Below are 72089 nucleotides of genomic sequence, written 5' to 3' on the forward strand. Positions count from 1 at the left end.
TTGTTATCCTAAAATTAACATGGTATCGAAGCTGAGGTGAAGAAAAAGCCCAAGCTCCTCTTTAAAGATGAATTCATTAAGATTCGAATACATTCAGCAGTAACTTTTTATTATTTAAATGCATTCATATTTTGTTTTCTCTTTCATTAATTAAATGAACTTCTTCTTTTAATTGATAAAAATCAGATACTCTACCTTTGCCCTAATGATGAACCATAGTAGAGGGTTTGAAATGTTGTCTCCAAGAAAATATTCGATGTGATCTGTCCAAAAAAATTCTCTTCTAAACATTATGGATCACAGAAGTCTAAACTCAAAAAAAAAAAATAGATATAGATATATATATATATATATATATATATATATATATATATATATATATATATATAATAATAAAAATAAAAATAAAAAATCATTGGATTTCAGAGATCTGTGGTTTGTGCTTTTTGAATTTTTGACCGGAGAATCCACAGTAATGGAATTTTTACACCAACGTTTCGAATCCCAAATGGGATCCATCATCAGGGTTAAGAGAAAGATGATAAAAGAAAAGCCAGATGGAAGAAATAAATACTCATGAGATGAATATTTAAAGGAACAGCACAGGCCGGCCAGAAAGATTTATGATGAAACCTAATTTTTATTTTTATTTTTATTTTATAAATTAAAATCATTTATTTGATATTTATAAAACAAAAACTTTATATAACCTAAAAACTATATTAATATTAATATCTAAAAACTAATATATATATAAATATTAAAACCATAAATTTTAATTAACCTAAAATCTAAATTAATATTAATATCTGAAAAACTAATATATATATATTAATATTAATATCGTAAACCTAATATCTATATAACATTAATATTAAAATAACCTAACAACTATATAACTTAATATTTATGATAATATAACCTAAAACCTATATAACTATAATATATATAATAGTAAAACCTAAAATCTATATCAATATCTAAAAACTAATAAATGTATTAATATTAATATCATAAATCTTTATATAACCTAAATTCTATATTAATATTAATATCAAAAAAAATTTATGTATTAATATAAATATCCTAAATCTTATTATCTATATAACATTAATATTACCTAAAGACTATATAACTAAATAGTAATAAAACCTGAACACTATATAACTTAATATTTATAAAACCTAAAAACTATATAACTTAATATATATAATAGTATTAATAACAAAGAAACCTATTATCTATATCAATATCTAAGTAAATTAATGCTAATTTAACCTAAATTCCTTATTAAAATTTTTTATATTAAAATCTTGAACTATATTAAAACCTACATAATGCCAAAATTATATTAAATTCCCTGCTTGTAATTATATTAATAATTAGAGTTTTAATAGAATGTATATACCTAATAACAAAATTAATATTAAAATCAAAACTATGCTAATACCTATAATAATATTAATATGTACACTTAAATTAATATCTATATTAATACCTACCTTACCTGCTTGACAACTTACCTGGGGCCGGGCTGTCGTTTCTTGATTTTACTGATTAGGGGAAGCGAGCTTCCGCTAATCTCCAAGCCGCTGTCTCTGTTCAGATTACAAGGATGCTTCAAGATTTCGAGGGCTTCTCTGATTTTCCGTCTTTGATGCTGCTCTTCTCTCGCGATAATTGATGCGTTTTCTAAGCAGATGTGGTGTTTAGTCTTCGAGGAGTGCTCTGCCAAGGCTGAGGTACGAGATCTTCCATTCCTAATGTCAGCACCATGTTCTTTCAGTCTTGTCTGGAGGGAGCGACCAGTCTCACCTATGTAGCTTTTTCCACACAAACAGTCTATTTTATAGACCCCTTTAAGCTGCTGCTTGTCAATGTCATCTTTAACAGATTTTAAACTCTGCCTGATGGTACCGGGAGCTGAGAATTGAGTTATAATGTTTTTCTTTCTTAGGATTTTTGCCATTTTATCTGTGACCCCAAGGATGTAGGGTAGAAAAACCTTACCACCCTGAGGTTGATCCTCCTCTTTAGGTTTGGGAGATGACAACCTGCTTTCAGCTTTCTTTATGGCTTTTTTAATCTCATGATCCTTGTAGCCTATATTTTTGAAAGTTGAAACTAAATGCCTCTTCTCTTCATTTATATGTTCTGAGTCAGAAATTCAGAGGGCTCTAATGGCAAGAGTGTTCAGAACGCCAAGCTTTTGGGCTGGGTGATGGTGGGAATCCGCATGAAGGTAACTCTCCGGGTGAGTTGACTTCCTGAAAACTTTATGGCCCAAAGAGCCATCCTCTTTTCTGATGATAAGAATGTCCAAGAAAGGGATGCTCATATTTTCTTCAAGCTCCATAGTGAATTTTATATCAGGGGAGATGGAGTTAAGGTGATTGAAAAACTTGTCGAGTTCTGTTTTACCATGGGTCCATTTTATATTGGTGTCATCGACAAACCGCTTCCACCAAGCTGGTTTTAAAGGATAAGATTCCAAGGCTTTCTTCTCAAAATATTCCATGTATAAGTTGGCCACAATTGGCGAGAGGGGTGATCCCATTGCTACACCAGATGTCTGTTCATAAAATGTTCCTTGGAATGTGAATACAGTTGACCTTAAGCAGACTTCAGCTAGCTTTGCGGTCTCTGGATCAGTGACACTTCTTATAACATGAATGGCTTCATCAAGAGGAATCTTCGTGAATAAGGAAACCACGTCAAAGCTCACAAGGATGTCATCCTTTTCCATTCTTTCATTTTTAATAAGATTCACAAAGTCGTGTGAGTCTTTAATGAAGGAGTCAGTATTTCCAACCAGGGGCTTTAGAATCTTGGCGACATATTTAGCAAGCTCATAGGTTGGGGAGCCAATAGTGTTAACTATCGGTCTAAGGGGGACCCCATCCTTATGGATCTTGGGTAACCCATAGATTCTAGGGGTGGTTTCACAAGAGGGGGTTAACTTCTTCTTCAATTTTTCGTCAAGGCTGGAATCTGAGATAATCTTTTTTACATCCTTCATAATTTTGGCCATGGGATTACTGTTCAGCCTCTTATAACTGCCACAATTTAGGTGATCATTCATTTTCTTAACATAGTCTTCTTTATCAAGGATAACCGCTGCTCCTCCTTTATCTGCTTTAAGAACAACTATCTTGTCATTATTTCATAAGGATCTGAAAGCCTTTTGCTCTTCCTTACTCAAGTTGCTTTTGGGAGCCTTGGCTTTTCTCATGATGAGAGAAAACTCTTGCCTTAATGCTTCTTTGTCCTCAAGAGGGAGGTTGCTAATCCCATATTCAATGCTACAAATCATCTTTTCAATGGGGAGGCTTCTAGGGGCCATTGCAAACCCCATCCCCTTGCTGAGAACATTAACGGCTACCTGGTCAAGAACCTCGAAAGACAGGTTAACTACTTTTCTTTTTGATGTTGATGTTGATCCATATGAGTTTTCACCAGCCTCCTTGTCACCCTTGCTCAACACATTGCGTTTTGCCACATCTTTTTGGATAAAATTGTCATTATTAGTGTTTAATTCTGGCCTTTTCACATCCTGATATAATTTGCTGACTCTGCCATGCGCATCTTCTCTGGAGACCTGCATCCTCTTGATACTATCCATGTCAACATTTTTCTCATTCTTTTCATTTCCCGCCCTGCCCAGGGAGTTATCACTATCTATGTCGATCATATTCAATGTTTCATACTCACTATTTTTATTAGGATTTTCATTTAAATTTTTTGGGATTATTACCTCTGCGTTATCACCGAAACAGCTGTTCGAATCACCGGAGCTGTTGTTCGGACTGCTAACACCTATCTCTTCTGCGCTATCAATATCATCACCTAAAATTTTTATCGAATTATTAAACCGGTTTTTTATTTTACATTCGATGTTTCCCACCATTATCATTTCTCCGTTAACAAATTGCTTTCTGCTATTAACAATTTCGATACCGTTATCCTTATCTGAATACATCGAGTTGCATCTAATTAATTCGTTATTTGGAGCATCGTTTGAACCAGTGGTAACCGACCTGCTTTCAAAGGTTCTGTTGTCCATGTTTGAGTCAGCGTGGTGAGTTATCACTTCTGCGTCGTAGCTGTTACTCAAATTATTGAACCGGCATTTTGGATTTGGCACCGTTACTGCGTTATCGGTTTTCATTCCACTACTTCTGTCTGAATTATCAAATTTGCTTTCACTTCTGCTGTTTTTATTGGGCCTGTGTTCATCTGCGCAGTTACCAGGATGCGTTGTCCGAAATCTTGTGTGTTCATTCGAATCTGCGCGTCTTAGAAGCTTGGTTAGCTTATTATGTTGTCTAGCTTGCGCAGTCTGCCATTCCTTCTCTGCTTTCAGTGCAGTCCTGCCATCTATAATGGCCCACAGGTCTTTATCGATGCTGTTGGCAAGTTTAAGGTGGGCAGAGAGGGCCAAACTGTTAGAAATCTGCTATTGGAAACAGCAAATGCTTTTAACGTTAAAGCAGTTTCTAATCTTAATGTGACCCGATCTAATCTTAAAGCATTTAGATCTTATCTTAAAGCAGTTTCTAATCTAAAGCATTAGATCTTAAGCGTTGAATTGGTATATGATGGACGTACCAGATTAGAGTTAAATAATATATAAAGGATTGGGTCCTCTCTCTCCCATACAAGAGTTGTATTCTTCTCCATCAAGAAACACATAAAGGAAGTGAGGGCAAGAGGAGAGAAACCGAATTCTGAGAAGAAGACAGAAGACAGAAGACAGAAGATGGCAGCCATTACATCTTCCGCTGTTAGTCAAGGTATGTCATCTTAAACAACATATTAAGTTCTGAATGTGAAATATTTGGTATTGATGATCTTTGGGCTGTTAGTAGCTATATTTTACATTTGGTATCAGAGCCACAATCAATAACTGAATATTTCCTATGATTGCAATTGATCTGTTCTGTGCTTTACTCATGTGATTGAGCTTTCGGGAAACTGTGGGGGTTTCATGAAATGATCACGCATTCCTGAGTCCTTGACTATGCACCTATTGACCCCTGTTTGCATCCTTTCGTTGTTAACCAAGTCCTGTGCATGCTTCACAAAAGGGGTTAAGAGCTTACCTCTAGGTTTTCGAATGAACCCATTTCACTTCTCGAAGATATTAGGCCGCTATTTAGTGGCTGTAACGTGTTGAATTTTTCTTTTGACCAAGAGACTTACGACTGGCACTTATACAAATCAAGGTCATCGCTATAATTATTATAAGAACAATAGGGGCGCGTATTAAAATACGACTCCAAATCCCACACAATTATGAATCCCGATGGCTAGTCGTTTCTGTGGTTCACTTCGCTGTATAGCCTGTCCGGTTCCATTAAAGCTGCATGCACATAAAAACCCATAGTCCATTTCCTTCATTATTGTTTGGTGAATGCTCGAAAGCCACAATGACTGATCAGTATATGCTTGTTTCGAAAGTTATGTCATAAGCTTCTAGGATCTTCCCTCCTAAATAAAATAATTTTGGGTTTCTTTACATGTTACTCTTCACGCATGTCATGGATGCTATTCTTGGTTTATGATTAATATTATTGTGATGGCTTTGAAACAAACCGTGTCGATTCCAATTTTAAAATGTAACGCCCAATTGAAATTGAAACGCTGAATCTTTGCGTGGACAAAGGGCGAAAATCCCAAATACGAAACGTCTGAATCGTATACGATGCCTATACGGTAAAGCTTCAAAATTGACACTCGCTTGCACGCTTTTTAGAAGCTTTCCAATATGGGATTAGACCTGACATATGGGATTGGTCAGAAGCATTTTGATAAAGGGGATCACAGGGCAACTGTGTACGTCGTATGACTGGGAGGCGTGGCCTGTTCATTACTAAAATTTTCTCGCTTGCAAAAGTTGAGTAGAACTCCTGTAGGAAAGTTACAGTTTCGATTGACGTTTGAAATTTGGGCATAAAAGTAATTGCTATACGACTGATTGTTTTGCATAAGGTATGTGTTATAAATTATTTATGCACATGAGATTTATGATTTTGTTAATCACCAAAGTGGTCAAAATCAGAATGTTGTTTTGCATAAGGTATGTGTTATAAATTATTTATGCACATGAGATTTATGATTTTGTTAATCACCAAAGTGGTCAAAATAAGAATAATCATTTAGTGCATAAGTGACATAATGATTATTGATAGAAATTGCCAGTTATAATAATACCAATTAAAAATTGGCGTCACTAATGATAGAACCTGAGAACTTACCCAAAGGAAAGTCTTGTTCTATAACTAGTTGACATGATGAGGTTTGATAGATATTTTGATTAAATAAATATTGATCATCCAAAGATGTCAGTTCTATTTAATTGAATATATTTATTACCTACTTATGTTTTGGTATTTAATTATGTTAAGTATAAGATAGTATCTACCCAAAGGAGTGCTATATTATACTATTATGTCTACATCTGAATCGCGTTAGTTATGAGCTTATAGTTATTTCATTTTTGATTTGCAGGTTATCTATCTTTCGTATGTTTTGAATCAAATTTAGTTGAAGTTCCTATTAATACATGGTGGCTTGATACTGGTGCTACAACTCATGTTTCCAACAATATGCAGGGATTTCTTACGATCCGAACCATAAATCCAAATGAAGATCGTTTTCTCTTTATGGGAAACGGAATGAAATCTTCAATTGAAGGCATTGGGACTTATCGTCTAATTCTAGAAAGTGGATATGTATTAGACTTATACAGTACCCTTTATGTACCTTCATTATCTAGAAACCTTATTTCCGCAAGTAAATTGGATATTTCTGGTTTTAGATGTATGATTGGATCTGGTTGTTTTGATTTATATAAGAATACTGATAATGTTGGTTCTGGTATTCTAATTGATGGTTTATATAAATTGAAACTGAATGACACTTATGCGAATTCCTTGTTGAATGTAGTAAATAATGTTGGATGTAAACGTAGCAGGTTGAATGAAAATTCTGCTTTCTTGTGGCATAAACGACTAGGTCATATATCCAAAGAAAGAATGATGAGATTAGTAAGTAATGAAATTTTGTCAAATTTGGACTTTAGTGATCTAGAATTATGTGTGGATTGTATTAAAGGTAAACAAACCAAACATAATAAGAAAGGAGCCACTAGAAGCAGCCAGCTTCTTGAAATAATACACACTGATATTTGCGGACCTATGGACACTCCAACCTTTAATGGAGAAAAGTATTTCATCACTTTCATTGACGATTTTTCCCGTTATGGTTATGTCTATTTGCTTCATGAAAAATCTCAATCTGTGAATGTCCTTGAGACGTTTGTAAAGGAAGTTGAGAGGCAATTAGATAAAAAGGTGAAAATCATAAGGTCTGGTGAATATTATGGTAAATATAATGAGTTAGGCCAGTGTCCAGGTCCATTTGCAAAATTCCTCGAAAGTCATGGCATATGTGCGCAATACACAATGCCAGGTACACCACAGCAAAATGGTGTAGCAGAAAGGCGAAATAGGACGTTAATTGATATGATTAGGAGTATGATGTCAGATTCTACACTACCTAAGAATTTGTGGTCGTATGCTCTCAAAACCGCTAATTATTTGTTGAATAGGGTTCCTAGTAAAGCTGTTCAAAAGACTCCTTTTGAGTTATGGACTAACAGGAAACCTAGCTTAAGACACCTGCATGTTTGGGGTTGTCCAACGGAAGCGAGAATTTATAATCCACATGAAAAGAAATTAGATTCTCGAACGATCAGTGGGTATTTTTTAGGTTACCCTGAGAAATCTAAAGGGTATGTGTTTTACTGTCCTAATCATAGTCCAAGAATTGTAGAAACTGGTAATGCAAGATCCATTGAGAATGGTGAAGTCAGTGGGAGTACTAGAAGAGAAATAGTAGAAATAAAGGAAACAAGGGTAAATGTTACATTGCCTAGAATAGTTCCTCCATCTACTATTACTCCAAATGTTGTTCCAGCTGTTGTAGAACAGCATGATGATAATGAACAACATATAAATGAAGAAGTACTTCCTGAAGGAAATGACTTACATAATACTGATATGCATGAACCACAACAAGTAGCATTAAGAAGACCTCAAAGAAATCGTAGGTCAGCTATTTCTGATGATTATGTGGTTTATATGCAAGAATCAGATTATGATATTGGAATCAATAAGGATCCAGTTTCATTTTCACATGCTGTAGAAAGTAAAGAGTCAAAGGAATGGATTAATGCCATGAAAGAAGAAATGAAATCCATGCAACATAATGAAGTTTGGGATCTCGTTGAGTTACCACATGGCTGTAAAAGAGTCGGATGCAAATGGGTTTTTAAAACCAAACACGACTCTAGTGGTAATATCGAACGGTATAAAGCTAGACTTGTTGCTAAGGGTTACACTCAGAAAGATGGTGTTGATTACAAGGAGACATTTTCTCCTGTTTCGAAAAAGGACTCACTAAGAATAAATATGGCATTAGTAGCTCATTATGATTTGGAGTTGCATCAAATGGATGTGAAAACAGCCTTTCTGAATGGAGATCTTGACGAGGATGTTTATATGGATCAACCTGAGGGTTTTTCTGTAGAAGGTAAAGAACAATTGGTGTGTAAACTTAAGAAGTCAATATATGGGCTTAAACAAGCATCCCGGCAATGGTATATTAAGTTCAATACCATTATTACATCTTTTGGTTTTAAGGAAAATACGGTTGATCACTGTATATACCAAAAGATCAGTGGGAGCAAGTTTATTTTTCTGGTCCTTTATGTTGATGACATCTTGCTTGCTGCAAATAATTTAAGTATATTGCATGAGACTAAGGAATTTCTCTCAACGAACTTTGAAATGAAAGATATGGGAGAGGCATCCTATGTGATTGGAATAGAAATATTCCGTGATCGATCACAAGGAATATTGGGATTGTCTCAGAAAGGATATGTCGAAAGGATTCTAGAGAGATTTGGAATGAGTAAGTGTTCACCTGGAATAGTTCCTGTACAGAAAGGTGATAAATTCAATCTCATGCAATGTCCTAAGAATGATGTTGAACGAAAGGAAATGGAATCAATTCCATATGCATCTGTTGTTGGTAGCCTAATGTATGCTCAAACCTGTACTAGACCGGATATCAGCTTTGCGGTCGGTATGTTAGGGAGGTATCAAAGTAATCCAGGAAGAGAACATTGGCAAGCTGTAAAGAAAGTTTTGAGGTACTTACAAGGCACGAAAGATTACATGCTCATGTATAGAAGATCCAATGAATCAGAGGTGATTGGATATAGCGATTCAGATTTTGCTGGATGCATCGATACTAGAAAATCGACTTTTGGTTACCTGTTTATGTTTTCTCAAGGCGCCATATCATGGAAAAGTGCGAAACAGACTATCGTTGCTTCATCCACTATGGAGGCAGAATTTGTGGCATGTTTTGAAGACACAATTCATGCATTATGGTTGCGGAACTTTATTTCAAGACTTGCGGTTGTCGACACCATTAGCAAGCCGCTGAAAATTTATTGTGATAACTCTGCAGCAGTATTTTTCTCAAAGAACGACAAGTACTCTAAAGGTGCTAAACATATAGAACTGAAGTATCTTGTTGTGAAAGATGAGGTTCAGAAACAAAGAGTGTCAATCATGCACATCAGGACAAAACTTATGATTGCAGACCCTTTGACGAAAGGGTTACAACCAAAACAATTTAAGGAACATGTTCAAAGAATGGGTCTTGGTTGTATTAATAATAATTGATGTGTGACATTCTGAGCTCTTTTATGTGTTTCTGATATACAATTATGTGTCTCTTGTTTTAATGTAGTAGTACGTATTTTATGTAAAAAAAAAAAAAAAAAAAACAAGAAAGAGTCTTATAAAGATATTATGTTTAATCATTATGATATAAGACATTATGTGGACCATTATGCTGTTTTATATAAATTATGAGTATGAATTGATGGATTGCTGGTATTGTAGTATATGGAAGGGAATGCATTGAATTAATAGTGCACAACCGCCATAACTCTCAGCAATTTATCATAGTATGATGTTCAACACTTAATATTATGAATAGTCGGGTCAAGTGGGAGAATGTTAGAAATATGCTATTGGAAACAGCAAATGCTTTTAACGTTAAAGCAGTTTCTAATCTTAATGTGACCCGATCTAATCTTAAAGCATTTAGATCTTATCTTAAAGCAGTTTCTAATCTAAAGCATTAGATCTTAAGCGTTGAATTGGTATATGATGGACGTACCAGATTAGAGTTAAATAATATATAAAGGATTGGGTCCTCTCTCTCCCACACAAGAGTTGTATTCTTCTCCATCAAGAAACACATAAAGGAAGTGAGGGCAAGAGGAGAGAAACCGAATTCTGAGAAGAAGACAGAAGACAGAAGATGGCAGCCATTACATCTTCCGCTGTTAGTCAAGGTATGTCATCTTAAACAACATATTAAGTTCTGAATGTGAAATATTTGGTATTGATGATCTTTGGGCTGTTAGTAGCTATATTTTACACAAACGACCAAGATGCTCCAGGGATTCTCTAATTCTTCTGATTTCGGACCGGATTAGAGAGAAACTAAGATGGAGAAACGCTTTACTGTTGTATTTATTATGTAACTTATGCTTAACCTGTGCAAATGGAGGAATAAGATTGTTGTCCCGACAATTTTTGAGGAAATGTAGATCTGAAGCTCTTCTTTTTATCCTTACTCTAACACTTTCGAGTGCAAGGATTTCACTCCAAGTATCCCCTCCGTACAGGGATAAAATATTGGATTTCAGAGATCTGTGGTTTGTGCTTTTTGAATTTTTGACCGGAGAATCCACAGTAATGGAATTTTTGGTTTCGAATCCCAAATGGGATCCATCATCAGGGTTAAGAGAAAGATGATAAAAGAAAAGCCAGATGGAAGAAATAAATACTCATGAGATGAATATTTAAAGGAACAGCACAGGTCGGCCAGAAAGATTTATGATGAAACCTAATTTTAATTTTTATTTTTATTTTATAAATTAAAATCATTTATTTGATATTTATAAAACAAAAACTTTATATAACCTAAAAACTATATTAATATTAATATCTAAAAACTAATATATATATAAATATTAAAACCATAAATTTTAATTAACCTAAAATCTAAATTAATATTAATATCTGAAAAACTAATATATATATATTAATATTAATATCATAAACCTAATATCTATATAACATTAATATTAAAATAACCTAACAACTATATAACTTAATATTTATGATAATATAACCTAAAACCTATATAACTATAATATATATAATAGTAAAACCTAAAATCTATATCAATATCTAAAAACTAATAAATGTATTGATATTAATATCATAAATCTTTATATAACCTAAATTCTATATTAATATTAATATCAAAAAAAATTTATGTATTAATATAAATATCCTAAATCTTATTATCTATATAACATTAATATTACCTAAAGACTATATAACTAAATAGTAATAAAACCTGAACACTATATAACTTAATATTTATAGTTATATATTAAGTTATATAGTTTTTAGGTTATATAAATATTAAGTTATATAGTGTTCAGGTTTTATTACTATTTAGTTATATAGTCTTTAGGTAATATTAATGTTATATAGATAATAAGATTTAGGATATTTATATTAATACATAAAAAAATATTGATATTAATATTAATATAGAATTTAGGTTATATAAAGATTTATGATATTAATATTAATACATTTATTAGTTTTTAGATATTGATATAGATTTTAGGTTTTACTATTATATATATTATAGTTATATAGGTTTTAGGTTATATTATCATAAATATTAAGTTATATAGTTGTTAGGTTATTTTAATATTAATGTTATATAGATATTAGGTTTATGATATTAATATTAATATATATATATTAGTTTTTCAGATATTAATATTAATTTAGATTTTAGGTTAATTAAAATTTATGGTTTTAATATTTATATATATATATATATTAGTTTTTAGATATTAATATTAATATAGTTTTTAGGTTATATAAAGTTTTTGTTTTATAAATATCAAATAAATGATTTTAATTTATAAAATTAAAATTAAAATTAAAATTAGGTTTCATCATAAATCTTTATGGCCGACCTGTGTTGTTCCTTTAAATATTCATCTCATGAGTATTTATTTCTTCCATCTGGCTTTTCTTTTATCATCTTTCTCTTAACCCTGATGATGGATCCCATTTGGGATTCGAAACGTTGGTGTAAAAATTCCATTATTGTGGATTCTCCGGTCAAAAATTTAAAAAATCATATAATGAATTCAATCATTTTATTGGATTCAGATATGTATTTCTAGTTTTCTTTGACAAATTTTTATTTAAGTAAGTCCAATTTGCATAAAGCGATCTAATAAATTGTAAAATGAAAATTATTTTGCATGTTGCACTTTAATTACATTTTTTGAATCCAATTATTATATATATAGTCCTCTTCACTTGGTTAGTTAATTCATCTTCTCTCGAATTGAGAGAAGGCTATCCTTTTCCAATTCGAGATAGGATTAACTTTTTTGCTTACATCTTAGAGTAGATTTGCATTTAGACTCAAGTTTGCATTCATAAAAGTCCCCTGATGCAAGGGTAGACTATAGGTGTGGCTTGGTTGAGCCCTCAAGTCAGCATAAGGATTTGTTTGCTTGCATGTGCACAACAAGAAGGCAGATTTGATTCTCTCTTTCTATCAGTAAGTATGTTCAATTTGCATAAAGCGATCTAATAAATTGTAAAATGAAAATTATTTTGCATTTTGCAATTTAATTACATTTTTTAATCCAATTATTATATAAACAGTCCTCTTCACTTGGTTAGTAATTCATCTTCTCTTGAATTGAGAGAAGGTTATCATTTTCCAATTCGAGATAGGATTAACTTTTTTGCTTACATCTTAGAGTATATTTGCATTTAGACTCAAGTTTTAATTCATAAAAGTCCCTTGACGCAAGGGCAGACTAAAGGAGTGGCTTGGTTGAGCCCTCAAGTCAGCATATGGATTTGTTTGCTTGCATGTGCACAAAAAGAAGGCAGATCTGATTCTCTCTTTCTATCAGTAAGTAATAGATAAACTATAAGCCAATGGGGAGAGAGGGGGTAACTCGACCCAATTGAACCAGTGGAAACCACTACATCAAACGAATAAGGGCTTAGTTGGGGCCTTGACCGGGTTGTCTCCCTTACAGGTTGAAGAAGTCATCTTTGGCCATTAACAAGCCCTTATTAACATATGCAAAAGCAACCAAGTCAAGTATTTCCACATACCACCCAACCATAGATTACATTGAACCGAATATTTCTTTCAGCCAATCATCCTTGTGCCATATTTCAAGCATGAATGTGGGACTCACAACAAAACAACCAGGTCTTTCTCGGGCTTTACCGCAATACCTGCAAAACCGGTCAAGTGACTCCTAGGCTCGAAACAAACACCTACACAACTAGGCTTTACCAAAATCCTGCCATTACCGGTCAAGGGATTCCTAGGCCCAAACAAAAAACATAAACTACCAAGATTTAAAGCAATCTCGCCAAAATCGGTCAAGGGATCAATAGGCCATAAATAATCTTGGATGCCTCTGGTTTTCTTCACCAATACCTTGAGTATTTTTTCCGTCTCAACCCTCAGGATTTACCGCAATCCCACTATTCGCAGTCAAGGGATCCCTAGGCCCTTGGGAATTTTCCTGAGACCACCTCACACAATTCTAAAACCATCTAACAATCCAAAGATCAACCAAATGAAAGAGCCCTATCACACCATGGCTATCCAGAAATGGAAAGGCAAGGTTGAAACCACAGTCACACCTGGAAAAACCCATACCAATGACAGCAAGAAAACCAAATACACAAATTCATGTACCGTGCATGCCAAAACTAGAAAGGAAATCATACATGCAACTCGATACCTGCAAGTAGTCTCCTTGTAGCCACTCGATCCAACTCTTCCTTGCTTGATCATTGTTTTCCTTTGCCTTCCTTTCTCTAATGCTAGAGTGTTCCTAGAATGCTCTAAGTGTGCAAGAGTATGAGAGAGAGAGAAGAGAAATTGAACTAACAAAAGCTTTGGAATAATCCTCAGAAGCCTTTTTATTATCAAGGCCTCTATTTTCTTCAATTTTCTCTATTTTCGTTCAATTTCCTCATTACATGCAACCTGTGACCTTTCACCTTTCTTTTGTCCTATTTTCCATTATTTTCATAAATAAATGTCAATTAATGCCTTTTTTCCTTTCCAAATCCTTTGTCAATGCCTTTGTCTATTTCCCCTTAGCCATAATAACCAAATAAGCACGCACTAAGATGTTTTTCCCAACATTCAACTTGGAATATGTGTCCCGTGAACTTGGTCTTATTTTTCCTTTATTAACTTTATTACATGAACTTTTAACCTAGGGTTGTTACATAGCCCTCCCCCTTACAGGAACACCATCCTCGGTGTTCTATGACACTAATGACTAGCAAGACCGTTGAAAACCAAAACATATTTCTCATGGAGCTTTATAACTTAGCTCGATGTAGTATTTACAATGAACCTGTTGAAAATCAAAAACCAACATGACAACCATATCGCTTATTGGAGTTTTATAACACAACTCATTGTTGTATTTACAATAACAACCATACATAAATATATACATAGCAAAACTCCCTTGACTTAACCAGAAAACAATGAAGGATACATAGCCCACATATGATCAGCCATCTCCCATGTAGCTTCATCGGTCCTAAAGTGTTTCCACTACACTTTAACTTGCTCGATTGCTCGGTTCTGGAGCATGATTTCTTTCCATTGCAAAATGCACTAAGGTTCTAGCTGGAATTCTCCTTCTGCCTCCACCTGCAATATAAACCAACCAATCACATGATCAACATATTTCACATATCTTTTAAGCCATACACCAAAGATGAAAAAAAAAATCATATTCAAAGAGAACCAGATTGGTCGTTTGGTGATAGGTCCTATTTTTTAAGGCCTTTTCAATGAGAAGTATTATAATATTTCTTAAAAAATTATGGTGTCACAATATGGGCATTAAATGTAACTGAAAATTACATCCGAAAAGTACTTCAAAAATAAAATATTGATATAGAAGAGTTTAAATTTGCATGTGACAGGTCTCATTGTCATTTACAAACAAAATTAGAAGCATGGGAGAATAAGACAATTTTATGAGAAAAAGTTGATTGATGTGTGGTCCCAATATGGAGATAATTATGAAGAATCAGATGTATTACTAATAGATATAAAAAATCTTTCACATCCTAAAGATGAACCATCATTGCTAGTTCAAAACGTCGATTATAAAGAAATCTAATGCGATGAATCCAAAAGAAAGTCTACAAAATCATGAAACTCGTAGAAACCTCAAAGACCAAAAAAAAAATTAAAAAAAAATCAATCATACTTTTCAATTCATCGGATATCGATAAAACCACATCTTGATAAAAGCCTATACAGGAAAAGAGCAAGATACTTGGCTTGTGCAAGTTTTATTCCCCTTTCTTAAGGCACTTCACTCGTATCAAACAAAAACATGAGTACATTTGAATGTTCAATAGAACATGTACTTCATTGTAGTGGATGTAGATAATTTCCTTTATAAATTTTTTGAAAAGTACATTCTAGTTCTCCAATACATTTTGGAACATCATGGAATTTCATTGTCAAAGGCAATCCAAGTTTGTAGGCCACTGGTTCAATCCTCTCAAGGATCTTGAAAGGTCCGCAATATCGAGGTGCCAACTTTGCACATGGCCCAATCCTCAAGGAGATCTACCTGGTCTTGATGTGTAAGTACACATTCTCCCCAACTTCAAACTCCTTAAATTCCCTATGTTGATCTGCGTAACTTTTTTGTCTATCTTGCATTGCCTTTAAATTCTTCGTGATACCATGCATTTCCTGTTCCATTTTTTCCAACATGTCTGGTCCTATAACCAGCTTTTTCATTGGATCACTCCAACTTATGGGAGTATTACAACTCCGTCCATAAATATCCTCAAACAGGCTCATCCTCTATGACTCTTGATACCCATTTTTTAAGCCAGCTCTACCAATGGAAGATACTACTCCCACCTCCTCTGTTGGTGCATAACATGCATTCTCAACATGTCCTCTAGAATTTTATTGATCCTCTTTGTCTGTCCATTTGTTCGCAGATGATAAGTTGTACTGAAGTCCAACTCGGTACTCAAACCTGCAAATAACTCCTTCCAAAAACCTAGAAGTGAACTTGGCATCTCTGTCTGACACAATCTTCTTAGGAAAACCATGCAACCTCACTATATCCCCGATTAAGACTTGTGCTACCTCACTAGCTAAATAAGTAGACTTAACCATTATGAAGTGAGCTACCTTTGTCAACCTATCAACCACAACCATAATAGAATCATGTTTCTTCGATGTCCTCAGCAAACCTGTAATGAAATCCATCGAAATGTCCTCCCATTTCCACTTTGGAATCGGAATCAGCTACAACAGACCACCAAGTTGCTTACACTCCACTTTTACCTATTGATAATCTAAACACCTGTCGATGAACTCAGCTACCTCTTTCTTCAGATTCGACAAGTAGTAGAAATTCGTAATTGTTTCCAATGTCTTATGATATCCTTAATTACCTGAATATGACTTAATCTCATTGTTTCCCACAAGTTAAGTTTATTGATCTCACCGTTGTCCGACACATAGATCATTTCCCTAAATCAGACTAAACCATCTGTCGTAAGATTATAATCCACATTCTATTCACTTGTAGCATGTTGTTGTAACTTGTGCCTAAGCTCCCTATACTTGTCATCCTATTTTCCTACTTGTAAGATATGATCATGTAAATATATCCCATATGAACTCATAGGTGCTATGTGATTTACCTATACTCTTCTACTAAGAGCATCTACATCCATGTTCTCTTTCCCTTAATGTACCTGATCTTGAAGTCAAAATCATTGAGCGTGACCAACCATCTAGCTTTCCTGGTATTCAAATTAGGTTGTTCAAGCAAGTATCTCAACCCACTGTGACCATTCATCAACACAAACCTCTTGCCAAGAAGATAGTGCCTCCACATCTTCAATGCATGAATGATTGTTGCCAACTCAAGATCACGCGTCACATAATTCTGCTTGTGCTCATTTATTTTCCTTCATTCATAGCATACCACATGTCCCTCCTTCATCAGGAATCTACCAAGTCCCCTCTTGCAAGAATTTGTAGATACCACAAACTCTTTATCTAGATCTACAATATTTAAAACTGGAGCATTTGTCAACAACTGCTTCAACTACTAAAAACTAGTTACACATTCCTTTTTCCATTCAAACTTCTTCCATTTTCGCTGCAAGGATGTAATAAGATAGGAAATGCGAGAGAAGTTCTGGATGAACCTCCTTTAATAACCTGCTAACCCCATGAATGATATGACCTCATCCACATTCCTAGGAGATGTCCATTCCATGATAGCTCTTATATTTTCTAGATCCATTGTTATGTCTTCCTTGGAGACAACACGCCCCAAGTAATGCACATTTGTCTGAAAGAAACTACATTTACTAAGCTTGGCATACAACTGATGCTCTCTTAGAAATCTCAATACTGCTACTAAGTTTTCAACATGCTCTTCCTCATTCTTAGAATATATCAATATGTCATCAATGAATACAATCAAAAACCTATCCAGATAAGGATGCAACACAATATTCATCAAACACATGAAAGTAGCTAGAGAATTAGTTAAACCAAAATGAACCACAACAAACTCATAATGCCCGTACTTGGTCCAAAAAGCGGTCTTAGATATCCTCTTCTTTGATGTGTACTTGATGATATCTTGATCTCAAATCAATATTCGAGAACATCGTTTCTCCCTTAAACTGGTTAAACAAATCATTGATCCTCGGCAACAGATACCTTTTCTTGATGGTTACCTTGTTCAGCTGCCTGCAATCAACACACAACTTGAGAGTACCATCCTTCTTCTTCACAAACAACAATGGTTCACCTCAAGGCAATACACTTGGCCTAATGTATCGCTGGTCAATCATTTCCTTCAACTGCAACTTCAATTCCACTAGTTCTGGAGTGCTCATCCTATAAGGTTCCTTTGATGTTGTTGCCACACCTGGTACTAACTCAATAGAAAAGTCTATTTCCCTGTGAGATGGAAACTATGAAATATTTGCAAGAAATACATCCTGAAACTACTGCAAGACCAGATACTTCTTAAAGACTTCTACATCATCAACTTTCTTACCTTTATCACTGGAAATATACACTTCAAATAATACACATTCTTTCTTGTGACTACGCTTTGCTTGCATAGTTGTAACCATTCTAACTGATGTTGTCTTCTTTTTACCCTGCAAGATTATTTGTTCTCCATTATCATCCAAACACTCGGTAGCCTTCTCATAACAATCCCACATAGTCCTGTGAAGATACAACCAATCCATACCCAAAATCATAACATATGATCCCAATGGAAGTATATTCAGATCCATTGATGTAGGCATACCATTCAACTCAAATGCACAAGATCTTACCCAATGATGAACTATCTTCTTAGTACATGTAGCCAATTGCACTAACCAAGACACTGCATGCACTTTTTTTCTCAATCCACACTTATCCACCAGGTCAGGGTTAACATAACTATAATTAGATCCAGGTTCAATCAAAATAGAAACAACTTGATTAAAAATCTTACCATCCATCTCGATAATAGATGTTAGGTGATCTACCTGCGTGTTATCTAATTTTGCATAGATCCAAGGAATGCTCTACCCAACATCCCCAACTATCTACACCTCCCGAGCACTGTAGATCTAAGACCTACCACCCTAATATGATGTATAATCTTTCTTGAGATTCTCCTTGCCACATATCCAACATTGCAACTGTATCCTACCATCACCTCAGTTCTGCTTCTCTCCAAGCTGAGACCCATTTCCCTTCTTAACTACATTAAACTTCTTGTAAGGAACAACATTCACTTTCTCACCTGAATCCTGAGATCTTGTTTGCTTCGGTGGCCATTTACCTTTAGTCTTTTCATTCCCTTTCCAACCTTGTCTAGACCTGGTCTTACACTTCGATTTCTCATAAAGGTGCTTCAACTTCCCAATGACTTATTCCAACGATCGAGGCTCATCATACTCATTCTGACCCTTAACTAATATTGGTGATCCACTGACAAATATTTTAACCTTGGCCTTCTCATCCTTAAGATACAATACATACCTCAACAACTCCAAGAACTTAGTCGTGTACTCCTCATATGTCATCGATCCCATCTTTAGCTCATAGAACTCCTTAGCTTCATTGTCGTAGTGCTTCTCTGAAAACTACTTCTTCCTAAAAAGTCTCTTGAATTCATGCCAACTCAACTCCTCTTCATGATGTCTCTGACATGCTTCATATCTTCCCACTTGATGTATGGTTTTCCTTTGAGGCTGAAAATAGTTATCTTGGCTTTCATGTTCATTGTGTAACCATGCAACTCAAAAACTTCTTCATCCCAAGAAATCATGCTTCTACATCTTTCAGATTCTTCAACTCTCCATCAAATGTAGGTGGTTTGTATTTCTTGAACTCATCCACAAAATATTTCCTAACACTCCTACTGTAAGGATGATAAAGATGATGACCATGATATCTGTATGAATTAGAACTAGAGAAGAACCCATATCCACTGCCTCTCATATCATTTATATCCAAGAACTTGTCATATTTGATCATGTCATCCATGTCCGACCTATGCCCACCATGAGACCTGCTACCATATGCTCCATTAGTCATGTCCTCATGTCCATAACTAATTTGTGGTTGTCCCTATCTCTGCAAGTCTAAAAAACTCTTAAGGATAATTGCATTGACCTCTACTTGTTTCTCCTGTGCCCTGGAAAGTCTCTCCTGTGACTAAAATATCATGTCATTATTTGTTTTTCAACTTCTTATCTCTACCTTCAAACTACTCAATGTGTCTTCTATGTCTAGAGAGTACTTATCTCTTGGTTTCTCATCTTATCTAATAAGGGGAGTCTCGTGAATTGTAATCCACCATTTTGTTATTCATTTTTTATCCTCTTCTTCCTACAAGTATATCATGTTAGATAAACCAAATACAAACATAATCAACATACCTCAATGAAGTTCAAGGGAGGTTATCTCGCTTACAAAATCAGTCCAGATTAGCACGATAAATGTATATACCTAATCATATCAATATATTGACCTCATGCATGATAACACCAATTGCATACCATGACCGCGTGCATGACAACCATAACCATGACAATGCACGCATAACAACCACATAAAAAACAAACATGCATGCATGAAAAACAGATTTTGTTCATCCAGTCCAAGTGTTGAACCATTCTCTGATACCAATTTGTAACCACCCCTCCCATATCTACCCCCTTTCACTAGCCTTCCAGGCTAAACATGATTTGGGAGCTACTATGACATGACTCAACCTCCTAAGTGTAGTTAAGGAAGTGGAATCGAAAAACTAAAACTTTTCTTAACTTCCTTAGGAGCTAAGCAAACACTCTAAGTGCCCAAACCCTAAGCTAACTTTCCCTTTTAGTGATCTGGACTCTCAGTCGCTTGCATAACAAAGAAATCCAACGATTTTGACCCTCCAGTCACATGGATAACCCTACCTGCCAGCGACTACAGTCTAGATTTCCCAGTCCTGAGCATGCGACCCCAGAATCTGAGCCATCCTTTAGGGCTAGTATCCAGACCTCTGCCCAGAACTTCATACAACTTTCCCTAATGATGAATGACACAAAGACAAATCCATTAATTCAAGACTTAGTCAATAACTTGACCTAACCAAGCCCAACCATGACAGACATTTCGTCAAACACATTGTTAACATGTAATCTACAGGTCATAAATGCATATCTGAACATAGGGGTATCATACCTATCTTAAAATCATCAATATGGTCTAATACCCTCTCATAATAGTTGCAATAACATCTATTAGATCATGCATTCAATAACCAGTCATTTACCAATCAAAACATGATAAGATCTAGAACTAGAACATGTCATAAAACCATGCTTCTAACCAGCGCATAACCATAATAATAACAATGATATATAACCATGAAAGTCACATAATCGTAAGTATAAATACCCATGAAATATAAGGGGATAGAGCTATTATTAACATATGAAAAAATCAACCAAGTCAGGGGCTTCTATGTAACACCTAACCATAGATGGAGTTGAACCAAATCTTTCTTTTAGCCAATCACCCTTGTGCCATATTCCAATCATGAATGTGGGACTCACGAAAAAACCACCAGGGCTTTCTCAAGCTTTCCGTAATCCCTTCAAAACCATTCAAGGGACTCTTAGGCCCGAAACAAGCACCTACATTACAAGGCTTTACCGCAATCCCACCATCACTGATCAAGGGATTCCTAGGCCCAAACAAAAAACATACACTATGAAGATTTACCGCAATCCTGCAAAAAATGGTCAAGGGATCACTAGGCCCTAAACAACCTTTGATGCATCCGAATTTATTCACCAATACCTTGAGGAGTTTTCCCGTCTCCACCCTCAGGCTTTACTGCAATCCTGCCATTACCGGTCAAGGGATTCCTAGGCCTTTGGGAATTTTCCTAAAACCACCTCACTCGGCTCCAAAACCATCCGACAATCCAAAGTTGCTCAACCAAATGAAAGAACCCCATTACACCATGGTTATTCAGAAATGACAAAGAAAGGTTGAAACCACTATCATACCTATAAAAACCCATTCCAATGACAACAAGAGAACCAAATACACATATGCATGTACAATGCATGTCAAAAGTTGTAAGGAAATCATGCATGCAACTCGATACTTGCAAGTAGTCCCATTGTAGCCATTTGATCCAACTCTTCCTTGCTTGATCCTTGCTTTCCTTTGCTTTCTTGTCCTTCATTTTCCTTTCTTTTTCCAATGCTAGAGTGCTCCAAGAATGCTCTAAGTGTGCAAGAGTATGAGAGAGAGAGAAGAGAAAGAGAGCTCCAAAATTGAACTGACAAAATCTGTGAATTGATCCTTAGTTTCCTTTTTATTATTGATGCCTCTATTTTCCTCAATTTTCTCTGTTAACCTTCAATTTCCTCCTCACATGCAACATGTGACCTTTCACCTTCCTTTTCTCATATTTTTCATTATTTGCATAAATAAATGTCAACTAATTCTTCTTTACATTTTCAAAGGTTTTTCCAATGTCTTTTTCGATTTCCCCTTAGCCATAATAACCAAATGAACACCCACTAGGATGTTTTCCCAACATTTATCTTGGAATACGTGTAACATGAACTTGGTCTTATTTTTCCTTTATTAACTTTATTATGTGAAATTTTAACCCTGGGTTGTTACAGACCCCTCCCCCTTATGGGAACATTGTCTTTCATGTTCTATGACACCTATGGTGAGAAAGACCACTAAAAACCAAAACATATTTCTCATGGAGCTTTATAACTTAGCTCAATGCAATATTTACAATGAACCTACTGAAAAGAAAAACCAACATGACAACCATACTACTTATTGGAGCTTTATAACATAGATCCTTGTGGTTTTACAATAACAACCATATATAAATATATACATATACCAAAACTATATTTTCTTAACCAGAAAACAATGAAGGATACATAGTTTGCATCTAATCAGCAATCTCCCGTGTAGCTTCGTCAAACCCAAAGTGCTTCTTCTACACTTTAACTTGCTTGATTGCTCAGTTCCAGAGCATGATTTGTTTCCTTTACAAAATGCACTAAGGTTCTGAATCAAAATCTCCTTCTGATTCCACCTACAATATAGACCAATCAATCACATGACCAACATGTTTCACATGTCTTTTAAGAAGTGAAACATGAAAAACATCATGGAATTTCATTGTCATAGGTAGTGTAGGTTTGTAGGCCATTGGTCCAATCCTCTCAAGTATCTTGAAAGGTTTGCAATATCGAGGTGCCAACTTCACACATGACCCAGTCCTCAAGGAGCTCTTCTTGGGCTTGATGCGTAAGTACACGTACTCCCCAACCTGAAACTCCTTAAATGCCATGTATTGATCTACATGACTCTTTTCTCTATCATGTGTTGTCTCTAAATTCTTCTTGATAACTTGCATTTCATGTTCCATATTTACCAACTTGTCTGGTCCTATCAACACCCTGTTTATTGGATCACTCTAGCTGATGGGAGTATTACAACTTTTCCCATAAAGTGCCTCAAACGGACTCATCCTCAGTGACTCATGATACCCATTGTTGTAATAAACCTCTGCCAATGGAAGATACTCCTCCCACCTCCTCTGTTGGTGCATAACATGCATTCTCAACATGTCCTTTAGAATCTTGTTGACCCTCTCTTTCTGTCCATTTGTCTACGAATGATAAGTTGTACTAAAGGAAAAAATCATACCCAAACCTACAAATAACTCCTTCCAAAACCTGGCATCTCTGTCTAACACAATCTTCTTCGGAACACCATGCAACCTCACTATCTCCCTGATGAAGACTTGTGTTATCTCACTAGTTGAATAAGTAGACTTAACCGCTATGAAGTGAGCTACCTTTGCCAACCTGTCAACCACAACCATAATAGAATCATGTTGCTTTGATGTTCTCGACAAACTTGTAATGAAATCCATCGAAATGACCTCCCATTTCCACTCTGGTATTGGAATCAGTTGTAATAGACCACATGGATGCTTACACTCTTCTTTTACTTCTTGACAATCCATACACATGGTGATGAACTCAACTACCTCTTTCTTCAGATTCGACCAGTAGTAGAACCTCTTAACCATTGTCAATTTTTTATGATATCCTAAATGACCTAAATATGGATTAACATTAAATTCCTACAAGATAAAATTCTTGAGCTCATTGTTGTCTCACACATAGATCCTATCCCTAAATCTGAGCAAACCATTTATCATGGGATGATAATCCACATCTTTTTCACCTGTACCCTGCGGTTCTAACATGTGCCTAAGCTCCCTATACCTGTCATCTTGTTGTCCTGCCTATAAGATCCAATCCTGTAAATCTATCCCATATGAACTAATAGCTACTATGTGATTTACTTGTACTCTTTTGCTAAGAGCATCTGCAACCTTGTTCTCTTTTCCCTTAATATACCTGATCTCGAAGTAAAACTCACTCAGCGTGGTCAACAATCTAGCTTGTCTGGCAATCAAATTAGGTTGGTCAAACAAGTATCTCAGCCCACTGTGATCAACACAAACCTCTTGCCAAGATGATAGTGCCTCCACATATTCAATGCATGAATGATCATTATCAACTCAAGATCATGTGTCACATAAGTGTACTCATTCTCGTATAGTTTCATTGATTCATAGCATGCCACCTTTCCATCTTGCATCAGGACTCCACCAACTCCTCTCTTGCAAACATTTTTTCATACCCGAAATTCTTTATCTGGATATTTAATCTTTAGAACTGGAGCATTTGTCAACAATTATTTCAACCGCTCAAAACTAGTTGCACATTCCTCTATCCATTCAATTTTTTTCCCTTTTCACTGCAAGGATTTAATAGGATAGGAAATGTGTGAGAAGTTCCTAATGAACCTCCTGTAGTAACCTACTAACCCCATGAATGATCTAACCTCATTCACATTTCTAGGAGCTACCCATTCCATGATAGCTCTTATCTTTTCTGGATCCATTTTTATGCCTTCCTTGGAGAAAACATGCCCTAAGTAATGTACCTTTGTCTGAAACAAAATACATTTACTAAGTTTGGAATACAATTGATGATCTCTTAGCAATCTCAATACTTATGTTAAGTGTTCAGCATGATCTTCTTCATTCTTAGAATATATCAATATATCATCAATGAATACAATCACAAACTTGTCCAGATAAGAACGCAACACACTATTCATCAAACACATGAAAGTAGTTGGAGCATTAGTCAAACCAAAAGGAACCACAACAAACTCATAATTCCCATACCTGGTCCGAAAAGCAGTCTTGCGAATGTCCTATTCTTTTATGTGTACTTGATGATATCATGATCTCAAATCAATCTTTGAAAACATTGTTGCACCCTTCAACTAGTCAAACAAGTTATTGATCCTTAGCAACATATACTTGTTCTTGATGGTTACTTTGTTCGGTTTTTTGTAATCAATACACAACCTAAGAGTACCATCCTTCTTCTTCACAAAAAAAATTGATGCACCCCAAGGTGATACGCTTGGCCTAATGTATCCTTTGTCAAGCATTTCATTCAACTGCAACTTCAATTCCACTAGCTCTGGAGTGCTCATTCTGTAAGGTGTCTTTGATGTTGGTGCTACCCCTGGTACCAATTCAATAGAAAATTCCACTTCCATGTGAGGTGGCAACTCTGAAATATCTGCTGGAAATACATCCTAAAATTGTTGCAAGATCGAATTCTTCTTGAATACTTCCGCATCGTCAACATTATTACCTTTATCACTGCAAATAACACAGCCTTTCTTGCAAATGTGCTTTGTCTGCATATTTGTAACCATTCTAACTAATGTTTCCTTCTTCTTACCCTGCAAGATTTAGTATTCTCCATTGTCATCAAAGCACTCAATAGTCTTCTCATAACAATCCACCTTAGTCTCGTAAAGATACAACCAATCCATACCCAGAAGCATATCGTATGATCCCAATGGAAGTACATTCAGATGCACTGATGTAGGCATACTATTCAACTCAAATGCACAAGCTCTTACCCAATGATGAACTCTCTTCTTATTATATATAGCCAACTGCACTAACCAAGACTCTGCATGCAATTCTTTTCTCAATCCACACTTATCCACCAAGTCATGGTTAACATAACTATAATTATATTTAGGGTCAATCAAAATAGAAACAACTTGATCACAAATATTACCATCCATGTCGATAATAGATGTCTGGTGATCTGCTTTCCTGTTATCCAATGATGCATAGATCTGAGGAATGCTTTGCCCAACATCCCTAACTGTCTTTGCCTCCTGATCACTGTAGATCTGAGGCCTACCACCCTAATATGATGGAAAATCCTTCTTGATATGCTCCTTGCCACATTAATACATTGCAATTGTCTCCTACCATCACCTAATTTCTACTACTCTCTGGGTTGAGACCCATGTCCCTTCTCAACTGCATTAAACTTCTTGTACGGAACAACATTCTCTTTCTCACCTGCATCCTAAGGCCTTGTTCACTTCGGTGGCCATTTACCTTTAGTCTTGTCATTCCCTTTCCAACCTTTCTTGGACTCGGTCTTACACTTCGATTTCTCAAAAAAGTGCTTCAACTTCCCAATGACTTCTTCCAATGATCAAGGCACATCATGCTCAATCCAATACTTAAATGTTAATGGTAATCCACTGACAAATCTCTGAACTTTGGCCTTATCATCCTTAAGATATGGTACATGTCTCAACAACTCCAAGAACTTTGTCGTGTACTCCCCATATGTCATCAATCTCATCTTTAGCTCATAGAACTCCTTAGATTTATTGTCATAGTACCTCTCTAACAAGTACTTCTTCCTGAAAAGTCTCTTGAATTCATGCCAACTCAACTCCTTTGTCCTGATGTCTCTGACACACTTCACATCTTCCCACCAGATGTTTGCTTTCCCTTTGAGGCTGAAAATAGTTATCATGGCATTCATATTCTCTGTGTAATCATGCATCTCAAAGAACTTCTTCATCCCAAGAAACCAAGCATCTTCATCTTCCGGTTTCTTCAACTCTCCATCAAATGTAGGTGGCTTGGCTTTCTTGAACCAATCCAACAAGTATCCCCTATCACTCCTGTAAGGATGATAACAATGATGACCATGATACCTATGTGAACCAAAACTAGAGTATAGCTTATATCCATTTCCTTTCCTATCAGGTGTATCCAACAACTTTCCATATTTGACTGTGTCATCCTTGTCCAACCCATGCCCACCATGAAACCTACTATGATATGCTCCATTACTACTATCCTCATGTCCATAATTGATCTGTGGTTGTCCCTGTCTCTGCAAAGTCTAACAAACTTTGAAGGATAACTACATTGACCTTTGCTTGTTTCTCTTGTTCTCTGGCAAGTATCTCCTCTGACTAAATGATCATGTCATTATCTGCTTTTAGGGTTCTTATCTCTACCTTCAAACTTCTCAATGTGTATGTTATGTCCAAATAGTACTCATCTCTTGGTTGCTCATATGATCTATAAGGGGAGTCTCGTGAACTGTAATCCACAATTTTGCTAATCTTCTTTGATCCTCTTCTTCCTGCAAATATACCATGTCAAATAAACCAAATACAAACATAATCAACATACCTCAATGAAGTTCATGGGAGTCTATCTCGTCTACAAAATCAGTCCAGATTAGCATGATACATGTTTATACATGATCATATCAATATATCAATCCCATACATGATAATACCAATTGCATACCATGACCTCATGCGCGACAACCATAACCATGAAAATGCATGTATAAAAATCATGTATACAACTAACATGCATGTGTGACAAACACACTTCGCCCATCCAGTCCAAGTGTTGAACCATGCTCTGATACCAACCTCCTAAGTGTAGTTAAGGAAGTGGAATTGACAAATCGGAACATTATTAACCTTCCTTAGGAACTACAAGACCCACATGAGCTAAAAAACCACTCCAGGTGCTTAAACCCTAAGATAACTTTCCCTTTTAGTGATTTGGACTCCCAGTCACTTCCATAACAAGGCAAGCCATCGGTTTTGACCCTCCAATCACATGGATAATCCTGCCTCCCAGTGATTGTAGTCTAGATTTCCCAGTTCAGACCATGCAACCCCAGAATATGAGCCACTCTTCAGGGCTAATATTCAGACCTCTGACCAGAACTTGATAGAACTTTCCAAAATGATGAATGACAAAACGACAAAACCATTAATGAAAAACTTAGTCAAGAACTTGAACTAACCAGACCTAACCATGATAGACATTTTGTCAAACACATTGTAAGCATGTAATCTACAAGTCATAAATGCATATTTGAACATAAGGGTATCATACTTATCTAAAAATAATCAAGGTCTAATGTCCTTTCATAATAGCTCCAATAACATCTAGTAGATCATGCATTCAATAATCAATCATTTACCAATCAAAACATGATAAGAGCCATAACTAGAATATGTCATAAAATCATGCTTGTAACCAAAATAATAACAATGACAGAACAACTATCAAAGCTACATAATAGCAAGTATAAATACTCGTGAAATATAAGAGGATAGAGCTCTTATTAACATATGCAAAAACCAACCAAGGTAGGGACTTCCATGTACCACCCAACGTTCGATTAGGTTGAACCAAATCTTTCTTTCAGCCAATCACCCATGTGCCATATTCCAAACATGAATGTGGGACTCAACAAAACAACCAGGGCTTTTCGAAAGAAAACTCACACGGAACAGTACCTCCATGCCAATTCTCATCATTTCCCAGCTCAAAAATTCGGGGTTCTCAGCACTCTCACTACCCGTGCTCTAAGAATATTCAATGATGACCACCTTGATCAAGAGAAATATCATCTTCTTGAGGTTTTTGAAAATAATGGGTATAGCAGATACCATAGCCTCAAGGCCTTTCACAAAGCTAGCAAAGAGTCGAGGGTTAAACCCGCCCTTGTTGATCCTATCTCTAAGGTTCATCTCCCGTATATCCTCTTGAAAATAGCAACAAGAAATGCTAAAAATAGCATTGCTAAAGATAGCATTTCAGGATATTCCAATTTTAATTTGTCCTTGAATTAAAATTCGAATTTAGTCTCACCAGCTGTTTGAAAAATAATTAATTAATTCATCTTGAGTTAATTAGTTAGAGAAATTCAAACATGAAGTCTTTGTGAAGTCATGCAACAGTTATCCCTTTGATTGAGGAAGTTATCCCTTAATTAAGGAGATAAGGATGAGTTGTATTTGAGTTGTAATTAGTTAGCTCAGTTAACTGAGTTAAGTCCAGTTAGATTAGTTCCAAACAGTTTGTGGAACTGATTGTGAGTTCAGTCAGTTAATGCATGCATGCATGCAACTAGTGTACTCCAGATAACTGAATATTCTCTCATAAATAACTCATGCATGTCAGTTTAGACAAAGACCCAGTTGAGATTAAAGGCAGGGACAGTGTATTATCAGTTGCAAGAATTTTCCTATGAGAAAATCTCTTGCATGCAAAAGGAATTCATTCCTTGAGGATTGTGCAGTTTTACAGTGTGTAAGAGCAGTGTTCCACTTGGTTGAAGGTGAATCATCCCAGAGGAACAGCGCAAGGAAATAGGAGGCTTGGAGGGCAGAGGAGAAGGTTCGTGAGAAGCCTTGTTTACCTATGAGTAGCAATGAGGGATTGTACTGAGAGTTGGATAGCTGTGAGAGCTAAGGCTTCGTGTAATCCTGAGATATTTCCACTTGTATGATAATATAGATAGTGGGGTTTTTAGCTGAGGCTTTCCCCAAAGTATTCTTTTGTGTTTCATGTGTATTGATTCTTCTTCTCTGTTATATGTGTTCTATTTGATCTTGATCAAATCGATTAAGCTTCTGCAAGTTTGATTGTAGAAGTAGATTAAGTATTTTGCTTTAGTACATTGCATAATCAGATTAATCTACAGTGATAATTTCTACATGGTATCAGAGCCAGTTTATCAGAGCTGTGAATAGCATAACTGAGAAGGGAAAAGTTTGAAGTTTGAAGTTCTTGATTGCAAGTACAAAATTGAATTCTTATCACACCTCAAAGTTCACTAATGGCATTCAATGGCTTGAGACTCGAGTATTCCCTGGATGGCAGCTTGAATTACATAGCATGGAAGGATTGCATGGAAGTTATATTAGAAGACAATGGTTTGAAGGATTTCATTGATCAATAAATCCCCAAGCCAGCAGCAGCTAATGCACAAGAATTGGCGGAATGGAAGAAGTGTGTGGTGAAGGCGAGGAGGATTCTTTTGGAGGGAGTTCGAGACCATATTGTCTCAAGTCTCCATGGGAAGGAGACTTCATTTTTAATGTGGAAGACATTGAAGGACCTATGTCAGAACCATAGCGACCAGAGGAAGTTGGCGCTCAAGAAAAAGCTTCGGAAAATCAAGTGTGAAAAGGGCGACACGATTTCTACATATCTGAACAAGCTCAACACCTGCAAAGATGAGCTTGGGAGTGTAGGAATAATGACAGTCAATGATGATATGGTGAGCCTTGCTCTCCTCAATCTTCCAAAAAGCTGGAATAGCTACCAAGAATCAGTGAATGGAAGAGAGAAAATGTTAGATTGGGAACGACTGTGGTCAGATCTGATGGAGGAGGAGACCAAGAGGAGCACCAGAGATGGTTCTTCATCTAAGCATGATGATGAAGAAAATTTAGCCTTAGCCAGTAAGGCAAGGAAAGGGAAAGGGAAGGCTTCCCATTCCAAACCGAGTTCTTCCCATGGTGGGAAGAAGATTGAAAAATCTAAAGTGATATTCTTTAATTGTCATGAGGTGGGCCATTATCCAACAAATTTCCCATTGAAGAAATCCAAGAAGGGATCCTCGAAAGGATCAGGAGGTGAGGCACTAGCCTCTCAGTTTGAATTGGATTTTACCCTATCGCATGCATGGTTTCATCGATGGTTGGTTGTGTTTGGTACCCGGACAGTGGAGCCTCATTCCACATGACCGGCGATAAGAGTTTATTCAGTACCTTGGAGGAGAAAGACCTCAAGATGCGCATAGAGATGGGAGATGATGGAAAGTACCATGTTTCAAGTGAAGGTACGGTTGTTTTTCAGAGGGAGCATGGAGCTCCTCTCACCCTAACTGATGTAACTTATGTGCCTATACTGAAGAAGAACTTGGTATCGGTCGCGATGTAGGAAGACAAAGGCTATGATGTAGTCTTCAGTAAAGTAAAGGCGTTCCTGAGACACATAGCCATGGGTCAGACCAAGAGGGTTGGGGTTTGAGTGAAGAATCTCTACAAGCTGGAGGTAGATGATTGTGTTGCATTGAGTTCGAAAGCATAATTGGTGAAAAACCAAGACATTGGTGAGTTATGGCACAGACAATTGGGCCACTTGCATCATGGGGCCTTGAAGATAATGCAGCAGATTTCTACCGGACTTCCCAAAGGTAAACTTGAGCAAATGGACACATGCAAAGGTTGTACCTTGGGAAAGTATGCCAAGTCTTCCTTTCATGATCGAGACAGTCGAGCTGAAGCAATCTTGGAGTGAGTTCATACAGATGTGTGTGGACCATTCTCGACAGCCTCCATCGTGAAACAAAGGTATTATGTGATTTCTATTGATGATTTTTCTTGTAAATGTTGGATCTATTTCATGCAGAAGAAGGATCAAACCTTCTCAAAGTTTTGTGAGTTCGAAGCTTTGGTTGAGAAAGAATCAGGGAAGAAGATCAGGGCCTTGAGAAGTGAAAATGGTGGAGAGTATGTCTCTCAAGAGTTTAAGAAATTCTATGCAGCGGAAGGAATTAAACGGGAGTTGACGGAACCTCATAACCCACAGCAGAATGGGGTGGATGAGAGGAAGAACAGAATGATTGTGGGGACATCATGCTACATGACCAAGGCCTACCACTTCATTTGTGGATTGAGGCATGCAACACAGCGGTCTATTTGCAAAATAGAAGCCCACATCACATTCTTGGGATGAAGACACCAAAGGAAGCTTTCTCCGGGAAGAGACCAAATGTAGGTCACTTTCAAGATCTTTGGCTCATTAGTTTATTGCCATGTGACCAAGGATGCCCGGAAGAAACTTGAGCCAACAACAGAGTTGGGGATACTTGTGGGGTACACTGATACACCCCACAACTATCAGGTGCATTTTCCTACCAGTCGGAAGACAGTGGTTCGCAGAGATCTCAAGTTTGATGAGCAGAAGGCCATGCGAGTTTCCCTTGAGAGGGAGATCTAACTACAGGCAATGGAAGAACTTTTGGTTCCTAAGGAGGAGGAGCCTCAGACTTATGCGAATCCGCCGCATGAAAAGGTTCTAGGAGTGGATATATCCACTCAAGCAGAGTCTTCCAGAGATGGGCAGAAGCGCATGAGAGAAGCTAACAGATTGTTGTCGGATGCAAGAGAGAATGTGGGAGAACCATATTCTCAGCGCAGACAGAGGAGGTCACCTGATAGGTACGCTGGATACATGGCCCTTGTTGGGGAATGTGTTGAGACCGAGCCATCTTCCTTTGAGGAAGCAGTGTAGCAGCCGATTTGGGTTGATGCTATGGTGGAGGAGTATGACTCTATAGTTCAGAACAGTGTTTGGGATGTGGTCCCAAGACCATAGAACAAGTCAGTTGTGAGTTCCCGTTGTCTTTACAAGGTAAATCAAGTTGCTGATGGTAGTGTGGAGAAACATAAGGCAAGGTTTATTGCCTGTGGTTTCTCACAGGTCGAAGAGATTGACTATGATGAGACTTTTGCTCCTATAGCAAGGTACTCATTTATCAGATCGATTTTAGCACTATCAGCACAGATGGGTTGGACGATCCATCAGATGGATGTGAAGACTTCATTTCTCAATGGCAAGATTGAGGAAGAGGTGTACATAGAGCAGCCGGAAGGTTTTGAGAACTTCGATCGTGAGTCGCATGTGTGCCGACTCAAGAGAGCTTTGTACAGGCTAAAGCAAGCACCTCGTGCTTGGTACACCAAGATCGACAACTACTTCACCGGGTTGGGCTTCACAAAGAGTGAAGCGGATGCGAACTTGTACGACATCATGGTGGAAGTTAAGTAGTTGGTCATTGTTCTTTATGTTGATGATCTGATATTGACAGGTGATGATCAGTTGATCACGTCTTGCAAGGAGGACCTTGCAAGAGAGTTCGAGATGAAATACATGGGTCTCATGCACTACTTTCTAAGCATGGAAGTGTGGCAGAAGGATGGGGAAGTGTTTGTGTCTCAGGGAAAGTATGCCAATGAGATACTCAGGAGATTCCACATGGAGAAGTGCAAGCCCATGCAGACTCCTCTAGCAGGTAAGTGGAGGAAGGAGGATGCTACTTCTGGAGAAGTAGTAGAAGCTACTGTGTACAGGCAGCTTGTGGGTTCACTGATGTACTTAGTGAACACACGACCAAATTTGTGCTATGCAGTGAACTAGTTGAGTCAAGTTATGGTTCAACCTACCAAGTTGTTTTGGAAGGCAGCTAAGCATGTTTTGAGATACCTCAGAGGCACATCTAAATATGTATTATGATACAGACAGACAGAGGGAGTCAAGCTACAGGGCTTCATAGATGCAGATTGGGCAGGGAGTCCATCAGATCGGAAGAGCACATCAGGAGGAATTTTCAACCTTGGTTCAGCTGCAGTTTCTTGGTACAGCAGGAAACAGAGGTCAGTTGCACTCAGCTCAGTAGAGGCTGAATACATGGCTGCAAGTCAGGTAGCATGTGAGGCCATTTGGATGCGGAAAATTCTAGTTGGTTTGTTTGATCAGAGGATGGATCCAACTGTGATCTATTGTGATAATCAGAGTTGTATCAAACTCTCTGAGAATCCAATATTTCATGACAGGTCCAAGCATATCGACATTCGGTATCATCATCTCAGAGACTGTGTGGCGAGGAGGATCATGTTGTTGCAGTATATTTCGACCGAGGAGCAAGATGCTGACATTTTGACTAAGGCATTGTCAAAGTGTAAATTCGAGTTCCATAGAGACAGGATCAGGGTGGCAGATAATCCCTTTCTTGTTGAGAGGGAGTGTTGAAAATAGCAACAAGAAATACTAAAAATAGAAATGCTAAAAATATCATTGCTAAAGATAGCATTTCAGGATATTCCAATTTTAATTTGTCCTTGAATTAAAATTGAGAATTAAAATTCGAATTTAGTCTCACCAACTATTTGAAAAATAATTAATTAATTCATCTTGAGTTAATTAGTTGGATAAATTCAAACATGAAGTCTTTGTGAAGTCATGCAACAGTTATCCCTTTGATTGAGGAAGTTATCCCTTAATTAAGGAGATCAGGATGAGTTGTATTTATGTTGTAATTAGTTAGCTCAGTCAACTGAGTTAAGTCCAGTTAGACTAGTTCCAAACAGTTTGTGGAACTGATTGTGACTTCAGTTAGTTAATGCATGCATGCATGCAACTAGTGTACTCTAGATAACTGAATATTCTCTCATAAATAACTCATGCATGTCAGTTCAGACAAAGACCCAATTGAGATTAAAGGCAGGGACAATGTACTATCAGTTGCAAGAATTTTCCTATGAGAAAATCTCTTGCATGCAGAAGGAATTCATTCCTTGAGGATTGCGCAATTTTACAATGTGTAAGAGCAGTGTTCCACCTGGTTGAAGGTGAATCATCCTAGAGGAATAGCGCAAGGAAATAGGAGGCTTGGTGGGCAGAGGAGAAGGTTCGTGAGAAGCCTTGTTTGCCTATGAGCAACAGTGAGGGATTGTACTGAGAGCTGGATAGTTGTGAGAGCTAAAGATTTGTGTAATCCTAAGATATTTCCACTTGTATGATAATACAGATAGCGGGGTTTTTAGCTGAGGCTTTCCCCAGAGTATTGTTCTGTGTTTCATGTGTACTGATTCTTCTTCTCTGTTATATGTGTTTTGTTTGATCTTGCTCAAATCAATTAAGCTTCCGCAAGTTTGATTGTAGAAGTAGATTAAGTATTTTGCTTTAGTACATTGCATAATCAGATTAATCTACAGTGAGAATTTCTACATATCCAAGGAACCAATGATAGGATTTCCCATATTCTTAAGAAGATTAAGGTCTCTTCTTCCTTCAAACCTCTCAATACCATTGAAAATTCTCGCATATTAGTTAAGGACCCTATTGACCCAAAGGACTCAAAATGGGTCTACCTCGTTCCCTGCTCCTGTGGTATCCCCTACATAGGAGAAACAGGAAGGTCTATTAAGCAGAGGATCAGTGAACATGCTGCTGACATCAGACACAATCGCTCCCACACATCAGCCCTTGCAGAACATGCTGAGAAATCAAAACACCATGTCTGCATTGAAGAATCTAAGGTCATTGCTAAAATTGGTCATTTCCACCACAGGAAACTCAGGGAAGCGATTGAGATTGAGAGGCATGCCAAAAACCTTAATAGGGATGATGGATGGAAATTAAGTAAAAGTTGGATTCCAGCTCTTGCTTCTTAACTCCTCCGTCCACTCCTCCCCCTTATATTTTTTGGCTTCAGATGTTTTCTATCTTAAATTTATTTGCTTTCCTCCTACTCATGGTTATACCTTTCTTTGTTTTTCTCCTTTCAATGAGGTGAGCTATCCTCTGGCTTATGGTCTCTTTTATTGGAGAATTCCATTAAATAGTCCTTATTGAGGTTGTGGTAAAAAAAATTAATAAAAGATTCTAAAGTATATGATTATAAAATATATCGAAATTAAATGAAGTTTCAACCAAATACTCTTTAATTAAGTTCAACCCCAAAAAAATTTAAATAATTATTTTAGGTCATAGTATTATAAAAATTGATAATTAATTGATTACACTTCAAATAGTATTATATAAATTAATTATTTTTAATAATATTAGTAACCAAATTATTATATCATAACCCTTGTTTTCTACCTGATTCACATTAATAGGTCAACCCCAACTAATAATATTTTAAATTATTCTTGGATAATATTGTTATTTATATTTTAATTATTTTTAATATTATTACCAACTAATTTATTACATAACAACTAAAAAAATTTAACCAAATATTATTATATAGATTAATTATTTATTATAACGGCTAGTTTTCTACCTAATAGGACAGCCCTTACCTATAATATTATATAAATAAACAAATATTATTAATATTATTATTTATTATATCATGAGAATGGCCAGTTATCTTCCTACCTCACATTGACTAGGTCAACCCTAGCTTATAATATTATTTTTGTTAGATTATATTATTATTTAAATTAATAAATTTTGACAATTCCGAGAATAAATAATTAATTATTACATAACATCTAGTTTCTAACTAAATATTAGTTAATCTCACCTAAATAGTTTTATTTCACCAACGGCTATTTCTAAACGGCTAACACTGAACAATGATGCATCCATGCTATTTATTCTCTCAGATCGATTGCTTTATCACCTTGTCCTGAGGATGAACCACATTAGTTGCTTCAAAACGTTGACCCAATCCTTACAATGTGATTAATCCGAAAGACTGTTTTCTAAATTATGGATCACAAAAGTCTTAGATCTAACATAAAACTAGGGTTTTCTCAAGTTTTACCACAATCCCTCCAAAACTGGTCAAGGGAATTCTAGGCCCGAAACAAGCACCTACACAACCAGGCTTTACCAAAATCACGTCATTACTGATCAAGGGATTCCTAGACCCAAAAAAAAAACTCACACTACCAGGCTTTACCCCAATCCCACCAAAACCAGTCAAGGGATCACTAGGCCCTAAACAAGCTTAGATGCCTCTGGATTTCTTCACCAATACCTTGAAGAGTTTGTCTGTATCCACCATCAGGATTTACCACAATCCTACCATTACCGATCAAGGGATTCCTAGGCCCTTAGGAATTTTCCTGAGACCACCCCACCCAGTTCCAAAACCATATGGAAATCCAAAGCTCAACCAAATGAAAGAACCCCATCACACCATGGCTATCCAAAAATGGAAAGGCAAGGCTGAAACCATTGTCACACCTAGAAAAACCCATGTCAATGACAACAAGAGAACCAAATACACACATGCATGTACCATGTATGCCAAAACTAGCAAGGAAATCATACATGTAACTCGATAACTGCAAGTATTCTCGTTGTAACTGTTTGATCCAACTCTTCCTTGTTTGATCCTTGCTTTCCTTTGCTTTCTTGCCCTTCCTTTATCCAATACTAGAGTGCTCCAAGAAAGCTCTAAGTGTGCAAGAGTATGAGAGAGAGAGAAGACAGAAAGCTTCAAAACTGAACTGACAAAAGTTGTGCACTGATCCTCATAAACTTTTTTGTTATTGAGATCTATATTTTCTTCAATTTTATCTATTCAATTTCCTCCTCACATAAAACCTATGACCTTCCACCTTCCTTTTCTCCTATTTTCCGTTATTTTCATAAATAAATGTCAACTAATGTCTCTTTGCCTTTTCAAATCCTTTGCAAATGCCTTTGTCAATCCATACTTAGCCATAATAACCAAATGAACATCCACTAGGATTTTTTGCCCAACATTCATCTTGGAATACTTGTCCCATGACCTTGGTCTTATTTTTCCTTTATTAGTTTTATTACATGAACTTTTAACCCAGGGTTGTTATAAATCACACATGTTTAACGAAACTCTAAGTCCTCTAACTCGAATTTACTAAACTAACTGAGTGACAAGAGCCACGTCACACAAGTTAACTGCCTCCAAGTTGTGTGTTGATGTGGAAATTCAAGTTTTCTCAATTTGAATAAGGCAAAGTCAAATTGAGTCTTTCTTGCTACACTTATCAACAAATGGCATATCAAGGTGATAATCATACCTTTGTCACAAACATTTGTTTGTCAGTGGAAAGTGAGGAAATGGGGTTTAATTAGGAAAAATAGAAGCAAAAAGGTGTCAGATAGATGCCAAAAAGATGCCAAGTTGAGCGCCCGTCACTAGGTTCAATCCCACCTTATTCACCTTGTGAGCGTCACTCGTTCCAATGGGTTCTAAGTATTGTAGATTGTATTGCATAGCAAATGCTAGTGACCTTATCCATTTGAAGAATACATTTACTATTTTAAAGAACTTTAACTTGTTGACTCCAATTCTAGGGAAAAATTAAGTTACAGGTTGAAGGAGCATCCTTTTGAGCACACCCTTGTGAAATTTTTGCACTTATTTATAGCAATATTAAGGTGGATCTTGTGAGATTTCATGCCTCGTTTTTATCCCCAATTACATAAGAAAATAAGCCCTCTATGATTCTCCCTTGACTTCATTACCCTTGTTGGATTGGCACCAATCTCTAGATCCCTCCATCATTCTTTTACTTCCTAAAAAATACAGAGGAAAGCATTGTTTTATTAAAGCTACTACCTTATCACCTTGACTTTAATAATCCTACTTAATGATATTTGCCTTGAATTGGAGGAGAGCTGATCTGATATTCACCCTATGAGTGACATTAGTTAAAGATTTATTGTTTAAAGGTATTACAGACTCATGTGCTAGTGTGTGTTCTATGTTATTGAAGCAACGGATTGATCAGATTGCCAATACACAGACAATAAAATGGAAAGACAACAGAGAAATACAGTAAGCAAACACAAAGACACAAGAAATTTTAATGAGTTCACCCTATTCTCCAAGGCTACATCTCCGGTCTAGCTTTCAATGGTGGCCTTATTTTATTGTGCCTTTAAGAAGAGAATTACAATACAGGGACTCAATGTGAGTTCTCCTGAAGCAGGTTTTGCTTGGCAGGGTGGTTCTTGGATTCCCCAAGCCACTGGAGTGCACAGACTCTTCTTCTTCCTACCAGCTTTGTGACCTTCTGGTCTACAATGGAAAGAGCCAAATGTGGTGCTTAGTCCGGACAGATCCTCTATGGGATGGCTTGAGTCTTCAAGCTCTCTGGTGCTTGATGTTGCCTTTGGTCAACTCGGCCCTCTGTCTCTTCTGCTTTGCTTTATTGTTCTCTGTGTTCCATCCTCCTCTCGGGATTTGGTCTCTCTGTCTTCGTCTCTCGAACTAACTCTCTCAGTAACTGTCTAACTGTGTATTCTGTCCCTGTTCATGGCTTTTAGCCATTCGTTCGAATGCCTGTTTGGTTCCCCTTCCACCTCTGTCAATTCACCTTCTGCAGCCGCGCTTGGAGTTCCCTGTTCGACATCATCATCAGCGCTCAGGGAGTGGCCACTTGTCCTCCTCTAAACAGCGCTAGCCTGCTTCGTCGGTTCATTTCTTCAGTTACATCATGAATGAGTTCTTCCTCCACCGTGGCGGCCAAATGGATTCCAAATCCCTCTAAAATGCGGCGTATTCCTTCGTCGATTCCGCTTCCTCCATCGAGTGCGATCTCAACCATCCGATCTGGGGCCTCCAGATCCAACGCCATATGCATGTTAGGTGCAGTTGACTTTCTCGACCGATAGCGCACAATCAACGGTGGTTTTCTCTCACCTCCGCTTGCCACATGTCGATCGATGTATGGAATCGCTCTGCTCTTGTCCAAAACCTCTTACTGTTTGAGGGCGCCTCAATCAATACCGCTGGTTTCCAGAGTGCGGGTCCCGTCTTTGTACATTTAGCACCTTTTTTTTCCTTTTCTGCCTGCGGTTCTCCGGCTCGCCATGCGTCCATGTGCTTGGGCTTCCTCCTTCACGGCCCTGTTCACCCGGTGATGCGCAATTAGCGCTAATCGAGCATCAAATTCCACCTCCTTTTCTCGATCTGGGGCTCCCATGGGCTAATTTGGCCTCCTACGCAATCTCCATGGGCCTCGGTCAGCGTGCTTTGATCGAGGTCCTCGTCGTTCCACGCTGTTTGGCATTACCACTAGTTCAGGGGTGTTTTTGATCACTGTTTTTGGAATTTTTTTAGAGATTTTTCCCGACCTGATACACTCATGGTTCTTTGACAGTCTTCTATGGATCCAATTCGGATCACGACCTTCCCACTAAAAAATCTTTTGGACCACCAAAAGTTGGTTTTCAAGCATAGACTAAGTGAGGGTATTGTTTTCTCACTTGTCCAATCCACTTTGCATTTCTTGGCTTCGAACCTTTGGGCCCAATTCTAAGGTACTCAACATCTCCCCTACGCGTCGTCCTCACCTTCCTGTCCAGCACTGTGTCTTCCTGCAACTCATTAAGATATTTAGGTAGCAGGTCATCAATAGAAGGCAATTGACTTTGCTCTTCAGGGTCCTCAATCATTGAAGGTTCAAACAATCTCAAGCAATCTGCATTTACAACTGAGTAGATGTGCATGTAAGCTGGTAGATCAAGGCGAAAATCATTTTCACCAATCTTCTCAAGTATCCTAAAAGGTCCATACCTGATAGGCTTTAGCTTTTTACCTTCACCTTGCATCCTGTCCTTGCTGATATACAGCCAGACTTGGTCTCCAACTTGAAAACTATGCTCCATCTGATGCTTATCATGCCTAGCCTTGTACTTGGCTTGGCTCTTTTCTAGTTGTTCCTATACTGCCTGGTGGATCTCTTGGATCTGTTCAATGAACCTAGTTGCCTTGTCCACATCACTGTGTCCATCAACCATGGTATCTTTACCAAAGACAAAATCCAAAGGAGACCTTGGTGTGAAACCAAAACAGGTCTCAAAAGGAGATCTCTGTGTAGAAGAGTGTTTGGCTCTATTGTAAGCATGTTGCACATAACATAAGTGTTCATGCCAATGCTTAGGATGTTTGCTACAATATTCTCTCAGTGATTGGATCACTATCATGTTTACTACTTTTGTCTAGCCATCTGTTTGTGGATGAAAAGTTGTGCTTTTCTTCAGTTTGGTGTCCATCAGTTCCCATAGACTCGACCAAAACTTCCCCACAAATTGGGTGTCTCAATCAGATACAATGGAAGTGGGTAATCCAAAATGAACCCATACATGTTCAAAGAACAATTTTGCAGTCTGTTCAACTGTAATCTGTTTATTACAAGGTATCAAAATACACATTTTGTTGAACCTATCCACAACAACATATAGGTAATCATGACCTTTCCTAGATTTAGGCAGTCCTCCAACAAAATCCATGGAAACACTTTCCAAGGGTGAGAAGGAACTGGCAATGGAGTGTACAAGCCTAGTTTTCTATTGTTGGGCTTTCTCTTAGCACACACGGCACACCCTCTTACATATCTAGAAACTGTCTCATTCATTTTCGGCCAATAGCAGAATCTTTGCAGCTGTGCAACTATTTTACTTACCCCAAAGTGACCTGATATCAGAGAAGTGTGTGCTTCCTTAATTATCTTTATCTTCTCAGTTTGTGGAATGCAGAGTTTCCCACAATGGTATAAGAGTCGGTCCTTCACATGATAATCCAATTCTTCTACTCTTTTGCCTTGACTCAAAGTTGCATATACATATTTAAAGTCCATATCCTCAGCATATTGTTCTATGTAGCTTTCATGCAGCATAGAATTATGCTTAAGTATGGTAGATGCATTTATAATGGGTCTAGATAACATGTCTGCAACCTTGTTATGTATGCCCTTTTTATATCTGATGACTAAATGAAACTGTTGTAGAAAACCCATCCATCTGTAATGTCTTGATTGCTGCAACTTAGTTTGGGAGTGTAGATATTGAAGTGGCTGATGAACCGTATGTATTACTGTCTCTTTGCGCATTAAGTAATGTTTTCACTTTTTCACACTCTGAACTAATGCATACAATTCTTTATCATATGTAGGATAGTTAACTACTGCAGGATTAATAAGTCTCAGAATGATAACATATGGGTTTACTGTGTTGTGTCAACACTGCTCCCATGGTGTAGTCACTGGCATCAATTTGGATCTCAAATGGTCTTTGTAGATCTGGCAGTGCTAGTATAGGTGTTGTACTAATTTTCTCTTTCAAGGTGTCGAAGGCTTTCTGATGTTTTCCTCCCCACTGAAACACCTTATTCAATCTTGTTAAAGCATGTAAGGGAGTTGCAATCGAGGAGAAGTTAGAAATGAACTTCCTCCAATATTGTGCTGCTCCTAAGAAGCTTCTCACTTCTCTAGCAGACCTGGGTTTAGGCTAGTTCACAATGACTACCACTTTAGAGGGATCTATTTTCAATTCACCTCCCTCTACGATATGACCCAAGTAGTTTAGAAATGTTTTGCCAAATTCACATTTGGAGAGTTTAACATAAAGTTTTTCTCTTTTCAAAACATCTAATGTCTGCTTAACATACTTTAAATGTTCTTCCCATGTTTTACTAAAAATCATAATGTCATCCAGATACACAATAACAAAATCATCAAGAAAAGGTCTAAGTACATCATTCATTAATCTCATGAAAGTAGCAGAAGCATTAGTTAAGCCAAAAGGCATAACCAGCCATTCATACAATCCTTGCTTTGTTTGAAAGCAGTCTTCCATGCATCTTGCTCTGCAACTCTAACCTGATGGTATCCACTGTGCAAATCCAACTTGGTGAAATAAACAGCTTCTTTCAATTTATCTAAAAGATCATCTATGCGAGGAAGGGGATAATGATTTTTGATTGTTATCTTGTTCAGTGCTCGGTAATCAATGCACACTCTCCATGAGTCATCTTTCTTTCTCACCAAAACGATTGGTGACCCACATGGTGATGTTCTAGGCCAATGAACCCTTTCTCGAGCAACTCTTGCACCTGCTTCTTGATTTTAGCGTTCTTTAAAGCAGACAACCTGTACATTTCAATGTTAGGCAATGGAACATCTTGTTGCAAAATAATATCATGTACTATTCCCTTTTGGGGTGGCAGACCTTTAGGTTCTTGAAACAAGACATCATACTCTGAACAACCTTTTCTATATCAGCTTGTTGTTCAGCATTACAGCCCTCAAATAAATTGGTTTTATTAGGTTTCTTTTCCTTTACAACCATCAGTAAGAACTATTTGAATGAATTTATCATTATTTTCATCTGTCCTGAGTTTATGAGAGTGTAATTATTCTTGAGCTTATGAGATCTTACAAAGTATTCGATTCCATCTTTAACAAGTGGATACTTGTTCTCAGCTCTATAGAAAATAGCCTTTCTATCATACAAGGACTTCCTAAAACAATTCCACATATATCCAAAGGAATTATGTCTAACTCAACCTCATCTACAAATGCTGACCCAAAAGAAAACTTGAGTTTGCACTGTCTTGTCACTTGTAGCTGTGCTTTATCATTCAACCATCCTAATGGGTATGGTTTCTTGTGAGGTGTAGTTGCTAATCCCAATTTCTTTACAATTGCTTCAGAAATTAGATTTACTTGTGAGCCATTGTCAAACAAAGTATCAATCTTTTCATTTTTAAAAATAACTCGAATATGGAAAAGCTCATGTCTTTTTCTCTCATTTTCTTCATCAATAACAGATTGAGCAGAATTACTAGTAGATGCTTCAGAATTCTTACCTTTTATACCTATGGCTGCTATAGTTTTTTCATCTCTCGAGTCTGAACCCAAATCTTTCTGAATAGCTGCAGCAGCCTTCTTCTTCTTGCCCTCGGACTTCTTACGTCTCAGCTCTGGATGCAGAATCCAACAATGCTCATCATCATGCCCCTTCTTTTTACAGTGAGTGCATGAAGCTTTGGCTTTCTATGCAGTGTTAGCCTTCCTTGCTTTCCACTTCTACTTTTTTTTCTCCTTGCTCTTGCTTACAGTGGGTTGGGATGGTCCCCCAACTTCCGGATTTCCATTATTTCCTCTAGATTCTAGATGAGTAGCTTGTACAGATACCTCATCTATACTAGTGGGATTAAACATGAGGATTTTATGCCTCATGTAGCTGTGTAGACCACCAATGTACTTCAAAAGAGTCTCTGTTGAATCTAATGAGATACCCAACATCAATGCTCTCTTTCTGAATTCTTGAGTATACCCTTGCACACTTTGCCCCTTCAAATATTGAAGAGTTTGCCAACTCATCATGGCTTGTTGCATGTAGGCCAATGGATATAACTGCTTTTTTATTGCAGCAACAAATTCGCTCCAGACAGAGATGGTCTTGCCATGTCTTTTCATATCAGCTTGGGTTCTGCCTTCCCACCAAACCAAGGCAGTGCCTCCTAGGCATAGGCTTGCCAGCTAAATCTTACTCTTGTCTGAGTCCATGTTCTGTACTCTGCAATACACATCAATTTGTCTAATCCAATTGTCCAACTTTTCAGCATTTATCTCTCCATCATATATAGGCAAATCAAATTTAACATCTAGCTTAATCAAAGATGCTTTCTTATTATGCACAGGGCTATTAGGAGGTGTGAGAAAGCTTTCCTCTTTCCCCTTTCCTTTGGAGTGGTCATGGAAGTGAGACTCATCTTCTTCTTTATCTTGCTTAGAGCCTGATGAATCTTCCACCTTATGCTTTCTAAAGTCTCTGTACATTTCTTCAACCATGGACTTTATAGCTAGGAAACTCTCTATGAATTGAGGGTCTGGTCCTGCAAAACCTTCCTCTGACATTGTCTTCGAGAATAGACTCTCCCAATTTTAGGATTAGTTTCCACCAACTCTCTTTCTCCTAATTTGAGCTTTGATCTTGTGAGCATTCACAGCTAAACCAACACAAGCTTGTCTAACCTTACAGCTTAAAGCTCTGATACCACTTGATATGATATTCACCCTATGAGTGACATCAGTTAAAGATTTATTGTTTAAAGGTATTACAGACTCATGTGTTGGTGTGTGTTCTGTGTTATTGAAGCAACGGATCGATCAGATTGCCAATACACAAAAAATAAAATGGAAAGAAAACAGAGAAATACAGTAAGCAAACACAAAGACACAAGAAATTTTAATAAGGAGTTCACCCTATTCTCCAGGGCTACATCTCTGATCCAGCTTTCAGTGGTGGCCTTATTTTATTGTGTCTTTAAGCAGAGAATTACAATATAGGGACTCAATGTGAGTTCTCCTGAAGCAGGTTCTGCTTGGCAGGGTGGTTCTTGGATTACCCAAGCCATTGGAGTGCACAGACTCTTCTTCTTCCTACCAGCTCTATGATATTCTGGTCTACAGTGGAAAGAGCCAAATGTGGTGCTCAGTTTAGATAGATCCTTTATGGGATGGCTTGAGTCTTCAAGCTCTCTGGTGCTCGATGTTGCCTTTGGTTAGCTCGACTCTCTGTCTCTTCTGCTTTGCTTTATTGTTCTATGTGTTCCATCATCCTCTAGGGATTCTAGTCTCTCTGTCTTCGTCTCTCGGACTGACTCTCTCAGTAACTGTCTAACTGTGTATTCTGTCCCTGTTCATGGCTTTTAGCCATTCGTTCCAATGCATGTTTGGTTCCCCTTCCGCCTCTATCGATTCACCTTTTGCAGCTGCGCTTGGAGTTCCCTATTCGGCGTCATCATCAACGCTGAGGGAGTGGCCACTTGTCCTCCTCTAAATGGCGCCATCCTGCTTCGTCCGTTCATTTCTTCAGTTACGTCGTGGATGAGTTCTTCCTCCACCGTGGCAGCCAAACGGATTCCAAATCCCTCTAAAACGTGTCGTATTCCTTCATCGATTCCGCTTCCTCCATTAGGTGCGATCTCAGCCCTCTGATCTGGGGTCTCCAGATCCAACACCATACGCACATTTCACGTGGTTGACTTGCTCGACTAATAGCACGTGATCAACAAAGGTTTTCTCTCACCTTCGTTTGCCACGCATCGATCAATGTATGGAATCGCTCCGCTCTCGTCCAAAACCTCTTACCATTTGAGGACGCCCCGATCAATACCGCTGGTTTCCAGAGCGCGGGTCCCGCCTTTGTACGTTTAGCGCTTTTTTTGCCTTTTCCGCCCGCGGTTCTCTGGCTCACCATGCGTCCGTGTGCTCGGGCTTCCTCCTTCACGGCCCTGTTCACCCCACCAATGCGCAATTAGCGCTAAGCGCTAATCCGGCATCAAATTCCACCTCGTTTTCCCGATCCAGGGCTCCCAGGGGCTAATTTGGCCTCCTGCGCAGTCTCCATGGGCCTCGGTCAGCGTGCTTTGATCGAGGTCCTCGTCGTTCCACGCTGGCTGCCATTGCCACTGGTTTAGGGGTGTTTTTTATCGCTATTTTTGGAATTTTTTATAGATTTGTCCCGACCTGATACAATCATGGTTCTTTGACAGTCTTCTATGGATCCAATTCGGATCAAGAGCTAGCCTAAAGTGAAGAGGATAGGTCGCTTAGGTGATAGTGGTAACCATCCTAGTAGTTCCCTCTCAAGTTACACCTTGTGGATTAGGAACTTTATCATTAAATGGAAGTTAGGGAGGTAACAGGTTCCATAGTACAATGGCTAATTGTATAGAAAAGAAGGTTGGATGATATGTTTCCTATCCTCTTCTTCTAGTTTTTATCATGTTTTTAGCATTGATTTGATATCGTGTCACCCATTGAATAATTGCGTGATGTTTTCATACAAGTAAGACTATCATTTATTGTCTTTTCATGTTTATAAGTAAAGCATCATTGTATGGGCCTACATTCTTTTTTTTCCAACAATTTAATGATGCATTCATAGTTGAGATTTTGCATGTCAAAACAATACTTTTAATCATCCCTACCTATTTATTTTTCTACCCTCATGAGTTCATTTAGTGACTTTTTTTTCCCAATTTGGATAGGCATTAGTTTTAGTGTTTCATCATCTTATTCACTATGATACAACTTATATTTTGCTAGAGTTAACTCTTGATTTTACCTTGATCCTACATTGTCTAGCTTTAGCAATCCCATCCTAGGGACACCCCCTTGTATTGAAGGAGAGCTAATATAAAGTAAGAATAAGGTTGTGTTGTGCCATTGGCATCTCTCTTAAGTTTCCCTTTTTTTAACACGAATCTTGGACTTTGATTTCAAGTGATAGTTTGATAAGTGACGAAAAGAATTTGAAAAGCACTTCTTAGATAAATGGATCAAGAACACGAAAATAGAAGTAATGCATAAAATTCAAGATGACTTAAATGAAATTGAAAAGAACTCTCCAGGTTTCAAAGGGATAATGAAAAACTAAAGGAAGATCTTATAAAGAATGGCCATGAATTCACCAAGATGTGATCCAAAATCAAGCATTGAAGATTGTTTAGAAATTAAAACATTTAAAGATCGACAAAGTAAGGTGAGAAAATGATGAATCAAGGGAAGAATTGAAAAGGAAAGATGATGGAATTGAAAGGTTTCTAAGCATAATCAAGACCTTAACAATGTAATGAACATGGAAAAACATCTATAAGAACCCAAATCAAAGAATAAGGATGGAAATACTATAATACTATTAAGAAAATTTGAAGAGGATAGTTGTATGAAGGTTGAAGAATACCTAAACACTAATGAGGTAAAATTTAAAATGCGATTAAGAATTGAAGAATATACCAATCCAATAAATGGCATCACATTGCACTTTTGAAAAAAGGAGGAATGGATTCAAGAAGGCCAATACAAAATACTTGAAAAAGTTGAAGTTGACCATAAACTTGAGAATGTGCATCTTAAATATGATTGCATCATCTCAAACACTAGAGAAATCAAATACTATGACAAATAATAAAGCACACAATTGTCTTTGAAAATAACATTGATATCAGTATGCAAAATAAAGGAAAATGATCAAAGGTGGATCCAAATCAACAATCTGATTACAAAGAAAGTTGACAAGAAGGGTAGGAAGTGTAGGAATTTACAGGGTAAGTTCCTCAGACAAAATACCAAAGGACACTGCTCACAAACAGATCACAGATCAATACACCAGTATTGTTTATGTGGTTAAAACCCTCAAAGAAGGAAACAGTGCACGGCCTGATCCAACGCAGCAACTTCAAGCAATTTATTAATAAAAGAGTGAAAATTTACATAAGCTTCTCTCACTAACAGTTACCCTACAAATGACCCTCCATGCTCTTTAAATAGAGATCATGGACCAATCGGGTGTTAAGCCACGGATCAAGTGTCGGTAATACTGAGGAGAGAATGAACCGTTGGATCACTACATATCGTGACCGTCGAATTGTAAGTTACAAAATTACATAGTAAAGAAACACACTTTCCCTAACTCTACACTAGAACAAGTTATACTTAACTATTTCCTATGTGTCAGAATATCCTAACATCCCCCCTTAAGAACAACTTGGGATAGGATTGAAGGATGTACAAATATGACACAATAGGAGAAGGAAGGAGGCATTAGAGCCTATCACCCGTTAGTGACAACTTCCTGAACTCCAACCATAAATCGAAGTTTAGTAAACTTCGCCTCTGTGAGAGAAGGATGTACAAATATGACACAATAGGAGAAGGAAGGAGGCAGTAGAGCCTATCACCCGTTAGTGACAACTTCCTGAACTCCAACCATAAATCGAAGTTTAGTAAACTTCGCCTCTGTGAGAGCCTTTGTAAAGATGTCTGCAACTTGATCATCTGTTGAACAATATTGCACTTCAAGAACATGGTCATGAATGAGATTTTTAATGAAGTGCATGTGCAGTTCAATGTGTTTGTTGCGCTAATGTTGGACTGGATCTTTGCATGGTTGAATGGCACTTTGATTATCACACCAAAGTGTAGTCGGATGCTGCTGCTGAAAGCCAAACTCTGGTAGGATCTGACGAAGCCACAAGGATTCCTTACTAGCTTCTATGGCACCACAATGCTCTACTTCTGCTGAAGAAAGAGAAATGGCACTTTGTTTCTTGCAAGACAATGTAACAGGTCCTGAACCAAGAGTGAACACATAACCTGCAGTAGACTTCTGATCATCAGGGTCACCAGCCCAATCGAAATCAGTGAAACCAACCAATAGAGGAGATGCTTCGGCACTGTAATGAATCCCAAACTGAACTATACCTCAAACATAACGAAGTATTCTTTTAGCTACTTTCCAATGACTTTCATGTGGGTTTTGCATAAACCAAGCAATAAGGCCAATAGAAAAGGAAAGGTCAGGATGAGTATGGGTCAGATACAAAATTTTTCCTACAATTTGATGGTATAAAGTAGCATCAACTTCAGGTGAAGTACAAGTGACTAAAAGTTTGGCTCTAGACTAAAAGGGAGAAGGGGCTGGCTTACAGTCTTCCATGTGAAAATGGCGTAGAAGATCACGGGCATACTTGGACTGGGAAAGGGCAATACCTTCCTTGGATTGCAAGACTTGAAGACCAAGAAAATAATGCAAGTGTCCTAAGTCTGCCATTTCAAACTTCTTTTTAAGGCTGGACTTCACATGGTTTATAAGGTTTCAATCACTACCAGTAAGAATAAGATCATCAACATAAAAAACAAGAATGATCAGGGACTTGCCCACTTTCTTGGTGTAGACAATATTGTCATAATAACACCTAGAAAATCCAGTTTCTAAAAGAAAGATATCCATTTTGGCATACCAAGCTCGAGGAGCTTGCTTGATACCATAAAGGGATTTCTTAAGCCGACATACAAGGCTGGAGTTTGTTTGAATAAAGCCAGTTGGTTGTTCCATGTAGATTTCTTCATGCAAGTCCCCATGCAAGAAGGCAGATTTAACATCCATTTGATGGACTTCCCATTTGAAAGAGGCAGCAAGAGAAAGAACAAGGCGGATAAAGTTCATTTTGGCAACAGGGGAGAAGGTTTTAGTATAGTCAATGCCTTCAACTTGTGAAAAACCCTTAGCAACAAAACGAGCTTTATGTTTATCAACTTTTCCATTTGGTCCATACTTGGTTCTATAAACCCATTTGCATCTAACAAGTTTTCGTCCCTTTGGTAGAGGAATAAGATCCCATGTATCATTTGCCAATAATGAACGATATTCTTCATTCATAGTTGCGTCTCAATCTAGACGGCCTGAAGCTTCTGCAAAGGTGTCAGGATCATAATTCGCTGAAGCTTGAGCCAGTAAAGAAGAGGCTCTATCGAACTGAGAATGTGTACATCGTTGATCTATAGGATCACTGGCAAGAGGGCCTGCTGCATCCCGAGTAGAACGGACCCATTTTGGAAGTTGAGGAGCTAAAGAAGGATCCTGAGAAGGTGGAGGAGGATTGTCATCCTCGCTTTCATCATCTGAAGAAGAAATATTTTCAAAAGTAGAAGAGATAGAGAGAGGTGGCACATCTGCCAAACTAGGCTCGTAGGCCGATATATTTTCAGCAAACTTTACATCTCTTCTAATGATAACATTTTTGGACTTAAGTGGAATAAGTCTATATCCTTTAACATCTTCAGAATATCCAACAAAAATACATTTTTCACTCTTAGGTTCTAAAGCTTTATGTTTCTCATCTGGAATATGGGCCCATGCTTCACTTCCATAAACATGAAAGTGACTTACATCTAGTTTAATTTAGCTCCATGTTTCTTCTGGAGTGATATTCTTTAAAACCTTTATAGGGGTGCGATTTATTATGTAATTTGCACAGTTAATTGCTTCTGCCCAAAAATTAAGACTAAGTCCTTTAGATTGAAGCATACAATTAGCCATTTCCTTTAAGGTTCGATTCTTCCTTTCAGCTACACCATTTTGTTGTGGAGTATATGGAACAGTATGTTGCATTTGAATTCCATTCTCAGTGCAAAAGTTGATGAATTTGTTGTTAACATATTCTTCGCCATTATCATATCTTAGCTTAAGAATTTTATGTCCAGATTGTTTTTCAACAAAGGCCTTAAAGGCCAAGAACATGTTAAATACTTCACTCTTGAGTTTTAAGAAGTATACCCAAGTGCGTCTGGAGAAATCATGATCTGAATCGGATCCACAAAAGACTGTCAAGAACCTTGGCTGTATCGAGTTGAACAAATCCTTGAAAATTCCAAAACAGCGATCAAAAATGCCTTGAACCAGTGGCAGTGGCCGCCAACGTAGAACGACGAGGACCTCAGTCAAAGCGCGCTGACCGAGGACCATGGAGACTGCACAGGAGCTCAAAGTAGCCCCTGGGAGCCCCGAATCGGGAACTGGGAAAACAGGGCCAAAGTGGAAGAGCCTTAAGCACTCGGTTGCGTTGGGAGCCGAAGAACCGCAGGCGGAGAAACAAAAAAGTGCTAAAGGAAAAAGGCATGACCCGCGCTCTGGAAAACCGGCGGTATTGATCGGGGCGTCCTTGAACGGTAAGAAGTTTTGGAGGAGAGCGAAGCGATCCCACTCAGCAACTGACGCGTGGCAGCGGAGATGAGAGAAAAACCGTCGTTGATCGTGCGCTATCGGTCGAGCAAGTCAACCACGCTCGACGTGCATATGACGTTGGATCTGGAGGAGCCCAGATCGGACAGCTAAGATTGCGCCCGATGGAGGAAGCGGAATCGACAGGGGATCAAGCCAAGTTCTAAAGAGATTTGGAGTCTGTTTGACCGCCACGGTGGAGAAAGAATGCATACACAACATAACGAAAGAAACGAACCAACGAAGCATGCTGGAACCAGTTAGATGGAGACACGTGGCCACTTCCTGAGCGATCGTGCTGACGCCGAACAGGGAATTCCAAGCGCAGCTGCAGAAGGTGAATCGACGCAGGTGGGAAAGGAACCGAACAGGCATAGGGATCGAATGACTAAAGCCATGAACAGAGACAGTCGGAAAAGAAGAGAGGGAGAGAGGAGAAGAGTTAATTGGAAACCCGAATTGAGAGGAGTCCAAGCAACTAAGAGAGACAGTGAACACAGAGAGCAGTAAAGCCAAGCAGAGGAGATAGAGGGCCGATCTGATCACAGGAAACATCGAGCAGTAGAGAGCTTGAAGATTAAAGCCTTCCCATAGATGAATCTGTCTGGATCGAGCATCACAGTTGGCTCTTTCCACTGTAGACCAAGGGTCACAGAGCTGGTAGGACGAACAAGAGTCTATGTACTCCGAGTGGCTTGGGGAATCCAAGAACCACCCTGCCAAGCAAACCTACTTCAGGAGAACTCGAATTGAGTCCCTGTATGTGTAATACTCTGCTTAAAGACACAATAAAACAAGGCCACCACTGAGAGCTGGACTAGAGATGTAGCCCTCGAGAATAGGGTGAACTCCTTATTAAAAATTATTTGTGTCTTTCTGTTGCTTACTGTATTTCTCTGTTGTCTTTCCACTTATTTTCTGTGTATTGGCAATCTGATCGATCTGTTGTTTCAATAACACAGAACACACGCACCAGCACATGGGTCTGTAATACCTTTTTGTTTAATAAATCTTCAACGGAGGTCACTCATAGGGTGATTATCAGATCAAATCATCAATGAAAGTTAATAAATACTTGTAGCGAGAGAATGAAACAACTGGAAGTGGACCACATAAATCACTATGCACAAACTGTAAAGGGGCTGAGGCGTGCCAAGAGGCACGTTTTTCAAAACTATCCCGATGATGTTTTCCGAGTACACATCCATAACAAACACCATCTCTGCAAGATACCATGGGAAGACCTGTCACCATATTTTCTTTACATAGACTCTGAAGGGAGTGATAGTTTAAGTGACCAAATCGCTCATGCCAAAGTTTGCTCACTTCATCATTATGAGCAACAAATACCGAGGAAGGATTTGATAACCCAAAGTTGTTAAACTTATACAACCTTGTTGAATCATCGGCAATCCCAGTAGCTAAAATCTGTCTAGGATCTCTTAGGTCCTTAATTACAACATCGTGAGGTGAAAATTCAACAATTTTACCTTCACCTGAATGAGTTATCTGATATACAAATAGAAGGTTGCAGGATAAGGTTGGAACACATAATACATCATTAAATTGACCATTGTCTATATGAACAGTTCCAATCCCTATAACACTAAGAGATCTATCATCACCAACATATATATTTTTGGTGTTACAATCATTTAAAGAAGAAAACATGGCTTTGTTTTTGGCCATGTGATAAGAAGATCCAGAATCAATGAGCCACTCATGAGAATTAGAAGAAGAAGATACATTTAGTGCATATCCAGACCAAGATGTTTGACAACCACATGCAGAAAGTGCTATTCCTGAAGATGAAGTTGAAGTTGAAGAGTGCTCCAAATGAATGTTATGCTTCTTCATTGTTGCTTCGAAGGATTCCATCTTCTTAAAGCATTTGGATTCTAAGTGGCCATCTCGATTACAAAAGTGGAAATGTCTATCAGTCTTCTTCCCTTTGTTTTTATTTGCCTTATCATTTTGAGACTAAAATTGTTTAGGACCCTTGTTTGGTTTAGGACCATTCTTTTTAGGATACGACTTCTTAGGATTCTTTGAATTTGGTTGCTGCTGGGCAGCTAAGGCTTTCTTAGAAGAGTTTCTAAGATTAAGAAGACCAAGGTGTAAGAGTTTTTCTTGTTCTCTTATTAAAGAATCACAAAAGGAATCAAAGGAAGGGGACTTGTAGTCTTGTCCTGTTAGCTCTGCTATGTTCTTCAGCAGTTGATGGATAAAAATAGGTGTTGAGCAATGCTGGTTTGGTTGTATAAAGCTGGCAGCAGTTTTTCATGCTCTCCCCTTCATTTTCCCTTTTCTCCTTATAACTCCCACACCTCTGTTTCCTCCTTCCTTTTAAATTCCCCTTATTTCCCTTTAAACCCCTTTATCCCTGTTTTTGTCTCAAAACCCCACCTAAACCCTTTTTCGGGCTCCCGGGCTTCTTTTTGTTTAAACACTGTTAAACCCCACTAACCTTTATAAACCCCCATTAACCCATTTAATTCCCGTTTAAACCTATTCTTCGTTTATTCCCGGGCGCGAAGCTAAACTTAGGCTTTAGTGATATAACCCCGCGCATATAAAAATTATAACTCGGCAAGCTTGTACCTGTCACATCATATAATAAATGTGCGCGATTAACCATGACCGTCTGATCATCCCGCCTTATCATCCGACGGTGTTCGCAAGCCCTCACCCCGTAAACTGCTCGTTCATTAGCCTGCGGGAAAGTGGTTTTCCCCGCCGACCTACCTGCCACGTGTCGTCATGTTACTGCATCGCACCGCCCTGTACGTAAACCGTCAAGCCCGGGTAAGCGATGCAGGGAAACCACTTACCGCCGCCGTACGCCCCCCCCCGCTCATTAACGCGCTCGCATCTTTGCCACCCGTCAGCCTTCGTATCTCCCCGATCATGATCCGACAGTCCACGATCCTCCTTTTCGCCTACCCGCCCGATAGCCTCTCAGATCAAATCTCCACCATTCATTCACATCATCCAACGGCCCTCTTTAACCCCGATCGTCCATCTCCCGATAGACTCCATAATCTAATCTCCGCCGTTGATCTGTTCCATCCGACGGTCAGCGCTCATTCGTAGGCCATCGTCCATTTTCATGCACTTTCCATGTTTTCGGCCTGTTTGTGCGCGCGAAGAAGGAAGAGATAATGTGGTACTCTGCACATAAAACCCTCAGCTACCGCATTCAACACAGTGTACCTCCAAGGGACAAGAAGGACAGCGTCGAGCAGTTGAACTCATTAATCAGTCATGGAGCCTTGTACACATTACATTCCATATGCTCAAAAAAGGACAGCAGAGCAGCAAAAAGGGTCGATTTATTCATTAAGAACATCAGATTGTAACAGACGAAGATCAGAAGAATTAATATGTGTGGGTGGTCTATTATGAACCCTCCTCGTGGAACTTAGCAGAATGTTTTTGTAAACAAACTCTATATATACCAAAAAATAGAATGGAATCGGTTGATGAGTGTTATTTTGTTGTAAGGTTCAACTTCTGGAGATTGTAACTGTTGTGATACCTGCAGCGTCTGGTCTTCATTTTCAGCTAATGCAAGATTCTTTTGTTGTTAGTTGCTCACTTTCCACTTCTTCTTGTTTCAGGTTGTGCCTGTTTTGCATTTATTCATGTGTTGTTAATGTTTAGCATTAAAGGGGCTGTCATCCCACCTCTGTGTTAGGATTTAGCATGTATCATTGAATTTGTTTGCAGGTTTCTGTTATTTTAATGCCAGAGAGTTGTCATCCTGTCTGTGTATTAGAAAACAGATTTACAGACCTTTTAACTGGTTGCAGTTGGCCATCACAGGGTCCTGTACATCTGCTGGTGTGGTCAATCTTCTCCATCATCACATTTTCTTTAAAACTGTGAGTAATTGGTGGTCTAAAGCCTTGTAGTCTGGGGGTGTTCACCCATGTCTGGGGTCAAGCACAGTAGAAGTGGTTATCTGGCTTGAATATGCAGCGTTTCTTTCATTCATCCACCAATTATCCAACATTTTGTTGAGTTTGTAATGTTCCTGAGCATCTCTGATATACAACCTAAGAGAGTTTCTTGGGATGATAACATTAAATGGCGTCGTTGCCGGGGAGACGAGAATCGAAGCTCAGCTTCCTTGGGAGAACGACATAGTTTCAAGCTTTGATGATAGACAAGGTTTGAACACAGTTTATGGTTGTAATAATCTATCTAGCGACTCCATTGGAGGAAGACCATCCTTTGGCGACTCCACATTGAAGTCCTGGCTCAGTTTGTGAGACACACTCGAAGAAATCCTCAAAAATCACCAGCTGAACCAGTGCCTGAACTTGAGAGGACTGTTAAATCAAAGAAAGCTTCACAGAAAGGGGCATCAAGATCAGGTAAGCCTAAGAAGTCTCATGCATCTCTGAAAGATAAAGTTGTAGCTGAAGATTTACAGTTTGAAGATTTAGAATTCAGCATTGTTAATAAGGAAAAACCTTCAGAGATTAGTTCAACCCCTTATGCAGTTAGTTCCCCTTTGAATCTCAGCCCACAGAAAGCATCCCATTCAGTCCAAACATTCCTTTATCTCTGTCATCCATCACATTACTCACTACTATTCAATCTGCTAGTATTCTTCCAGATATTCCAATCATGGCAAGACAGCAAGCACCTACGAGGATAGAAAGAATTGTAGCTGCCAGATATGGACCATTGGTATTGCATGTGCCTTTAAATCCTATGTCTGTGGGAGAATATCAAAAATATATGCCTAAATTCACTGGTACAGAGGGAGTAACAGCAAAAGAACACCTTGAAGTTTTTTACAGTTATGTTGATAATTTAGATATAAGTGAAAATGATGTGTGGATGAGAGTTTTGTCCAGAGCCTTGATAGAGAGGCTAGGAAGTGGTTTAGAGAATTACCCCAGAGATCAATAACAGATATTGAAGCATTAGATGATGCATTTTTGAACCAATGGGGAGATAAAAAAGACTTGCTGTATTATCATACTAAGTTTGGTAATCTGAATAGGGAAAGTGGTGAATCTTTGCCTAATTTTAATAAAAGATTCAATCGAATGTATAGTAAGATATCAGCTGAGGTAAAGCCTACTCCTACCTTTTCCAAACTCACTTATGCCAATGCTTTTGACTCTGATTTCTGCTTGTTATTGAGAGAAAGGAGATGTGCTACGCTGGCAGACATGCAGGATGCAGCCTTAGAAGTAGAATCTAATATCATGGCTGCAGAGAAACTAAAAGGTCAAGCTGACAGAAGGAGGCAGAGAGGTCAAGATTCTACTTCTTCTGCATCATCTTTAGAGCCTAAATTAGATAAAATGACCAAGATGATAGAGTCATTGGATGCTGAAATTTCTAAGTTAAAAGTTGAGCAGAATTCAAGAAAAACAAGGTAGCAAAACACATTTGCTCCAAGAAATCAGAATCCTTTCAGAAGAGCAAATGAGCAGTTACAAATAATGCAGAGGGGTGAAGAAATAAAGCAAGAACAGAAAGTATTCAGCTGTCTTTTAAGCTGATTTTTCAAGTGACAAACAACATAGCAGAATATGAAGCTTTGCTGTTGGGCCTTAATACAACAAAAGACAGAGGAATCAAAAATCTGAAGGTGTTCGGAGATGTTGATTTGATTATTCAAGAAGTCAATAAAACATTTCAAGCAAAGCACCCAAGGCTAAAAGCATACATAGATGAGGTATGGAGAATCATAGATTCTTTTTATTTTTTCTGTATTTCATACATTCCTAGAGCCCAAAATCAGCTTGTTGATTCCCTTGTTGTTCCTGCTAGTCTATTGATACCTCCCATGCCTCCCAAACTGGTGTATGAAGTTCAAATGAAGTACAGACCTTTCTTGCCTGATAATGTCCACCATTGGAAAGTTTTTTATGATGATAATGAGTTGAATAGGTTCTTGCAAGTCATTGAAGAATTTTCTGAGATGCAAATTGACCAAGAAAATGAAGCCTTGGAAGAAAGCCACCAGTCCCAGCTTAGAAATAAAATTGGTAAGGAAAGCATTGTCCAGCTTCCTAGTAACCATATTCCTAAGGGTCTAATTCCTCTTAAAAGACTGTTTGATCTGTTGAAATTTGGTACCGGAGGACAAGTGGTTCCCTTAGGCTTTGATCTTTGGCCTAGGGAAAAGTGTCCAAAAGAATTTAATTTTCTCCTAAAGTGGCTTTATAATTTTATAAAGTTAAATCTAATTTAAAAGTGACTTTAAGTGATAAAGTTACTAAGTCTAATTTTAAAGTAAATGAAAAATTAGAAAGGAAAAGTGACTTTGGAAATAAATGACTAAGTGGGTCTTTATTAAAGTGGGGTGAATTAAAAAATAGAAAGTGAGATTTAAATGAGCATTTAATCTCAGCCATTGATCTAAATCTATTTCAGCCATTGGATTTAGAGATCACCCAAAAGTCACTTGGATCACCCAAAAGTCACTTGGAGTTATATTAAAGGAGGAAAATGAGGAAAAGGTCATTCATTCTTTCATGAGCAGATTGGGAGAAGGAGAGCAAGAGAGCAAGAGAGATTTCTGAGCAGGGAGGAGAAAGAGACAGCAGCTTGGCACACATTCCAAGGCAGCAGTTGAGCAGATTTGTACAGCTGATTCAGCACATAGTGAAAGGAAGATTTTTGCACAAAAATCGAGGAGCAGTTTGCTGATTTTTCTGCACACAAAACGGAGGCCGTACAGCATTTATTGCTGTCCTGTTTGTTGTAATTTCCAGATCGCTGTGAGGCACGGGAAAGGAGATAAGTTGTAAATTTGCTTGCTGATTTTTTGTTGAATAATTCTCACTGTAAAAAGGCAATTTTCAGAAATAAAGAAGAGCTCTCAAACTGGTTTTCCCCAAGAGTTGTAGGGGGTTTTTCCAGGGTCAAGTTGACCAAAAATATCAGTGTTTTAATGTGTTTTAATGGCTGTTTTTGATTGCTGATTTTAATTCTGCAATTTCCAACATTTTGAAAAATTTCCAGAATTTGTGTTTTCAGCAATATTTATTTTTTTCAGTCTGTTAAATGTATGGTTATGGGAATGGGCATTTAACTACATGGGAGAAATAAGAAGAAACTGAAAACCGGGGTGGGAAAACAGAAATTTCTACATGGTATCAGAGCTTGAGTGCTGAAGGGCAGTTTGGGACAGCAAAAGAAAAAATTACAGCTGCTGATTTTTCACTCAGAAAATTCCAGCAAGCTGATTTTTTATAAACAGCAGTGTTATCTTTACTACAGCAGTGCTATTTTTCAGTTTTAGGACAGCAAGATGTCATTGGGATTGAGGGTGGAGGATAGGCTGGATGGGCATATAAATTACAGTGTTTGGAAGGAGAGAATGCAGAGTATCTTTGAGGAGGCAGAAGTCTGGGATATCATGGTGCATACCGCACAGAACCTTGTTGTTGTGCCTACTGATGCTACTCAGTTGACGGCTTATAATAGAAAGAACAACAAGGGTAAGAGGCTGATTCTAGACGGAATCAAAGACCATTGCATGCCTCATGTGAGAGGAAAGAGCAATGCCCATGAGATGTGGACAGCATTGTCCAATCTCTACCAGAGTACCAATGAGAACCAGAAGATGGTCCTGAAGGAGAAGCTGAAGAACATTAAGATGGGTAATGATAGTGCAGCTGGATATCTCACAAAGATTACTAATGTGAGAGATGAGTTGGCAGCGATTGGAGAGGCCATTCCACCCACTGAGTTGGTGCGGATTGCAGTGAATGGCCTCCCCCATTCATGGTTGAACTTTGCTGATGGGGTTTGTGCACGTGAGACCCTTCCCACATGGGAGAGGTTTTGGGATGATTGCATTCAGACATAGATCAGGAAAGGACAACTTGGGGTAGCCAAGCCAGTTGAGCAGGATGAGGACGTAGCACTGGTGGCAGGAGGCAAGAAAGGCAAAGGGAAGAAGCAGGCTTCCACAAGCAGTGGTGGGGGCAAAGGCAAAGGTAAAGGTAAACAGGGGAACACACAAAAGGACTATTTCAAGGTGAAGTGTTGGAATTGTCAGAAGATGGGACACTATGCAGTTGTGTGTCCGGAGAAGAAGAAGAAGAAGGGGAAGAACCAGGACGTGGCAGCTTCAGCAGAGATTGAGGACTTTGCTGGTCGTTTTGACCGAGAGTTTACGTTCACTACGTGTGAGTCCTCTAGTGCAGGATCACCTGCCACACAGGTTCAGAGGGAGCATGCTTTTCCCTCGATTAGCGGAGCATCTACAGGTATCTGGTATGTGGACAGTGACATGACAGGAGTCCGGGAGTACTTCTCAGAGCTTTCAGAGAGTGGCACTGATATTGAGGTAGTACTCGGTGATGACAGAGTTGTTAGAGCAGTCGGGGTGGGGACAGTGACATTTCAGAGGGAGTCCAAACCTCCCTTGAAGGTGTCAGAGGTTCTTTATGTGCCAGGGATGAGGAAGAACCTCATATCCGTCTCAGCTTTGGAGGACAGAGGATATGAGGTACTGTTCAGGGGAGGACAGGTGTTGATGTATCCCAGGGGCACTCCAGCTGATTCATCTAGAGTGATAGGTGTACGCCATGCAAAGGTGTACAAGTTTGCATTCCAGCCCCTTTTGGCATTGAGCAGTAGTACCGACAGCAGAGCTAGCAGTTCTGAGCTGTGTGAGATTTGGCACCGCAGGATGGGACATATGTATCATGGAGCCTTGAGGACCTTGCGGGAGATCACTACAGGTGTGTCAGATTTCAGTACTGATCACTTTGATACTTGCAGAGGTTGTGCGATGGGCAAGTTTGCCAAATCCCCTTTTCCCAGCAGTGACAGCAGAGCGATGGGGATACTTGATTTGATTCATTCCGATGTGAACGGTCGGATGTCTCATGTTTCCTTGAGTGGATATGAGTACTATGTTTTATTCATTGATGATCACTCCAGGAGGACCTGGATTTATTTTTTGAAGACCAAGAGTGAGGTCTTCAAGCGATTTCAGGAGTTCAGAGCTCTTGTGGAGACTCAGACAGGTCGAAAGATCAAGTCCTTGAGGTCGGACAATGGAGGAGAGTACACCCTTGGAGAGTTTGTTGACTATTGTGCGGAGGCAGGCATTAGGAGGGAGTTCACTGTTCCTTACAACCCCTAGCAGAATGGGGTTGCAGAGAGGAAGAACAGATCCATCATAGGGGCTGCCAAAGCCATGTTACATGATCAGAGGTTGCCATTGTTCTTGTGGGCAGAGGCCTGCAACACAGTTGTTTACTTGCAGAACAGGAGTCTGCATCGTGCCTTGGGGCACATGACTCCGGAGGAGGCTTTCTTCGGGAAGAAGCTTGATATTGGTCATCTTCATATCTTTGGATGCATAACATACTCCTATATACCCAAGGAGAAGAGGACCAAACTAGAGCCCACCGCAGAGAAGGGTATCTTTGTGGGCTACAGTGAGACCTCAAAGGCCTTTCGGATTTACATTCCTACACAGAGGAGAGTTGTTGTCAGACGGGATGTGAAGTTCGAGGAGAACAGGGCCTTTAAGAGGTCATGAGAGTTAGAGTATCTGGATCAGCCAGACCCTCAGCAGCAGTTGAGTCAGTCGCAGGGATCCAGTGGGCAGGGATCAGGAGGATCCGGAGGTACATCTATGAGGATGTCAGGTCCGTCAGTGAGCAGTGGCTCATCGAGCCAGAGGGGTGGTGCTCCAGGCAGCATGCAGAGCAGTTCACAGAGCAGTTCACTAGGGAGTCCTCTGATGGACAGTTCACACGGTACCTCAGCTTCTACAGGCTCAGGTGCAGGCAGGAGGACAGCAGACAAACAGTCAGGAGTTCAGGCTACTGATGATGATGAGGAGGAGGAGTTTCATTCTCCGGTGGGAGAAGTGCGCTCAGGGAAGAAGAAGCCCAAGTGGCTTCAGGACACCTTGAGAGATGCCACATCTATTGCTGAGCCGAAGAGGCCGGTCAGAGAGAGTAGACCACCTGAGAGGTTTTGTAGCTATATGGCGATGGTTACCAGCATCTTTGACTCTGAGCCTTCTAGCTATGAGGAGGCAGCTAGCCAGCAGGTCTGGAGAGAGGCCATGCAGGAGGAGTATTCTTCTATCATGAAGAATGATGTTTGGGAGGTGGTGCCGAGGCCTGAGGGCAAATCCGTGGTTACTTCCATATGGCTTTACAAGGTAAAGCATGCTGCAGATGGCAGCATTGAGAAATTCAAAGCGAGGTTTGTAGCTAGAGGGTTCTCCCAGGTAGAGGGAGTTGATTATGAGGAGACCTTCGCTCCCGTGGCTCGATATACTTCGATCCGCTCCATTATATCGATAGCAGCAGAGATGGGTTGGAAGATCCACCAGATGGATGTGAAGACCGCATTTCTCAATGGCTTCATACAGGAGGAGGTGTACATTGAGCATCCACAGGGCTTTGAGGTGCATGGGAAGGAGTCCCATGTGTGCAGATTGAAGAAGGCCCTTTATGGCCTGAAGCAAGCTCCCAGAGCTTGGTACTCCCAGATAGATACATACTTGCAGGGGATGGGTTTCACAAAGAGTGAGGCAGATCCGAACCTTTACTTTACTGTGATTGGTGAGGAGCCTCTCATTCTGGTGTTGTATGTGGATGACTTGATCATTACAGGTGCAGAGAGACTCATAGAGCACTGCAAGAGAGATCTTGCGGCAGAGTTTGAGATGAAGGACATCGGCTTGATGCATTACTTTTTGGGTTTGGAGGTGTGGCAGGAGGAGGGGCATTTCTTCCTGGGGCAGGGGAAGTATATTGTGGACATCCTTAGCAGATTCCACATGGAGGATTGTAGACCCATGTCGACACCGATGATCACCCACTGGAAGAAGCTTCATGCTTCGGATTCCGAGTTGGTGGATCCCACATTGTACAGGCAGCTGATTGGTTCCTTGATGTATTTGGTCAACACTAGACCAAATATCTATTTTGCAGTCAACACGATGAGTCAGTTTATGTGTGAGCCTAGGAAGGTTCACTAGGTGGCTGCAAAACACATTTTGCGGTACTTGCAGGGGACAGTGGATTATGGTCTAGACTACAGGCAGAGAGATGGAGTGAGATTGGCAGGATACACTGATTCTGATTGGGCAGGTTGTGCTTCTGATAGGAAGAGCACTTCAGGGTGTTGTTTTGGGTTGGGTTCAGCAGTAGTGTCATGGTTCAGCCGGAAGCAGCAGTCAATAGCACTGAGTTCAGCGGAAGCAGAGTATATGGCAGCCAGTCTAGCTAGTTGTGAGGCCATCTGGCTTCGCAAGATGTTGTTTGGCTTATTTGGTCAGCCGTTGAGACCTTCAGTGATTTACTGTGATAATCATAGTTGCATTAAACTCACGGAGAATCCAGTATTTCATGACAGATCAAAGCATATCGGGATCAGATATCATTTCATCAGAGACTATGTTCAGAAGGGAGTTGTGAAACTTGAGTATATTTCCACTGATGAGCAGGTTGCAGATATCCTTACCAAAGCCTTACCACGGGGAAAGCATGTCTACTTCAGAGACAAGATGGGTGTGGTGAGGAACACCTTCCTCGGTAAGAGGGAGTGTTGAAATTTGGTACCGGAGGACAGGTGGTTCCCTTAGGCTTTGATATTTGGCCTAAGGAAAAGTGTCCAAAAGAATTTAATTTTTCTCCTAAGGTGACTTTATAATTTTATAAAGTTAAATCTAATTTAAAAGTGACTTTAAGTGATAAAGTTACTAAGTCTAATTTTAAAGTAAATGAAAAATTAGAAAGGAAAAGTGACTTTGGAAATAAATGACTAAGTGGGTCTTTATTAAAGTGGGGTGAATTAAAAAATAGAAAGTGAGATTTAAATGAGCATTTAATCTCAGCCATTGATCTAAATCTATTTCAGCCATTGGATTTAGAGATCACCCAAAAGTCACTTGGATCACCCAAAAGTCACTTGGAGTTATATTAAAGGAGGAAAAGGTCATTCATTCTTTCATGAGCAGATTGGGAGAAGGAGAGCAAGAGAGATTTCTGAGCAGGGAGGAGAAAGAGACAGCAGCTTGGCACACATTCCAAGGCAGCAGTTGAGCAGATGTGTACAGCTGATTCAGCACATAGTGAAAGGCAGATTTTTGCACAAAAATCGAGGAGCAGTTTGCTGATTTTTCTGCACACAAAACGGAAGTCGTACAGCATTTATTGTTGTCCTGTTTGCTGTAATTTCCAGATTGCTGTGAGGCACGGGAAAGGAGATAAGTTGTAAATTTGCTTGCTGATTTTTTGCTGAATAATTCTCACTGTAAAAAGGCAATTTTCAGAAATAAAGAAGAGCTCTCAAACTGGTTTTCCCCAAGAGTTGTAGGGGGTTTTTCCAGGGTCAAGTTGACCAAAAATATCAGTGTTTTAATGTGTTTTAATGGTTGTTTTTGATTGCTGATTTTTAATTCTGCAATTTCCAGCATTTTGAAAAATTTCCAGAATTTGTGTTTTCAGCAATATTTATTTTTTTCAGTCTGTTAAATGTATGGTTATGGGAATGGGCATTTAACTACATGGGAGAAATAAGAAGAAACTGAAAACCGGGGTGGGAAAACAGAAATTTCTACATGATCAAAATGTTGTGCCTTATAAAACTGCTCAAAAAGAAGACCAATCTGCAATCTGTAAGCATGATATAGGAAGTCCAGGTCAGCCTAGGTATGTGAATTTGTCCACTCATTTGTCTGCTGATCAAAGTGCCGAATACTGTAATTTAATAAGGCAATTTTTTGATGTGTTTGCTTGGGAGTATAGTGATCTGAAAACTTATGATAAGAATATAATTCAGCATAAAATTCCTCTGGAGAAAGACATTATTCCTTTCAAACAGAAGCTGAGACCAATAAATCCTATGCTTCTTCCACTTATTGAAAAAGAAATTAAAAAATTGTTGGCTGCCAAGATTATAGTTCCTCTTAGATATTCCAAATGGATAGCAAATTTGGTGGTTGTGAGGAAGAAGAATGGAGAAATCAGATTGCGAGTTGATTTCAGAAATTTAAACAAGTGCTCAAAGAAAGATAACTACCATGTACCAAAGATGGAGCATTTGCTGCAAAAAGTCTCAGGAGCCAAAGTAATGTTTTTCTTGGATGGATTTTCAGGCTTTAATCAGATTGTTATGCACCCAGATAATCAAGAAAAGACTGCATTTACCACTCCTTGGAGCACTTTTATGTATGCCATTTGGATTGATGAATGCTGGAGCCACCTTTCAGAGAGCTATGGATATAGAATTTGTGGGAGAGAAGGACAAATTTGTGCTTATCTACCTTGATGATATAACAGTTTACTCCAGCAGCCATCAAAATCACTTACAGCATTTGAAAAAAGTGTTTCTAAAGTGCAGAAGGTTTGGAATATCAGCCAATCCCAAAAAATCTCAATTTGCTTTAAATGAAGGCAAGCTGTTAGGACATATTGTGTCTGCTGCAGGTGTTTGAATTGACCCAGAAAGAGTCAAAGCAATTCAGACTTTGTCTGTCCCTAGATCAAAGAAGGATATTCAATATTTTTTGGGCAAAATTAATTTTGTCAGGAGGTTTATTCCAAATTTTGCAGAATTGGTTAAGCATGTGACCTCCATGTTGAAGAAAGGATCAGAGGTAAGATGGACTGATGCAGCAAGAAAATCATTTGAGTCTATTAAAAAGGCTATTATGGAGGCTCCCACATTAATAAGTCCAGACTATAGCAAGGAGTTCCACATATTTTCTTTTGCCTCTGAAGACACCATTGCAGCAGTTTTATTGCAGGCAAATGAAGAAGGTTTAGAACATCCAGTGGCATTTTTCAGCAAGAACTTGAAAGATGCTGAACTGAGATATGATATTATTGAAAAACAGGCATATGCTCTTATCAAATCCTTGAAAGCCTTTAGAGTTTATATTCTTCATTCCTAAATAATTGCATATGTACCCTTTGCTGCAATTAAAGATGTCTTGACACAACCTGATGTTGATGGAAGAAGGGCGAAATGGATTGCAAAAATGATAGAATTTAATATAGAGCTGAAGCCCACCAAGCTGGTCAGAGGTCAGGGGCTTGCCAAGTTATTGGCTGAAGAAAATTGCAGGTCTTTAGATATTGATTTCCTATGCACAATTGCAGAAAATGGTCAGGCAGAAGAAGAGGAAACAACTGAAACAGAGAGAAAGCAGTTAGTGGCCGAAAATCTAGCTTCATGTAACTGGTATGCTGAAATAATTAATTTTTTGCTGAAGCTAGAAATCCCTTCAGGCTTAAGCACAAGTCAAGCTAGAACTTTAAAACTTAGAGCAGCAAAATATTGCATCAATAAAAATCTGCTCTACTGGAGGGATCCATCTGGAATATTTTTGAGGTGTCTGGACAAAGAACAATCAAAAGAAGTTATGCAGCAGTTTCATAACAGCATGTGTGGAGGGCACCATTATTGGAAGACTACAGCCCATAAAATTCTCAGAGCTGGGTACTATTGGCCCACTTTATTTTCTGATGTATTTTCTTTTGTTAAATCTTGTGACAGGTGCCAAAGATTTGAAGGAAAACAGCAGTTGAAGTCCCTGCCCTTAAAACCAATTCAGGCAAAAGGACCTTTTCAGCAGTGGGGCTTGGATTTTATTGAAGAAATCAATCCACATTCCAGTGGCCAGTATAAATGGATATTAGTAGCCATTAATTATTTCACAAAGTGGATTGAAGCAATTCCTACAAGGAAGGTTGATCATAATGTGGTCATGAAGTTTTTGACAAAGAATATTTTCCGCAGATTTGGTTGTCCACATAAGTTAATAACAGATAATGCAGCAGCTTTCAAGGCAAAAGAACTTGTGGAAATGTGTGATTCTATGGGTATTAAACTTGTTCATTCCATCTCATATTATCTTCAAGGAAATGGTCTAGCAGAATCCTCCAATAAAAATTTGATTGGGATAATTGAAAAACTGTTAGAGGACAATAAAAAGAATTGGGATTCAAAACTCAAGTATGCACTGTGGGCTGACAGGGTGACCGTTAAAAAATCCACAGGGAATTCTCCTTTCAAGCTGGTATATGGCATTGATGATGTATTTCCAGTTCATCTAACTCTCCCTGTGGCAAAATTCCTTCAAACAGAGCAGAATGAGGAAGAAGAAATGGCAAAGAGAATCACTGATTTGGCATAATTACATCAGATTAGAGAACCACTGGTTGAAAAGGCTGCAGCACATCAGAAAAAGATCAAGGAAGCCTTTGACAAGAGGGAAAAAACAAATAATTTTCAGATTGGTGACTTGGTTTTGAAATGGGATGCACTGAAGGAAAAGAGATGGGAAATTTGATGCTTTTTGGACAGGGCCTTTCATCATTTCACAGGTTCAAGGGAACAACACCTTCATACTGAAAAGTATGGGAGGAGAAGCAGTTTTTGATGGCCCAGTTAATGGGCAGTTTTTGAAAGTTTATGTTGCTTAAGGTCTTTGGCCTTAAAAGTTGTAAATATTGTGTTTTTATCAGTTTTAGTACAGATGCAGTGGACTCCATGCCCAATGGAACACTAGGAATTTTGGTTAATTTGTTTTCAGCCGGAAAGGCATTGGTCTGCAAGTTCTTGAGACCTCACAGGGAGGCTCTCATTCCCAAAAGGAGCCAGTGTTAGCTCTGCTATGTTCTTCAGCAGTTGATGGATAAAAATAGGTGTTGAGCAGTGCTGGTTTGGTTGTATAAGGCTGGCAGCGGTTTTTCATGCTTTCCCCTTCAAAAACTGGGACAGTTGCATAAGATAGATCATTTTATACTGTCCCACCTAGTCTCTTAATCCACCCTCTCGACAACAGCATGCCAAACTTAGGAGGGACGTCTGCCACCACAATATCCATCATCATACTCTTCATGGGTAGCTGAGTTAAGGTAATGGCCAGGTCTTTAATCAATCCAAGACATTTCACCTTATTTGAATCAAAAGAAAATAAATCATGATAGGGTCTAGTGATATCAAGGCCTAACTCTTCCATGACAACTTTAGGCATTAAATTGTGGCTGACCCCTGTGTCTAGCAGGCAATTGTGGAGGATTTTGTCATGAATGGTCAATGAGACATAAAAAGATGGAGAATTATTATCAACAGGTTCAATCATGGGGCTGAGCACAATGGCAAGCTTGTCATCTTGCAAATTGACAGAGTCAGTGGAGGTTTGTGTGGTTTCTAGCTCAAGGGCTTCAAGGATAGGCTTCCTAAATACTTCACTCTTCACCAACTCAATCAGAGGCACAGATATTTTCAATTTCTGAACTTCTGACTCAAAGTTGAAAGAAGAAGATGACTTATCAAAAATTTTTACCTCTTGAACTGGAGCCTTGAGGATGATTGGATCAGCTGTTGGTCTTCTCAGTCTTCTCCATCATCACATTTTCTTTAAAACTGTGAGTAATTGGTGGTCTAAAGCCTTGTAGTCCGGGGGTGTTCACCCATGTCTGGGGTCAAGCACAGTATAAGTGGTTATTTGGCTTGAATATGCAGCATTTCTTTCATTCATCCACCATTTATCCAACATTTTGCTGAGTTTGTAATGTTCCCGAGCATCTCTGATATACAACCTATGAGAGTTTCTTGGGGTGATAACATGTCCTTGAGAAATGAAGGCTTCTCTTGTAGAATGGAAGGTGGAAACAAACACAGAGTAGGCTGGTCCCAACTTAGTAAGAATGGAATAGAGAAGGTTACCATCTTCTTTCTTAACCTTAACACCTTCCAAGAGAAGTCTAAGGGTCTTGAACTTGGACAAAAAATCTTCAATGGAAGAAAAATTATTGGGGTCCAATGTAAGCAACTCATTTTCGAGTTGATGGGCTCTAAGTTCATTTTTAATTCCAAAAACTTTAGTGATTTGTTTCAATGCTTCATTAGAAGTATCAAGTTTTGCGATATGGAATCTAATGTCTGGAGAAATAGAAATCCCTATCAACACATGTGCTTGATCTTGCATATTTTCCCATTTGGCTGCCTTATCTTCATCTTTCGGTTTGGTTTCTTGGCCTGAGACTATTTTGTAAAGACCTTTAAAGAGGAAGGGGGTTTTTTTTTAGTCACCGAAGATTTGGGGTGCGTGCGTACTTGAGAAAGCTCTTTTTTGCCTGCAAAACAAAAACCACAAAACCCAAAACGGACATACAAAAAAAACAAACCTTATGGTTTGAAGTTAGCTTTTCTCGGAAACTAAGACTTTTCCTCAATGTTTCTGATTTTCCGAAATCACACTAAAGCGCGGCAGAAAAAAGCATACGCATGAGAAAAAAAACTTCCTTTCTGTTTTTTGAATTCCCCAGATCGCACAAAGTCGCAAGGCAAAGAGAATACGCAGAAATGAAAGATGTAGATTCGGTAATAAAAAATAAAGAGATAAATAAACCGAAATAAACATAGAGAAAAAAACTAGAAACTGCAAATAAACATTGTATACCTCCAGATCTTAAAAATGACGTAGCTAGTGCTACCGAAAACCTTTTCGCGTGAAATGAAAGAGGTTCCTCACTAGAACAGGTGCTCCTAACACAATAGAGCAGCCCTCTCGGCCAAAAAGCAATGAGAAACAGTAGATCTAGGAAATGGCAGTCGGACGCAATTCTACCGGCTTCAGATTTGGATCACCAACGGATGCGGCCCTCAAATAGCTCTGATACCATGTAGGAATTCATAGGGTAAGTTCCTCAAATAGAACACCAAAGGACACCGCTCACAAACAGACCACAGATCAATACACCAGTATTGTTGACGTGGTTAAAACCCTTAAAGAGGGAAACAGTCCACGGCCTGAGCCAATGTGGCCACTTCAGGCAATTTATTAATAAAAGAATGAAAATTTGCATAAGCTTCTCTCATTAACGGTTACCCTACAAATGACCCTCCATGCTCTTTAAATAGAGATCATGGACCAATCGGGTGTTAAGCCACGGATCAAGTGTCGGTAATACTGAGGAAAGAATGAACCATCGGATCACTACATATCGTGACAGTTGGATTGTAAGTTACAAAAGTACATAGTAAAGAAACACACTTTACCTAACTCTACACTAGACCAAGTTATACTTAACTATTTCTTATGTCGGAATATCCTAACAAGAAGATTGATTTTAACATTGCCAAGGAAGAAGATGATAACATTAGTAATACTCATGGCCCATGACATCAAACAACCATTATTTAATATGATATCGTTAGAGATCAACAACTACAACAAATTAAATAAGTTACAACAATAGCATATGAAATCAAAGGAATGAAAATTATGCAACAACCAACTATCAAGGATTAAAAAAATTCAGAATCAATTTAATTTGGATGGATGGATCATTATCAATGACAACTAGAGATTGTAGATAGAAGTAGTCCCTATTACTTGGTTGTGTCAAATGTAAAATATTTAACTACAAATCTTTTTTATTATCACTACTATGACATGATTTTGAGGGAGGTATATAAATGATTAAATGTATATGCAATAGGGATCAAACTAATAAAGAGCCCGCATGTAAAATGAGTGAGAATATGTATATATGGAAAGCAATATAATCATAATAGAGGTAAACATATGATTTTGGATATATGAATGTATTAAAGTTATCAAGAGGAGATTCTCCTAATGTAGGAGTTATTGTGTAACCTATCTTTATTATCTATTTGGGATTTGTGTTCTACATTTGCATTTGGTGTACATTGTATGTATTCTATTTTATAATTTTGTTGTCTCAAGTATTAGAAACATCATATTGATGAATCTAATGATATGTGTAAATTGGGGAAGCCTAGTTCTCTTTCAATGTGAAACCCTACTTCTCCTTAAATATGGAAAGGATTTGTTGTTATGTTGACTAATGCTACCAATACTAGTAGGTTGTTGCATCATAGTTTGGGTCATACAAAGATTAGGATTTTGTGACAATAAGTGTTTGCAAATAGTTAAATAATTTCCATGGATTGAACCACCCAGTGGTGTCTGTGAAGGATATATGTTATGTGAACATCATAAACAATCCTTCTTAGAGAGAGATGTGCATCTCAACCTCTTGGAATGTTTCATAATGATGTTTGCAATTTTGTGACCTCTCAATCTATTAGGGGGTTTAAATACTTCATTATCATTTTACTAATGCTTTTTTCCATCTTACTTGGATGTACATTGTTCAATCCAAGGATGATGTTCTTTGAAAATTCAAGGACTTCAGATTATTAGTGGAAAATCACACTAAAGCAAAGATCAAGTCCCTTAAAATTGGTGTGGAGAAGTTTATACCAATAGTGCTTTCCAAACTTTTCTCAAAAAACATGAGATCACTTTGCATGAGACTCTTTCATGGGAAGACATATTCGCTATCCATAAGAATAACAGTATTCTAACAATGGTATGATGTATGTGTTAAGGCAATAAAATGGAGCTAAAATTCTAGGGAGAAGCAATTCATTATGTTGCACGTATCATCAATTGGATCCTACTCATGTGGTGCAAGGTATGATTAGATATTTGAAATGGTTGGCTACAAACTTTGCATCAAGTATTTGGGCTCATATTCCCAAGGTAAAGGGAAACAAATTGAAGCCCAAAAATCATCATTGTGTTCTATAGGTTACATTTAAATTTCAAAGGCATGGCATACATATGATCCCTCTACCCATCAAGTGATATAACAAAGGCATGTGATATCTGATGAAGTCCTTTCTTAAGGTCCATTACGATCTTTCCCACTATGTTTTATATATGTTTTGCAAGTAGTGTCAATGGATATCTATCCTCCACATTTTGATGATGATTCTCCTATGAGTGTTTCCTCAAACACTCTTTCTATAATGCCAAGTCAAATGGACATTGATGGTGAGACTCTCGTTGACTGACCTGAAGTCCCCTTCCTAATGCCCTTATGGTTGTGCAACTCAACAAAGTTGAAGATATCTTTCCATGTACCCCATAAATGTCACGGCTTGTACCCAAATGGGTTTTATCTACTCTTTCAAACCCACTAAATTCCTTCCCAAAGTTGAACTTGGTCCTTATCGACATGTACCTACTACACATGATGTTCTCACCAAGGTCAATACTAATAGAGGCCTTTAGCCTACAATCAGGCCAAAATCTCCCTTGAATGGGAAGTAGCTATGGTCATCGAGTATGAGACTTTGATAACAAATAAGAAGTGGGAAGTAGTCTATGTACCCAAGGGTAAGAATATTATTGGTTATAAATGGCTCAATAAAACCAAAAGTAGTGTTGATACACAAATTAACAAAAAAAGGGCTATGCTTGTCACAAAAAGTTTCTCATAAATCAAAGGTATTAGCTACAATGAAACCTTTGCTCTAGTTGTTGAGATGGAATCTATTTAGAGTAGCACCACAAAGATGGGGGGTTCATCAAATAAATGTCAAAAGTGGTTTCCTTCATTGTACTCTTTGAGAATAAATCTATGTGCAACAACCACCAAGCTTTGTTTAAAGTTCAACACCATTGCTATGTCGACTTAAGAAATCTTTATACAGAGCAAAGCAAGCATCCTAGATTGGCATGAGAATATCCATAATTTTGTTCTCGGTTGTGGATTTCCATGTCGCAAGAGTGAACATGATCTCTAAATTTGTCATTGAGATAATCAAATCTCATTATTGTGCTCCATATGGATGCTCTAATCATGAGCAATAACTTAACCACCTAGACTAAAGCACTAAAACTAAGGCTTCAAAAATAATTTGAAATGATTGATCTCAATATACTTACTACTTTATAAACATTCAAATTACTCAATCTACCTCTAAGATCTCTCTCTCAACCTTAGTAAGTTTTGTTTTTGATGCAACACTTCCGAATAGAGGATTATAAGCTACTTAGCACCTATCTTACCACTTGAATGAAGTTTCACACAAATTGTTTGTATCCTTTATCTGATGCTACTAACTAATGCTCTTTGGTGGGTAGCCTTCTCTACCTTATTCATACTTGACCAAATATTGTCTTTGATATCAATTTGTTTCTCTAATATCCACAAGCACCCCATGAGAGTCACTAACAAGCAATCGAGAATATTTTTCACTATTTGAAGGGCACCACTCATGAGTATTCACTATGTGACAATAGCACATACTAATGTACAAGAATTATCTTATGTGAAGTAGGTCAATGATCTTGATAGGCATCATAAAACCTCTCATTTTTTAT

Source organism: Pinus tabuliformis, chromosome X, assembly GCF_031772625.1.
Source record: "Pinus tabuliformis cultivar Carrire ecotype Pingquan chromosome X, CPIR1, whole genome shotgun sequence".
NCBI classification, from domain to species: Eukaryota; Viridiplantae; Streptophyta; class Pinopsida; order Pinales; family Pinaceae; genus Pinus; species Pinus tabuliformis.